At 39.2% G+C, this 68,673-nt stretch overlaps 9 protein-coding genes across 14 annotated transcripts; 6 read left to right on the forward strand and 3 right to left on the reverse strand.

The window, feature by feature from the left end:
• Positions 1–424: 424 nt before the first annotated feature.
• On the reverse strand, positions 425–18,917 carry LOC110777376 (uncharacterized). Of its 4 annotated transcripts, XR_008927411.1 has the most exons (9): positions 18,777–18,913; positions 16,948–17,030; positions 5,438–5,515; positions 5,298–5,357; positions 5,139–5,219; positions 4,480–5,055; positions 4,198–4,335; positions 1,524–1,586; positions 425–572 (listed from the first exon to the last, which is right to left on the reverse strand). XR_008927411.1 is itself a non-coding variant. In XM_056836358.1 (4 exons), the coding sequence occupies exons 3-4, from the start codon at positions 12,730–12,732 to the stop codon at positions 12,182–12,184; spliced, it is 462 nt and encodes a 153-aa protein (XP_056692336.1). In that variant the 5' UTR covers positions 12,733–12,842; positions 16,948–17,030; positions 18,781–18,917; the 3' UTR covers positions 11,967–12,181. The 4 variants fall into 4 exon arrangements, 2 of the variants coding, with proteins under 2 accessions (XP_056692336.1, XP_056692334.1); XR_002530431.2 differs by lacking the exons at positions 425–572; positions 1,524–1,586 and having other exon boundaries at positions 4,064–4,335; XM_056836358.1 differs by lacking the exons at positions 425–572; positions 1,524–1,586; positions 4,198–4,335; ... (2 more) ...; positions 5,298–5,357; positions 5,438–5,515 and adding exons at positions 11,967–12,198; positions 12,288–12,842 and having other exon boundaries at positions 18,781–18,917.
• Positions 18,514–27,096, forward strand: LOC110777377 (uncharacterized). Its single transcript, XM_021981976.2, has 9 exons — positions 18,514–19,183; positions 19,279–19,329; positions 19,629–19,650; positions 19,806–19,920; positions 20,189–20,221; positions 21,611–21,736; positions 26,044–26,150; positions 26,231–26,302; positions 26,558–27,096. Exons 1-9 carry the CDS (start codon positions 19,055–19,057, stop codon positions 26,884–26,886), a joined length of 984 nt encoding a protein of 327 aa, XP_021837668.2. The 5' UTR covers positions 18,514–19,054; the 3' UTR covers positions 26,887–27,096.
• A 365-nt stretch (positions 27,097–27,461) lies between these two features.
• LOC110777383 (uncharacterized) lies at positions 27,462–31,374 on the forward strand. 2 transcript variants are annotated; one of them, XM_021981986.2, is made up of 6 exons: positions 27,462–27,695; positions 28,015–28,323; positions 28,583–28,619; positions 28,817–29,053; positions 29,135–29,182; positions 30,536–31,374. In XM_021981986.2, exons 2-6 carry the CDS (start codon positions 28,025–28,027, stop codon positions 30,815–30,817), a joined length of 903 nt encoding a protein of 300 aa, XP_021837678.1. In that variant the 5' UTR covers positions 27,462–27,695; positions 28,015–28,024; the 3' UTR covers positions 30,818–31,374. The 2 variants fall into 2 exon arrangements, with proteins under 2 accessions (XP_021837678.1, XP_056692333.1); XM_056836355.1 differs by having other exon boundaries at positions 27,497–28,323.
• A 914-nt stretch (positions 31,375–32,288) lies between these two features.
• LOC110777378 (two-component response regulator ARR12) lies at positions 32,289–35,039 on the forward strand. Its single transcript, XM_056836354.1, has 6 exons — positions 32,289–32,422; positions 32,647–32,799; positions 33,018–33,380; positions 33,473–33,549; positions 33,647–34,618; positions 34,800–35,039. The coding sequence occupies exons 1-6, from the start codon at positions 32,290–32,292 to the stop codon at positions 34,857–34,859; spliced, it is 1,758 nt and encodes a 585-aa protein (XP_056692332.1). The 5' UTR covers position 32,289; the 3' UTR covers positions 34,860–35,039.
• A 79-nt stretch (positions 35,040–35,118) lies between these two features.
• On the reverse strand, positions 35,119–36,545 carry LOC110777385 (uncharacterized). Its single transcript, XM_021981987.2, has 3 exons — positions 36,054–36,545; positions 35,671–35,694; positions 35,119–35,569 (listed from the first exon to the last, which is right to left on the reverse strand). Exons 1-3 carry the CDS (start codon positions 36,370–36,372, stop codon positions 35,262–35,264), a joined length of 651 nt encoding a protein of 216 aa, XP_021837679.2. The 5' UTR covers positions 36,373–36,545; the 3' UTR covers positions 35,119–35,261.
• Positions 36,546–40,133: 3,588 nt separating this feature from the next.
• LOC130467718 (uncharacterized) lies at positions 40,134–42,789 on the forward strand. The gene is made up of 6 exons (XM_056836359.1): positions 40,134–40,470; positions 40,567–40,820; positions 40,909–40,992; positions 41,067–41,150; positions 41,228–41,902; positions 41,989–42,789. The coding sequence occupies exons 1-6, from the start codon at positions 40,296–40,298 to the stop codon at positions 42,787–42,789; spliced, it is 2,073 nt and encodes a 690-aa protein (XP_056692337.1). The 5' UTR covers positions 40,134–40,295.
• An 8,175-nt stretch (positions 42,790–50,964) lies between these two features.
• Positions 50,965–51,944, forward strand: LOC110777382 (temperature-induced lipocalin-1). The gene is made up of 2 exons (XM_021981983.2): positions 50,965–51,543; positions 51,650–51,944. Exons 1-2 carry the CDS (start codon positions 51,163–51,165, stop codon positions 51,833–51,835), a joined length of 567 nt encoding a protein of 188 aa, XP_021837675.1. The 5' UTR covers positions 50,965–51,162; the 3' UTR covers positions 51,836–51,944.
• Positions 51,945–52,090: 146 nt separating this feature from the next.
• Positions 52,091–56,342, forward strand: LOC110777381 (glycerophosphodiester phosphodiesterase GDPDL7). Its single transcript, XM_056836360.1, has 10 exons — positions 52,091–52,663; positions 52,957–53,003; positions 53,103–53,306; positions 53,467–53,763; positions 53,883–53,995; positions 54,089–54,593; positions 54,685–55,008; positions 55,088–55,233; positions 55,307–55,790; positions 55,869–56,342. Exons 3-10 carry the CDS (start codon positions 53,126–53,128, stop codon positions 56,198–56,200), a joined length of 2,382 nt encoding a protein of 793 aa, XP_056692338.1. The 5' UTR covers positions 52,091–52,663; positions 52,957–53,003; positions 53,103–53,125; the 3' UTR covers positions 56,201–56,342.
• A 646-nt stretch (positions 56,343–56,988) lies between these two features.
• On the reverse strand, positions 56,989–63,103 carry LOC110782530 (uncharacterized). 2 transcript variants are annotated; one of them, XM_056836362.1, is made up of 9 exons: positions 62,864–63,103; positions 62,731–62,788; positions 62,420–62,528; positions 62,198–62,330; positions 62,056–62,107; positions 61,818–61,964; positions 61,616–61,727; positions 61,410–61,536; positions 56,989–57,710 (listed from the first exon to the last, which is right to left on the reverse strand). In XM_056836362.1, the coding sequence occupies exons 1-9, from the start codon at positions 63,037–63,039 to the stop codon at positions 57,251–57,253; spliced, it is 1,374 nt and encodes a 457-aa protein (XP_056692340.1). In that variant the 5' UTR covers positions 63,040–63,103; the 3' UTR covers positions 56,989–57,250. The 2 variants fall into 2 exon arrangements, with proteins under 2 accessions (XP_056692340.1, XP_056692341.1); XM_056836363.1 differs by lacking the exon at positions 62,731–62,788 and having other exon boundaries at positions 62,420–62,523.
• Positions 63,104–68,673: the final 5,570 nt, after the last annotated feature.

The following is a 68,673-nucleotide window of genomic DNA, read 5'->3' on the forward strand; positions in this document are numbered from 1 at the left end:
CGCCCAGGCCTGGGCGCTGAAAATACCTGGGTACGTCTCTTTTCCTAATTCTTTGTGGATTAGAACTCTGCAATTCTATCTTTCCACGAACTCTTCCCTATAAATAGGCCCCTAGTTTCGACGTGAAAACAGACACAACAACACATAATTATATTCTGAGTATTGACTCCAACCCTTAGCCTAAGCCTCTCGCTGCGAAATTGTTCACGCGTTCTGTCGCAATCGATCCATAAATCGAACAGAACGTATCCTGTCCCATAATTGAGATTCGTTAAATAAAAAGGAGAAATAGAAAAGTCAAAGTGGTTAGTTTTCTGAGAACCGTGACGCCACGTGATTACGTTAAAGGCTAATTAACTCAACTAATGTTGCGGAATAACTCAATACTTTTTTTTTTATTGAATAATGATAATCGAAATAATAATAGTGTATATTGAATAAACCCTTGAAATTAAAATACTAAAATCTGAACTCACAAATGAAACCAACTTAGAAAAATAAATCCTAACTAGTGAACTCTCCATTAATCCCGTATGCAAGCATGTCACATCATCACATCAAGTTCCTGAAAACTGCTCACCAAAAGGTGAACAGGGCCAAGCCAAAACAAATAGGAAATACGGGTTAGCAAAAGCTAAGTACGAATATATGCAAGACATGTAAAACATTTATATATATTTGAACATACTTTCGCAAACCATTTAATTCAAACTTGCTTAATTGAAATCATAGAATATTCATTTTCCAAAATTAGAAACTTTCCATAAATAGTAACTTTCCATACATAGCAACTTTCCATAAATAGTAACTTTTCAAAAGTATAAACATTTCAATATTTAAGATTCCCAAAATAGAAACTTTCCAAAAGTAGAAACTTTCCATGAAAAGAAATATTCCAAATATATAAACTTTCCAAATATAACAATATTCCAAAAGTAGAAACTTTCCAAAAAAATAGATTCCAATTAGAATATGGAAATCAAAACACCTCTTCTTATCTCCCCTTCCTTCCTAAATGTGCACACCCCCAAGCTAGTATTCCATCACAAATCTATACATTGGGGTACTAACCAAATAATAGTCAACAAGTGACCCTCGACTTACACAACAAGTGATGCGTATGAACATAAAAGTTCCATGAAATCCATTCCACCTTGAGACTTTATAAAAGTATAATAATTTCATGAAAGACCATCCAGTTCCAACCATATGATAAACCAACAATCCTCCTTTTATTTAATCAAACGTATTTTTAAAGAAAACAACGTATTTTGAAATAAAGATTTATAACTCATCAAAACCAAACAAACTATTTCAAACACAACTTGAACAAATCCATCATCATATTAAAATCAAGAAAAATATTTAACCTTTCAAAAATCCACAAACAATTTTCACAAATCCAGAAACAATTCAAAATCACTAATTCACAATTTTCAATTTGAAAACAATTAATAATTCGAAGTTAATAAGCAAACCATGCATAGATTTCAATCTATAACAATCTAGCCACATACACGTACCTTGATTAAAGAACACCTCACACATAGATTAGTTTGATCCTGCTACGGATCACTCACGAGTTCCTAACAATTAATAAATAAAACCCTAATTAATTCATGATTAAACAATTAAATTAATTAAAATAAATCTAATGGACTTAAATTTAATTCATGAGTTATGCATTCATAATAACAGTATTATAAATCAAAATTTCGAACTCATGGTTTAAAAATACTCTTTTAAAAATTACGGCATTAATTTAGAAGATTTTAAATAGTAAAAACTGACCGTAAAAGAGAAGGCTTTGAAAACAATTGGGGTGTGGAAGTCACGACACCAAAAGGTAGACGTCGGCGGCAAGGAGTGCACGACGGGGGTGTCTTAGTGGTGGTATAAGGGTTTTAGGTAAGAAGGTTTAGAGCCAAAGAGGGAGAAGAAGTTTAAGAGCGGGCTTGGGAAAACTCTCAACTTTTGGTGTGAGGAATTATGAATGAATTAGGGGGTATTTATAGGTGTAGGGTTAGGGTTAGGGTTATAATGGAACCCTAAGGGGTATGGCCGTGGTTGGTGTTCAAGCTATGATAGGATTCTGAATCTAGTCATGATTTTGGTGATATTCGATTTAGAGTAAAATTGTTTAAAATAGAAATACAAAAGATAAAATCACGAAATTTTAAACAGAGGCTTGAATGATTAATTAAGATTTATCCTGAAATTTTCAGAATTTTTCTCAAATAATTCGGATTTTTAGGGAATTTTGAATTGGTAAAACTCTTTAAATCCAATTTTAACTAGAATTATCTTATTTTTCCAAAATAAATCCGAAATATATTTTCATAAATATCTTATCATATAAGACTGATTTCTTAAAATACTAAACAAAATTTTCGGATTTATAAAATAATTTTAAGTTGATTAAAACTCTTTTTCTCCAAAATTGATTCCTAATAGAATTAGGAATTAATAAAATCCAAAAAATAATTTAAATTCAGTTTTGAAAATAATATTCCCTCCAAGACATTTGAATATTTTTCCTCCAAAATATTTGAATATTTTTCCCTCCAAAATAATTTAATATCAAATATATATTAAAAAAAATGCATAAAATGATTAATACTACATGGGGTATTACACACCTCTCAAGAGTGCGTCGTAATGTGTCCCTTTTCGATGATTTAACTGCTTTCCTCGCCCTTTTTATGAACTGTTAAACTAACCTAATCTGATTGTTCTATCACGCCTAACAAATATAATATTTTTGGGGAAATCGGATCATCATGCTAGGTCCCTTAATACTACTTAAATCAGATAATCACGATCGAATTAGTATTATATGTTGCATATTGCTAAAATCAATTCAGATTAGTTTAATAGTTAACGCATGTCCCTTCAATTATTTATGCTGAGCTAGTAAGGATATCCTGCCTCTGGAGTTATCGACGAGCGAATTACTCCTCTCGGTAGTTACAGTCCCCCGAACCCTCAATCTCTACCTTGCGGGTGTATATTGAGAGATCCCCACACCAGGGATCACAAGGGAACCTACGGCCGTCATGGTCAAACATAATTGCACTCCCTTTATGTCACGATAACCGGGTTTTGTCAGTTTTTCTCATTGTCGTTAAAAACTGAATGACGACTCCTATATTACTAGTCAATTGGGTGTATACTCACAGGAAATCCAACTACACTTTATTGAATAAAAAGAATCGTCACACCCACGAGGGACAAGGTCACGCATTAGCCTCGCGCTTTTTCGACCCCCTCACAGTGTTTATTCTGCTTTGATTTCGTTCCTTATTGTATGACATGGTGTTGGTTGCTTTGATTTCGTTCCTTTTATTTGTTTTGTTTTTACTGTTTTGTTGTAGGTGTTGAATGAAGTTGTTCAAACAGTAATTGATAAGCCTAAACCCAAATGAAAGAGGGCACCAAAAAAACAAAGCAAAATTGTTCCAACAATTGAGGTATTTCTAGTAGGGAAGTTATGTTTTGCTCTTTAAATCATAATGTTCTTATCTTACAATATCTTTGTACAAGGTTATACAACCGAGTTACGTGCCACCGCCAACCAATTACTACATGGTAACATACGAGGAAAATACTACGTACCAGGGATCAATTGGTGGTATAGGTTTTGGACAACATCAGGGACAACAGCAGGATAGTGTATGTTATTTCACTCGCAACTATATTCCAAAATGCCATGAGTGGGTTGTTAGGGATTGTTTTCAATATACAAGAAAACTTCCGGTGGAATATGCTACTGCACCAACGATCGCATCACCAATGGATGTAATTACATCACCAGATCTAATGGAAAATTCAATTCCAATAGAGGATGCAATTCCAAACACCAAACCAAACTCAAACGCCAATCCATATGCAAACGCCAATGCAAATGCGAATAGCGTGGGACAATTATTATTCAGTTCATGGGAACAATTAATATTTGTGGAATACTCGCGCCCTATTCTGTAAGGGTTATCTATCTTTATGACAGTATTAGTACGTACTCTTCCCGGGCATAATATCCTTCATCATTGGATGGGTATGGCCGTACGCGACATCAACACACTATGCAAATACATTATAAATATTTTAATACAAGATAAATATTTTAAGTACACCCCATTTTGATAAATACATTACAAGTAGACAATATAAGTAGACGTTTCTATGAATATTACTTACCCCTACACACCCATAATCCCGGGATGGAAGACGATCCAGATTTTGTGCCTTGTTCATCTCTTCTATTGTCCATACCCTCATTCTTGGAAACACACCCCAATTAACAGGCGGTCTCTTAAGTCGATCTAGGTAAAAGATCTGTCAAAGCATAAACATTACTTTCCAACTTAACTTTACAAATAACCCAATTTATAATGCAAGGATATAAAAATATTAAATGCAATGATATGAAGATATGTAATTCAATGATAACACATGAATTCATAAGGATTAAAATCTTACTGCCAGAAATATTAAGCATCCACCACATCCTCTAGCATAACCATCTGCGTAGAACCGTTTACTAAAGCTTCCAACAGCATGCAACAATTGTTCAAGGACAAGACTAAACCAGTCATACTCAGAGGCTTCATGAGCAACAGCAACACAGTGGAAAAATTTCATACTCAGCCGATGACATGTGGTGGGAGTAAGTACCGAGTCTAAAGCAAGCATCAAAAGGAGTCTCTTGAACTTGTTATCATCTTCATAGGGACCCTCGACATATTCCATCAAAGTCTTTTTGGTTATGCCACCACCTTTCGTGTGTACAGTCCGGTACTTAGTAATAAGCTATTTTTCAAGATTCTCATCCACAGTTTTAGTAGGGACCGGTCTCGGTCCCATTGGAATCCCAAGAACCCAATGGACTTGAATGGGGTTTAGAGGAAACTGGACCCCGTCTGGAGACATAAAAGACTTGAGAGCCACATCTACCCTTGTACATAGCCACATCTCCTTAACTAACTTCCTTTTCCTACCATCGAACCCTCCTAATATCCTTCCAAGGGCCTCAACAGCACAGTTCTGATTAGGAGGCTGCATACACAACATAAGAAAATCAGTTTAACATCACTCACACTAAGACATTCATTTAATGAAAAAGGTAAAAGTGGTCCTACCTTTTTATTCATCTCCTGAGAGCGTGTTTGAATAACCGTGTTAGCGGCCTTCGTCATACCCCCCTTAGTGCTAGTATTATCCTGAATTAAATAACACAAATCAAATTATTTCAATTCTTGTAAACTCAGTAGATATTCAACAAGTAAATAACCACTTACTCTTTACACATTAGCAACCACCTTGGCTCTTTTAGGAACCTCTTTTTTCTCGGGGGATGGCTGCATCCAAATAAGAATAAATGTATTACATCATAAGATCTATCCAAGTAAAAAAACGGTATTGCTTGGAATTATGTTACCTCTTCATCACTTTGACAGGTATATTTAGAATCACTTTCACTATGCTCCTCATCAAAGTCAATGTCATCAAAGTTTAACTATTATAAATGTTAGGTTATGATACATATAAACGAATATAAATCATGCGGAAAAACCATAAAAGCCAGGATTCCAAATTAATTGCCACATAACAATTAGCATAATTTAGATGCATACACTTTGTAGCGTGCCCTCCCTTGCTGCGCCCGAACCGAACAAGAACAAGTCTTTAGGACTCCAAGTGTCGTCCCTCCGTAGAAAGTCCACAGCACGTCCGGATCCACCTTAAGATTGACCAACTAGATTCTCCCTTAAGGTACTAATAATACTCGGCTATATGGGCAAGTGTTTGGCTGAATTTTTGCTCAAATTCTTACCTTTGAATACTTGAAACTCGTTGTAAATTATGAGCCTTGATCTCATATTATAGGCCATAGAATAAGTAATCGAATCCTACTAGGATACGAATTAATTAAATTAGAATCCTAGTAGAACTCTTATTTAATTAATTTATCTTTTAGGATTAGGAATTTAATCATTAAACGAATCCTATACGCTTTAGGTTTTGTATGTGAACACAAACACACACGCACAACAGCCCACGAGGGGCGCCATGCGCGCGTGCAGCCCGAGCAACGCAGCCCACTTGCCACGAGACCCACGATTGCCGCAGCCTTGGGCGCGCGCTGGGCCTGCCTTGCGGTGGGCCTGGCGCAGCCTTGGGCTGGCGTGTTGTGGCGCGCGATTCCCTTGCTGGACGTGGGCCTGGCTTCGTGATGGTCCTTCGTCTAGCAAGCTCGTCCGATGCTAATTCGTACGACACGCTTCCGATTAATTTCCCGATTCCGGAATTCATTTCCGATACGAACAATATTTAACATTTCCGATTCCGGAATTTAATTTCCGTCTCGAACAAATATTTAATATTTCCATTTCCGGAATTATTTTCCGATTCCGATAATATTTCTGATTCTGACAATATTTCCGTTTCCGGCAATATTTCCGATTCCGGCAATATTTCCATTTCAGATAATATTTTCCGATGCGTACCATGTTTCCGTTTCCGGCAACATCTACGACTTGGATAATATTTATATTTCCGATACGATCCATATTTCCGTTTTCGGCAATATCATCGTTTCCGGAGTATTCATTTACTTGCCTTTGACGATCTCAGCTCCCACTGAAACCAAGATCCGTCGATTCCGAATATGTATTAGATAGAGTATTTAATGCCATTAAATACTTGATCTGTTAGGTTATGATACATATGACAATTCATAAATCATGCGGAAACAACCATTAAGCCAGGAATACATATTATTTACACATAATCATATAGCATAGTTTATAAGCATACTCTTTGTTGTGTGCCTTCCCTAGCTGCGCCCGAAACGAACAAGAACAAGTCTTTAGGACTCCAAGTGTCGTCCCTCCGTAGATAGTCCACAGCACGTCCGGATCCGCCTTAAGATTGACCAACTAGAATCGCCCTTAAGGTACTAATAATTTCGGCACTTTTAGGCAAGGTATGTGACTGAATTTTTCTCTCAAAAAACTCACTTTGAATACTTGAAAACTCGTTATAAATTGTGAACCCAGGCCACATATTTATAGGGGTATGGAAAGAGAATTGGAATCCTACTAGGATACGAATTAATTAAATTAGAATCCTAGTGGAACTCTTATTTAATTAATTTATCTTTTAGGATTAGGAATTTAATCATTAAACGAATTCTATACGCTTTAGGATTCGAGTAACACACTTCGAGTAATACGCTAGCACCGCGCGCAGGCCATGCGGCCCACGCACAGCGCCAGCCCACTCGTCGCAGCCCCGCGCGCGCGCCCAAGCTTCAGTTGGGCCTGGCTTTTGTGCTGGGCCTGGTCGCATGCTTGGCGTGTGGTTGTTGCGCTTGGCTTGCTGGGCGATGGCCCGGCTTCGTGTTGGGCCTTCGTCTGGCAGGCCTCGTCCGATGCTAATTCGTACGATGCGCTTCCGATTAAATTCTCGATTCCGGAATTCATTTCCGATACGAACAATATTTAATATTTCCGATTCCGGAATTAATTTCCGTTTCGAACAAATATTTAATATTTCCGTTTCCGGAATTATTTTCCGATTCCGATAATATTTCCGATTCAGACAATATTTCCGTTTCCGGCAATATTTCCGATTCCGGCAATATTTCTATTTCCGATAATATTTTCCGATACGTACCATGTTTCCGTTTCCGGCAACATCTACGACTTGGATAATATTTATATTTCCGATACGATCCATATTTCCGTTTCCGGCAATATCATCGTTTCCGGAGTATTCATTTGCTTGCCTTTGACGATCTCAGCTCCCACTGAAACCAAGATCCGTCGATTCCGAATATCCATAGATGGAGTATTTAATGCCATTAAATACTTGATCCGTTTACGTACTATTTGTGTGACCCTACGGGTTCAGTCAAGAGTAAGCTGTGGATTAATATCATTAATTCCACTTGAACTGAAGCGGCCTCTAGCTAGGCATTCAGCTCACTTGATCTCACTGAATTATTAACTTGTTAATTAATACTGAACCGCATTTATTAGACTTAACATTGAATGCATACTTGGACCAAGGGCATTATTTCCTTCATGATCCGTTTACGTACTATTTGTGTGACCCTACGGGTTCAGTCAAGAGTAAGTTGTGGATTAATATCATTAATCCACTTGAACTGAAGCGGCCTCTAGCTAGGCATTCAGTTCACTTGATCTCACTGAATTATTAACTTGTATAATTAATACTGAACCGCATTTATTAGACTTATCATTAAATGCATACTTGGACCAAGGGAATTATTTCCTTCAGTCTCCCACTTGTCCTTAGGGACAAGTGTGCATTTCCTAATTCCTTTGTCGCTCGATGCTTGCTCTTGAACATAAGGTAAGAGTTGTCATCCTTATTATGTCCAGAGGTGTTTCTCGGTTTCAGAGTTCAACTGATCAAATAAACAGATAATCATAGCCTATGATTCATCTGAGCACGACCATGCATTTTACAGTTTCTAGCTCTCCGAGTGGCCTTGTACAACTTTCAGCATCTCATCCCGATTTATGGGAGGACAATCCCAATCTTGCGATCTTGAGATTAGACTTCGTTTGATAGGTGATTACCTGAGCGTTGCCTTTATAGCCTCCTTTTACGGTGCGACGGTTGACAACGTCAAAGTAAGCAGTTCTCAAACATGTAATCTCAAATCACTCAGGTATTGAGGATTAGTGTCTAATAATTTTAATGAAATTTACTTATGACAGATTTTCATCTCTTACAGTAAAGTTTAATAGGTCTGTCCGATACTAGTCTCCCAAAGTAAGTATCTATGCAAATGATTACGACATTGCCATGTCCACATAGTTCAAGAAACAGAACTACTAGTCATCTTGCATTCTAGTCGTCTAACGTTTTCTATGCATCCATCTTTATAGAAAACTCCGACCAGGGACCATTTTTCAACTATTGACATTCAAGTTCACTTGATAAACATTTCTTAGTCACAGGACTGGTCCTGACAGTCTATCTTGAATATATCGTCAAATTGAAGGGACTCATCATTTAATAAACCATAAATTAAATGGAAAAATGAATTCTATTCATTTATGTGAATGATTAACCAATAATGTTTTACAAAGTATTAAACTCTAAAACTTTAAAACATTAAATAAGGATATCAAAGCCATTCTCCAACATGCTTGATTCCCATAGCTGCAGTGTGCGAGTTGTGCTTCGCCTGCGGCATAGGTTTAGTCAATGGATCTGAGATGTTGTCATCAGTTCCAATCTTGCTTATCTCGACTTCTTTTCTTTCAGCGAACTCTCGTAGAAGGTGAAATCTACGAAGTACATGCTTGACTCTCTGGTGGTATCTAGGCTCCTTTGCCTGTGCAATAGCTCCATTATTATCACAATACAGAGCTATTGGTCCTTTAATGGAGGGGACTACACCAAGTTCACCTATGAACTTCCTTATCCATATAGCTTCCTTTGCTGCTTCATGTGCAGCAATGTACTCCGCTTCAGTTGTAGAATCCGCAATGGTGCTTTGCTTAGCACTTTTCCAGCTTACTGCACCTCCATTGAGGCAGAAGACAAACCCAGATTGTGATCTGAAATCATCTTTGTCGGTTTGGAAACTTGCGTCCGTATAGCCTTTAACAATTAATTCATCATCTCCACCATAGACCAGGAAATCATCTTTGTGCCTTTTCAGGTACTTCATAATGTTCTTGGCAGCAGTCCAATGTGCCTCTCCTGGGTCTGACTGGTATGTGCTCGTAGCACTGAGTGCATACGCAACATCCGGGCGTATAGATATCATAGCATACATTATTGAACCAATCAATGATGCATATGGAATCCCATTCATTCGTCTACGGTCATCTAGTGTTTTGGGCACTGAGTCTTGCTTAGAGTCATTCCATGAGACATGGGTAGGTAGCCTCGCTTGGAGTCTGCCATTTTGAACCTTTCAAGCACCTTATTGATATAAGTGCTTTGACTGAGTCCAATCATCTTCTTAGATCTATCTCTGTAAATCTTGATGCCTAGTATGTACTGTGCTTCTCCTAGATCCTTCATCGAAAAACATTTCCCAAGCCAAATCTTGACAGAGTTCAACGTAGGAATGTCATTTCCGATAAGTAATATGTCATCGACATATAATATTATAAAAGCAATTTTGCTCCCACTGACCTTCTTGTACACACAAGATTCGTCTGCGTTCTTGATGAAACCAAAGTCACTGACTGCTTCATCAAAACGTATATTCCAGCTCCTTGATGCTTGCTTCAATCCGTAGATTGATTTCTTAAGCTTACATACCTTTTTAGCATTCTTTGGATCCTTAAAACCCTCAGGCTGTGTCATAAACATAGTTTCTGTTAAAACACCGTTTAAGAAAGCGGTTTTGACATCCATCGGCCATATTTCGTAATCGTAATATGCAGCGATTGCTAACATTATCCGAATAGACTTTAGCATTGCAACTGGTGAAAAGGTTTCATCGTAATCCAGATCGTGGACTTGCCTGTAACCTTTTGCAACCAATCTAGCTTTGAAAACATCAAGTTTCCCATCCTTGTCCTTTTTCAGTTTGAAAACCCATTTGCTTCCTATGGCTTGGTAGCCATCTGGCAAATCGACCAAATCCCAAACTTGGTTTTCAGACATGGAGTCTAATTCAGATTGCATGGCTTCTTGCCATTGCTTGGAGATAGGGCACTTCATAGCTTGTTTATAAGTCGCAGGTTCATCACTTTCAAGTAATAGAACGTCATAGCTCTCGTTCGTCAAAATACCTTAGTACCTTTCCGGTTGAGATCTATATCTCTGCGATCTACGCGGGGTTACATTTCTAGATGGTTCTTGATTCTCACCAGATACTTCTAAAGATCTCTGAGTTTCATCCTGAATGTCATCTTGAGCATTCTCTAGAGTTTGTTGTTCGACTCGAATTTCTTCGAGGTCTACTTTTCTCCCACTTGTCATTTTGGAAATGTGATCCTTTTCCAAAAAGATACCATCTCGAGCAACAAACACCTTGTTCTCAGATGTATTGTAGAAGTAATACCCCTTTGTTTCCTTTGGATAACCCACAAGGATACATTTGTCAGATTTTGGATGAAGTTTGTCTGAAATTAATCGTTTGACGTATACTTCACATCCCCAAATCTTAAGAAAAGACACTTTTGGAGGCTTTCCAAACCATAACTCATATGGAGTCTTTTCAACAGCTTTAGACGGAGCTCTATTTATAGTGAGTGCAGCTGTATTTAGTGCATGTCCCCAAAATTCTATTGGAAGTTCGGCCTGACCCATCATTGATCTAACCATGTCTAGCAAGGTTCTGTTCCTCCGTTCCGACACACCGTTCCATTGTGGTGTTCCAGGAGGAGTCAATTCTGATAGAATTCCACATTTTTTCAGATGGTCATCAAATTCTTAGCTCAAATATTCACCGCCTCTGTCAGACCGCAGTGCTTTAATCTTCTTGCCTAATTGATTCTCTACTTCACTCTGAAATTCCTTGAATTTGTCAAAGGATTCAGACTTATGCTTCATTAGGTAGACATAACCATATCTACTGAAGTCATCAGTGAAAGTGATAAAGTAGCTGAAACCACCTCTAGCATTTGTACTCATTGGTCCACATACATCTGTATGGATTAAATCCAATAGTTCAGTTGCTCTTTCTCCAACTTTAGAGAAAGGTTGCTTTGTCATTTTGCCAAGTAAACATGATTCGCACTTACCATAATCCTCTAAGTCAAATGGTTCTAGAATTCCTTCCTTTTGAAGTCTTTCTATGCGTTTCAAGTTAATATGGCCTAATCGACAATGCCACAGATAGGTGAGATCTGAATCATTCTTTTTGGCCTTTTTGGTATTTATGTTATAAACTTGTTTGTCGTGATCTAATAAATAAAGTCCATTGACTAATCTAGCAGATCCATAAAACATCTCTATAAAATAAATCGAACAACTATTGTCTTTTATTAAAAAGGAAAATCCCTTAGCATCTAAGCAAGAAACAGAAATGATGTTTTTAGTAAGACTTGGAACATGGAAACAGTCTTCCAGTTCCAAAACTAGCCCAGAGGGCAATGACAAATAATAAGTTCCTACAGCTAATGCAGCAATCTGTGCTCCATTTCCCACTCGTAGGTCGACTTCACCCTTGCTTAACCTTCTACTTCTTCTTAGTCCCTGTGAATTGGAACATAAGTGTGAGCCACAAACTGTATCTAATACCCAAGAAGTTGAATTAGCAAGTATACAGTCTATAACGAAAATACCTGAAGATGGAACGACTGTTCCGTTCTTCTGATCTTCCTTAAGTTTCAAGCAATCTCTCTTCCAATGCCCCTTCTTCTTGCAATAGAAGCATTCAGATTCAGAAGTGGGTTGGCTCACCTTCTTCTTTTCAGATTTGGTGCCGCCTGGTTGCTTAGTCTGGCTGGCCTTGTTGCCACCTTTCTTAGCATTCCTTAGAATTTGCCTATGAGTCTCGAATCTTTCGACTCGAGCCAGATCTTGGAACATGTTCTTTAACTCACTGATGATCGTGAAAGCATCTGAGTTGATGAACGTTTTCTGTAGATCTGCACTCATGGTTGCAAGCATTAGACATTTTACATCCTTGTTGGCATCAATCCAATGATTGAGGGTTGCCTGAGTGACCCCTTCGCCTGCGGCTTCGGGCATCGCCTCTTCCAGGACATACTCCTTTTCTTCCTGCATAAGAACTATTTGCAAGTTCCTTTGCCAGTCAAGGAAGTTCTACCCGTTCAACCTCTCCTTTTCGAGAATTGATCTGATGTTGAATGAATTGTTTTTTTCCATAGTTAAAACTACAATTGGAAAAGGATAAACAAATAAATAACCATTCACAGTTTCTCTTAATAAACTTTAAATTATAGCAAACATGCATAATTTATTATTTATTAAGCATTTTATTCAAGTAATGTGTTCCGGCAGGTGTGAATAAAATGATTCCAAGATCCTTAAATCATTGAAGAATTAAGCAATTATGTATTTTGACTCAACTCTAAAATATTTTGGGTAAGCAAAGCCTTTGCTAATAGTGTAGAAACTACTCTTGGTTGATAGGTACGTCTAAGAACTTATTAGGTAAACCTATCGCATTTGCCACGACATAAAAGGACTCCTTACTTATATCGTTGAGTTTCACCAAAACTAACATGTACTCACAATTATTTGTGTACCTTACCCCTTTAGAATCAATAATTAACACCTCTCTATGACGGAAAACTATTACTAAGATTGATGTAAAGGTTATCCAAGTAAGTGTTATTTTGGCATGGCACCTTTTAACTCAATTTTTAAGTTTGGAACTTAAGGCTCTTACTATGTTGGTTAGATTTTAAGTGAACTAAAATCCTTAATCATGCAACATAATCAAGCCATAATCTCATGCATAATTAAGACATATTTAAAGCAATAAATAACTTAAAACATGCATAAGATATAAATGTGATCTAGTATGGCCCGACTTCATCTTGAAGCTTCAACTTCAAAGTCCATCTTGAAAATGGATTGGAAACTCCGTCTTGAATTTCACCATGGGAGGCGCCATTTTCTTCAAATAGGATAAGCTATAATTAAACTAATTACAACTATTTGATGGTACGCAGACCATATTTAAAAGCAATAAAATTTGGTACTTTAGACCAATATTACATTCAAATTAATGGTACGCAGACCATATTTTCTATCATATTTGGGCCATACTAGTCACTTTTCAATAACCTGCAAAACAGTACATATACAATATATACCATTCACCCATTCATTATCATGAATGGCCCACATAGCTGGTTAGTAAAACATGTTATGCATCACATAAATATTTGCAGCAATTAATCAAGGGCACCAATAATCTACCAATTATTCAGTCCTTATTAATTCTAATCAAGTTGTTTAACCTTAAAGGAATGTAGACCTAATCAAGAGTTTATGACTAAAATGCTCCCACTTAAACCAATAAATTCATATGCTTTACTAATTTTAAACATAAAAATGTATTTCTTAGTCTAACCGGAAACATACAAATTTAATTAAAATTTAAAGCTCATATAAATTTATAATTGAATCCATTTAATTTATTTTCAGTTGAATTAAAATGAATTTAAATTAATTCAAGGTTTTAATTTTAGTAAAATAATTAGTATAAATAAAATTTATAATAATTAGATTATTCAAAATTAAATTCCGAGAAAACAATTTAAATTACGAATTTTAAAATTAATTAAAATACGTTTCCGAACTAAAATTTAAAAATTAAAATTAAAACACATCAATCGTAACAAGACGAGGCACTTGGGCTTGCGCCCAAGCCCCGTCGAGTGCACGAGGCTGCATCGCCCCTCGACTGATCGTACAACACCACGCGAGCAGGCCACACGCAACGCAGCAAGCCTAGGCCACGCTGCGCGCAGCCCGCTCACTCGTCGCGTCTGCTTGCTTCGCTGGGCGCGGCAGCGCGCGCTGTGGCGCAGCACGCTTGCTGCCCACACGCGACTGCTCGCCTGGCTTGCGCTTGTTCCCATCGCCCTCGCCCTTGCCCCTTCGCCCACGCTGCACACAACACTCGACATAAGGGCAACGTGCTGCCTTGTGCTCGTGTACCATGGCCCTTGCTCGCTGCATTGTACCGCATGGGGGACGAGCTCCCTTACTCGTCGTCGCATGCCCGCACTATACAACACCCCTTAAGGGTAACACATATCGTCCATTGCTTTGTGCGTGCAAGTTTTATGAGCGAATTGCATAAAAAAATTAAAAGTTTTATTTTAAAAATTAATGACAAATTAATAAATCATATTAATTTCATAATTTTAGGGCGAAAAATCGAAAATTTATTAATCAATTAATTTCCGATTATCATGGATTCAAATCTAGGTCATAAAAATTTAAAATTTATCATAAATTTACAATTTTTATGGTGGTTTTTAATCATGGATACTTAATTAAATCGTCAATTAATTATGAAAATCAAATCAAATTCTAAATTATTCGAATTTTAACAAATTAATTACAATTACAAATAAGGTTGTATAATTAACAAGCTTAGGCATTCAAATTTGTTAAACATATACAGTAGGTCAATCAAAAATTCAAGATTTAACAACAAGAATCGCAAATATTCAATTTAACATCTTAAAATTACAAACTTTTGCGTTCGAAAAACTAAAACCTCCGAAAAGTCATAGTTAGGTTTCGAATTTGGGAATTCTGGGTTCGGCTGAAAATGAGTATTTTTGTCAAAATTTTAGAATGCCTTTTACATGCGGAATTGACACAAAAATCACTCGATTTCGTTGAGTAACGAAAAAACTGCCGAAAAACTGCGTACATATAATTAAATAAACGCAATTTGCAATTAATTAACAATTACGAAAATTAATCATCCTTTTTAATTCTTTGCAAATTTGTAAAATTTAACCATGTTAAGCAATTATTATGGAATTAAATAGAGGCGCGTGATACCACTGTTAGGTTATTATACATATAAACGAATATAAATCATGCGGAAAAACCATAAAAGTCAGGATTCCAAATTAGTTGCCACATAACAATTAGCATAATTTAGATGCATATGCTTTGTAGCGTGCCCTCCCTTGCTGCGCCCGAACCGAACAAGAACAAGTCTTTAGGACTCCAAGTGTCGTCCCTCCGTAGAAAGTCCACAGCACGTCCGGATCCGCCTTAAGATTGACCAACTAGAATCGCCCTTAAGGTACTAATAATACTCGGCTATATGGGCAAGTGTTTGGCTGAATTTTTGCTCAAATTCTTACCTTTGAATACTTGAAACTCGTTGTAAATTATGAGCCTTGATCTCATATTTATAGGCCATGGAATAAGTAATCGAATCCTACTAGGATACGAATTAATTAAATTAGAATCCTAGTAGAACTCTTATTTAATTAATTTATCTTTTAGGATTAGGAATTTAATCATTAAACGAATCCTATACGCTTTAGGTTTCGTATGTGAACACAAACACACACGCACGCACAGCAGCCCACGAGGGGCGCCATGTGTGCGCGCAGCCCGAGCAACGCAGCCCACTTGCCACGAAGCCCACGACTGCCGCAGCCTTGGGCGCGCACTGGGCCTGCCTTGCGGTGGGCCTGGCGTAGCCTTGGGCTGGCATGTTGTGGCGCGCGATTCCCAGGCCTTCGTCTAGCAAGCTCGTCCGATGCTAATTCGTACGACGCGCTTCCGATTAATTTCCCGATTTCGGAATTCATTTCCGATACGAACAATATTAAACATTTCCGATTCCGGAATTTAATTTCCGTCTCGAACAAATATTTAATATTTCCGTTTCCGAAATTATTTTCCGATTCCGATAATATTTCCGATTCTGACAATATTTCCGTTTCCGGCAATATTTCCGATTCCGGCAATATTTCCATTTCCGATAATATTTTCCGATACGTACCATGTTTCCGTTTCCGGCAACATCTACGACTTGGATAATATTTATATTTCCGATACGATCCATATTTCTGTTTCCGGCAATATCATCGTTTCCGGAGTATTCATTTACTTGCCTTTGACGATCTCAACTCCCACTGAAACCAAGATCCGTCAATTCCGAATATGTATTAGATAGAGTATTGAATGCCATTAAATACTTGATACGTTTACGTACTATTTGTGTGACCCTACGGGTTCAGCCAAGAGTAAGTTGTGGAGTAATATCATTAATCCACTTGAACTGAAGCGGCCTCTAGCTAGGCATTCAGTTCACTTGATCTCACTGAATTATTAACTTGTATAATTAATACTGAACCACATTTATTAGACTTATCATTAAATGCATACTTGGATCAAGGGCATTATTTCCTTCAATAAAACACATAAAAATTAACTCACAAATAACACATTTGACATATAAAGAAGATGGAGAGGGGAGGAACATACCTTTCTTGCACTTACTTGTGGTTCTACCCTTCCTCGTCCACGACCCCTTCCTCGTCCATGGCCCCTTCCTCGTTCAGATAAACCTAATAATAATAACATCCATTATTAGTTCAGACCCCTTCCTCGTTTGCTCAGAGTTGAGTGTACACATTCTTGTCTTTGCAATAGCAAAAAGATTGTTCCCGATTAATACTAAATATGTCATGAGGAAACCTTGTGTTACTACACAATTTAGGAGGGCAGACAGAATAATGAGGGCTTATAATATAGTTTGTCCCGATACCCAATTCATCATAACATTCTTAGATGTCTGTCCACCTACCAAAAGGTGAGGTATTCTCCACGTCTCAAGTATGTCAACCTTTTTCTACTTACACTGTCAAGGCCATGAATTTCAGTTGAGCAAGGTCACAAAATTTCAATTCTGAAATTCTATATCTGAAACCAAATCTAAAATAGGCACTGTCTTTTTGTTTGTTTAGAGTAGATTCGTAGAGTAAGTTTTAGTATTAAGTACGTACACATTGGAATACAAAATCTATTAACTTATGTTGAAGTCCTGTTGAATTGGGGATTGTACCAAAGTTAATCAAAATTTTGGACATCAAATTTTGATTACCACTAATAAGTAACAAACTGTGCAAGTAAAGGTTCTGTCACAGGGTGAGCTCATTACCAAAAAAAAGTACTATTCAAAATCACTTAAGCGAGATTCCATAAAAAATCTACTTTTTCTTAAAATGATGAAAGGTTCGAATGTTTGAGAACTATACAAAAGTCCTAGATTGCAAAGTGAATGCAATTCAGACATACTACCGGCATTTCAAATAATGAATCAAGAACTGTTCAATACGGCCTAGTGTATGCAATTCATACATACCAGTATAGCACCAGCAACAGAGGTGAGAGTGTAAGACCATCAATTCCTAAATCCAAATTCCACGGATTTCCAATCAGTTGAAATAGTAGTAGTTATTTGTCTCATAATGATATTATTAGGTCCTTGATCATTTATATTTTCAGATTACCAATTGGAATTTCTCATATTTATACTATTTAACAAATTCCCTCACTAACAGGTTCCCAAACACAATAACCAAATAAACCAAATCTCTGCTTGTTATTCAATCAATTAAAACACTTGTTAACACTTTAACCATTACAATCATAATATTTATAAAACATCAATCACTTTATTACTCAGAAATCTACACTAACCTTAACGGGGGTGTAAAATTAACATAGAAACAATCAAACAATTCTAAAAAGCAATTCCATAATCTCAAGCAATCACCAAAATAATACATTATCCAGTAAGAAATTGAGGTAAGTATGAAACATAAAGTTTAATTTATTTGAGGAAAAAGAAGCGCATTTTTGCAAAGAATACAGAATTAAAATGTGAATTGCATCAAATTTTGGACATTAAATAGATTAGATTTTGATTTAATTGAAAATTTCCATGATTTTTTTCAACTAGAACGGTCTGCATGAATTGAGGAAAACAAACCAGCCAATCTGTTAATTAAGGAATTCAGACAAAAAACAACGCCTCACAAACCAGCCAATATCACTGATTACAGGTTACACTAGTACCAAAATAATCAGGTTACACCAGTACAAAACAACCGATACATGATACCGCAAAAAAAAAACTCTCAACTTACTAGAATAAAACCCCAATTTTACTAAAACCCTAGAAAAAACCCCCAATTGACGATAATTTTCATTACAGAATTTCTTCAAGAACACAATTTGAATAATCAATTAAAGAACATCAACAACAACCCAATAAAATTGAATTACTAAACAAATTAGATTTGAATTACCAACTTGTAGCCATATCTTGAAGGAGACTTTCGTTTTTCAACAAAGAAGGAGGAGAAAACGTGTAACTGCGATGGTTGTAGGAGAGGAAACGACTTTGTCGGAGAGGAAACGGCTTTGTCGGAGATGAATAAGCAAGTGAGAGAAGAAGGGCGTGGCGTCGGAGAGAGAGAGCTGCTCAGGGATGAAGAGAGAGTAGTAACTTTCGAAGTTACTTTAACCCGTGAATTGACGATTTTGCCTCGGGTATGGGCACAAAACATAACCTCGTAGGAATGTGATGTTGTGGAAGCCTAAATTGCAGCAATCCGTGTTGTTCTCAAAACATAATAGTTGGTTTTCTTCCCAAACTCATTGTTTATCGGCATATATGCCTTCCTCCGTTCGTATCGCTGTTGTCGGAGATGTCGTAAGTATTTTTCTGTCTCTTGATTTCACTGTAATTCAATTGATTTACTCACTGTCTCCTCAATTGTACTTCCTTAATTGTTCTTCTGTATGAAGCATGACGACTGGGAACTAGTGGACGATTCCAAGGCCCTACAGTTTTTACAGGTAAACTCAGTTTGTTTATAGCTCAACTTAATATCATTTGAATACTTGACTTGATAGGTTTAGGGTTTAAATTTGTAGATTTAGGGTTTTAGTTTTGCTAAAACTGTTGGAATAACTGCAAATTTGAGTGTTTATAAGTAGAATGACTGTTGAAGCCTTGAAGGTTTCAGCATTTCTGGAGTTAATCCTATACCATAACAAGATTAACAACTACTCCGTGTAATTTTCTGTATAATATTACCAAATTTGTCATTGAATCTCTTAATGTTAAATCTTACCAAAACTCATGTTTACTGCAGCCGGATTTGGTGCTTTTTACAGGCAGCTCTTCATCCTTACCTTGTTCATTATATACCAATGCCGCCCATACTTCGATTTTCCTTGTCTCGTCTTTGCTCATTACTTTTCCATTTACTCAGTTGCCATTTACGTGGGAGATATGCTTTACCTTTTTCTTCCTTTTTATTATATATCAGGTGACTTCGGCAATGAGAATGTTGAGCTTGTTAAAACTATTTCAAATCTAAACATGCCTAAAGCTGCAATACTTGGAAATCACGATTCCTGGTCTACTCGTCAGTTCAACCACAAGTAATCTTCTCCTTCACACTTTGCATCAAAACTACACTTTTCACTTCATCTATTTATGTGCTCTACTCCATATCTGATTCTTCTTTTTAATCAAAATGATATTTCTGATTATCCCTCATGCGAATGTATCATGTCACATGTGTTGTACCTGAAACTGTAAATCATCCACAATCATCCTCACTTCTTTCTTCATCAACACGTAATTTTCGATATTAAAGATTTACTATTGGTCATCTTTTCTGTAATGACAACTTCCTTTGCATGCTAGGATGAAAGATGGAGTTCAGGTTCAGCTGGAATGGTAAGTTCTTGTTCTCTGTCTTGACACTTTCTCCCTTGCTATTTGGTATATCTTTTCAGCTCATCGTATTTGAAATCCACCTTCTTTGATGCCGGAAGGAAAAAGGTAGTTTAAATAAAAGGAGCTTCATGTTCTATGTAAAATTTCTGATTCAAACATGAAACTAGTAATAAAATTCTTCCACTCGCCAACGCAGTTTGTATATTGCTGTCTCTTAGCTGTATAATAGAGTAAATGCTTCTTTATATGGGTTTGGGAGTTTGGGACGAGAACTTTTATAGAGAACCAAGATGAGGAGAAGTCCTTCCACCTTAATGTCTCTGTTGTTTTGGGTAGCATTGAAGCTTTTTTTCAGTTTACAACTGGTCATTAATAATTGATGATCTCGTTCTCTAAATAATTTGAATTCATACTTCCATCTTATCATCCCTGTCTCCTGGTGGATTGTGTTTATGTAGATGTAAAACTATTGGTTAGAATAACATGGTCTACCGTTGGATATGTCGATTAACAAATGAAGCATTAAGTCATTTTATATTGCATATATTAAGCAATGCCAAAAGTTGATGCTTCTCCACCTCAATTAGTTGATGAACATCAGAAAATGATTGGGATTCTAAAGAAAAGGAAATAAAGGGAAGAAGAATTTAAAATAAACACTAGAAAAAAATTGGATGGTTTCCATCCAAGTGAAAATCTTTAAGAGGGAAAAGAAAATTATACTATCCGTTCCATTAATCGTCCCATTTATGATTTGTTACGTACTTAGGTATAGTAAAATTAGAAGATAAATAGTTTAATACTTAAATGCGGATAAAAAAAATACGCAAGTGGTTAGAAAGAAAATGTGGTAATATGAAGTGTGGAACATGCGACAGAAAAGAGTTGATGTCATGGAGAGAGGAAAAGGGGTAAGAGAAAGTTGGTCAATTTCACATAGGAGGTGGGCGTTTTCTAAGTTAGTGAAAGATAATTTAATGACATCCCAAAATAGTATAGTAGAAGATTAATGAAGAACATAGGGGGTCAGAAGAAGATGTTGCAGGTAGGGCTTTGTGCTTAAAGTCGAGAACCTTTAGTCTTTTGTTAGTTAAAATTATGTGCATTAGATTACCAATTGGTCTTCCATTTAATTTGTTGATTACACATTAATTTCAGAGAAAGAGATCTTAGGCTTGGTGGTCTTCCATTCCATTGTAAGTTTGTAATGTACACTTCCTTTCTGGAGTTGCTGGACTGGGAGAGTTACTGGTGTGTGGGTATTATGTTTCAAAACCCTTTTCAGTGGATTTATTGTTGGATACCAATTAGTCTTCGTCAGTTGATGTATGAAACTTCCTGCTTGATTAAATAGATGAATGATACCCTGTACCCCTTGTCAACATTCAGTCTAGGTGAAGAGCATGTTGGATACAAGCACTTGGACTTCCCTACATTGAAGCTTAGTGTTGTAGGTGGGAGACCATTTTCTTCAGGAGGTAATCAGTTATTCAGGAAAAAGCTTCTGACTGCAAGGTATCAAATGAAAGCAAGTTTTAATTGGGACCTATCTTTTTCTTTTGAAGGATTTTATGCTGTAAATAGTAATGTTTTCATTCTCCTTCTTCTTGCTTCAAAAATTTTCCTTTTGCCTTCTGTAATTAATTGCTAGTTGTATACGAAGTATGTTACAAGAATGAGCTCTCACGGAGTCACGGTTAATAGATTCTATTTCTCTCATGAGCTTCTCACTTTTTTTACACCTATAAAGTCCGAGAAGCCGCAATTTAGAAGGTGGACCATGGTGCATAGCGAGCATGGTGCACCTTAAGAACACTAGTATATAATTAAAAGAACATCTGGTTACGTGAAAAGAACATGAATATATATATTTTATATTTTTAATAAATAGTGAAGAATTCCTAGGGATATGGTTAACCTAGACTTTATGCGAAGAATTCAAAAGAGAGAAGTCGAAATGGCACTGAAAAAGATGGGACGCAAGAGGGCAGTGGGGCCCGATGGTATACCTATCGAAGTCTGGAGATGCTTGGGGAGAGAGAGGGGTTGTATGGTTAACAACTCTTTTCAACAAGATTTGGGGAAGTAATAGGATGCCATTAGAGTGGAGGAAGAGTACTATCATCCCCTTGTACAAGAATAAGGGTGATGTCCAGGATTGTGCCAACTCGAGGAATCAAACTAATGAGTCATACTATGAAACTTTGGGAGCGGATTATTGAGCAAAGACTGAGGAAAACTGTGAAAATTTCGGAGAACCAGTTTGGATTTATGCCTGGGAGATCGACTATGGAGGCCATTCATCTTATAAGGCAACTAATGGAGAATTATCGGGATAAGAAGAAGGACTTACATATGGTTTTCATAGATTTGGAGAAGGCGTATGATAAGGTACCAAGGGAAATCCTTTGGTGGGCATTAAGTAAGAAAGGAATTCCGAGGAAGTATATTGATATCATCAAGGACATGTATGAGGGAGTTAGCACGAGTGTGAGAACCAGTGTTGGTAAGACCGAAGAATTCCCCATTACGATTGGAGTGCATCAAGGTTCCGCACTTAGCCCGTTTCTTTTTGCTATAGTCATGGACGAATTGACGAGGCCAATCCAAGATGGTATTCCCTGGTGCATGATGTTTGCAGATGATATTGTGTTGATTGATGAAACAAAAGGAGTGGAAAGTAAGTTGGAGTTATGGAGACAAACGTTGGAATCTCGGGGTTTTAGGCTGAGTAGAAACAAGACGGAATATATGGAGTGTAAGTTTAGTGGAGTCCAAGTTAGAGAGACAGGGGAGATTACCTTAGATGGGAAAATTGTCCAAAGCTCTGAAATGTTCCGTTATTTAGGATCTATTATCCAAAAGGATGGAGAATTGAATGGCGATGTGCCCCATAGAATCAAAGTAGGTTGGTTGAAGTGGAAAGGTGCCACGGGGTTCCTATGTGATTCAGGCATGCCCCAAAGATTGAAGGGAAAATTTTACCGCACGGCAATTCGACCGGCTTTGTTATACGGCACATAATGCTGGGCAGTGAAACATTGTCACGTGCACAAGATGAATGTGGCGGAGATGCGCATGTTACGTTGGATGTGTGGGCATACAAGAAAGGATCGTTTGAGGAATGAGATTATTAGGAAGAAAGTAGGGGTTGCACCGATTGAGTTTAAGATGATGGAAAATCGTTTAAGATGGTTTGGACATGTGAGCAGAAGACCAAGTGATGCCCCGGTTAGGAGGATAGAAGGGGGGCAAAGTGATAGAATTGCAAGGGGTAGGGGAAGACCTAAGAAAACTTGGAGGAAGGTGATTGAGCACGATATGAGCTTTCTTGGGATTGAGGAAAATATGGCGTTGGATAGGACAGAGTGGAGGGAGAGAATATACATTGATGACTTCAGTTGATTTATACAGATTTCATGTTTTTGTTTCTTTCTATTTTTTATTTTATTTTTATTTTTATTTTTATTTTATTTTTAAAATTCTTTAAATTTTTTTTTTAATTTACATGCTATTTTGAAATATTCTTATTTTACTTATTCATTTATTTTAAACTTTACTTATTTTTATTATCTCTTACAATATTTCTTCTATAATATATATACATTTTTCTCTTATCTTACTTTCATTAATTCCACTTTCTCTTCCTTGTTTTTTTGACGATCTCCTACGACGATTCATGTTAGCCGACCCCAAATCATGTTGGGACTAAGGCTTTGTTGTTGTTGTTGTTGTTTAATAAATAGTGAAATAATATGTTATTTTTTATAACAAAAAAGTGAAACATTATATTGCATGTTCTTTTGTCGTAGTGTCATGTTCTTTTGTTTATGCACATGTGTTCTTTTGGTGCACATGGTGCACCATGCTCGTGGTCCATAGTCCACGGATTGGTTTGTACGCTTGTACCTCAACAAGTCCATAACTAAGCTTTCTTCTTACTCTCTTAAACTCACTCTAAGGCTATACGTTTGAGAGTGCTTCACTGCTCCCCTGCCATTAGAATGGAAGTTTTCACATGGGCCCCTTAAGTGTGATATTCCAGTAGGAACCAGTGAATTGTAAATGGAACTTTGGTAAAGTTTCTTGCGGAATTTAAAGCAACAAAGGAATTGTGATCAAGGAGACAAAAGATATAAAATTGAGGAAACTTCTTATCAAGAAGGAAAAACCTCAAACTCTTTTATATTATTGCAATACCTCTATTACAAAACCCTCAACAACTCGAATTCCTCTCAAACTCGAGTTCCCCACGGCAATCCCTTCCGATTACTGTGCTGCTCTTACCTCTCTTTCTTAACTCTAAGTATTTAATACCCCAAATTACAACTCAATAAGTATGAGAACTCTAGTGTTTTATAAAGCTTTGTAGTATTAGGAACACTTTCTTAGGCCTTAGAAAACTAACACTTTGAAAACTTATAAGCTCTTTAGAAGGATAAAAATACGTTTGTCAGTTGTATTTTTTCTAAACTAAAACTCAGCTTTTTACAGAAGAGTCCTAACTAGGTTAGTTCCCTAATTTCCTAAACCTCCACTAACTGCCATGCTGTGGCAGCCACTATTCCCACGTTCTGACGTTCACAGAAGGTTGAGCAGATCAAGGCTTTACCAAGTCCAAACCAGTTTGGAAAACGTTACTTGTAGAGAAATATTAGGAGCAATATTAGTAAATCGGAAATTCTTTTTAACTTGGAAAACAAGGTTTTATTAAAACGGAATCCAAGGATTTATTTTTCTGAAAAATCATTTTTATTTATTTACTTATATTTGTCAAAACAGAAATTCCAATTTATAATTTGCAGACTTATATTTCAAACAAGTTAATTAAGACACTTGTGTTCCTTCTAGTTCCATGTACCACTAACCAATATAAAATACTTACATAAAGCCTAAACATAAACTCATATGTTAGCTTTATGTTGCACCTTCAGGAAGATCAACTCTGATGCGTCAAGGTCAAGTTCCAACTTTGGAACTTCCAAGTTCCGGCCTAGGAACTATCATCTGAAACTTTGACTTTGAACTTGTTAGTTTGTCGAGGCTTTGTGATGCTTCTTATGTTATCTTCAGGATGTAAGATAGTTTCCCTTAGCTTGTCCACCTCTGGATTCCCTCAGCTTAGTGTGTTCCACCTCAGGAACTCGGAAACTTGTCTTCACACAGTCAAATAGTATAAGGAAGTTTGCGTTGTCATCACTCAAAAAATTAGGGTTTACAAAGTGCTATACTTTCTTTCGTGGTCATATATGCTGTTAGATGGTTTAGACCATAGGTAGAGGGTGGGGTGTGATAGGTGCTGACAATTTCTAGCTCAGGGAAGTTAGATCCCTAAACTCGGAGACACAAAATCTGACCCTAGTGTTGGATTGCAAAGGAGATGCATCACTGCATTGGTTATTTTTGATGACTTCAATCATGCATGCTTCTTCTTCTTCTTCTTCTTCTTCTTCTTCTTTATTTGAACTTGTAAGACCTCTCTTCCTCTTCTTCTATTTGCTCTTTTGTGCTCAAGGTTGCTTCTAACTTACAAGGCTGTTCTTGTACTTTGCAATATGCCTTCTACTTGAATACAATATTATTAAGTCTATGCTACATTGCTACATGGACTCATTGCATGGCTCTAGAGTTTGGACACTATAAATCAAAGAAAAGGTGATAAACATAAACGAAAGATGACCGACTCTAAGACCTAACTTTTACTTATGACAAGTAATTTTAGAACAATCCATGAAACATTGCATAGAAGTAGATCACATTCTATATATGAGTGGATCTTTTCTTTGGCCTTGGCAAGCTTATTTATTGTATTGTACTTTCAGATATGGAGTCCATAACATGAGAGAAAGTGCAGATAGAATTCACAAGGCTGCTACTGGGACTCCGGAAGAGCACTTGATTATATTTCTTGCTCACAATGGGCCAACAGGTAATCTGTTAAGATCAGAGAATCGTACCTTTGAATGTGTTGGGTTTCTTTATCAAACTTCTGGATTATTGGTTTGGCAGGACTTGGTTCTAGTATGGATGACATATGCGGCAAAGATTGGGAGTACGGCGGTGGGGACCATGGGGATCCAGGTAATTCAGTTAGGTTTTAATTTTTCACTTGCATAGATTCCTCAGTTCTGCAGTGATCATTAATGAGAATGATTAGAGTGATTGATAAATAAACAGGTGTTTTTATTGGATGTTATGATATGAAACTGATTGTTTGACATCCCATGCTAGCTTAATGAATTGTTAAAGGATTTGATTGGCTAAATGGTGGGATTCTTATTTCTGATGTTGCTAAAGTCGTGAGATGAGCTTGAAAATATGGCTTTTGCGGTGCAGATTTAGAAGAAGCAATATCCCTACTAAAACAGAGCAACAATTATTCAATACCTTTGGTTACTTTTGGGCACATGCATAAAGAACTGGCATATGGAGGCCTCCGGAAAATGATAGCATTTGATGCTGACAACACCATGTACTTGAATGGAGCCATTGTTCCAAGGGTGAAATATCCAGATTCTGGAGGCTCAGTTCGGGGCTTCACTATTGTAGAATTTGCAAGTGGTAAAATAACAAAGGTCGCAGAAACTTGGGTGTCGGTAATTGATGATAAGATGTCATTAGAAGAGGAGCATGTCTTGTTTAGCAACAACGGTGAAGTCTCTTAATTAAGCAGATTCATCTCACAAGTAACACAAATTATTCTAGTAATGTAAATTTGGATAGTTTACTCAGAATACAATCATGTACTGTACTTGTTACGGACTATAACTCTATAAGGAGTATATAAAATCACAATGCTTATTTGAAAGAATCTGTCTCACAGGGAAACAACAAATATTACAGATCACTTACTAATTATTATGATTATTGATTTCCATCTGGTTGTAAAGTGGTAGTGTAGTATAAAGTAGTGAGCCATGTTATTGTTTTTGGATAAGCAGAAAAGACCACGTTCAACTTAAAAGTGTTTTCTTTATTTTGGTTGGACCGTTGATGGTCGGATGTATATATGGGATTATGATGCACCGACACTACACTAACCGTTTTCAAAACATGTCGGACACGCGACACTCGAAGTCTCGGACAATCTAAAACACGTTTCAGGGCTTATTACCCTATAATACCAAAATTTGATATATGACACTCACCGTTTTCAAAACGTGTCGGACTCGCGACAGTCATTCAGGGCTTATTACCCTATAATACCAAATTTTGATTCTCGTATACCAGTTTGTATCCGTGTTCCGCGACCGTGCAACCGAGAAAAGGGCATGTTGGTTTTTTGATGAAAAAGAAAAACAAGTGGGCGTTGACTGTTGGTCAAAGAAAGATAAGTAGAAATGGTACTCCGTAGAATCAAAACTGGCAAGGAATGTTTGGTTGGTTGGTTGGTTGGTTGGTTGGTTGAGGTTGGTACCTTCAAATTGCGGTGAGCTTTCTCCTTCAAATCCAACTCAACAGTCAACAAAACCCGGTACATCGCCCTTTCTCTCTCTTCTTTCCATTTTTGATTTTTTTTTTTTTAATTTTTTTCTGCGGAGGAACAGGAGATAATCCCCCCCTCAGAAAATCCAGGAAGTGAGAAGCTGAATTAAACGATTTTTTTGGTTGAATTGAATGATTTTTGGTTGAATTTGAATGCTTTTTTGGTTGAATTGAATGATTTTTTGGTTGAATTGAATGATTTTTTGGTTGAATTGAATGTTTTTTTTGGTTGAATTGGATAAATTATGGTCGAATTTTATGATTATTTGCCAAATAGAATGACTATTGGTTGAATTGATAAAAAAAAGAAATGCAAAAATGGGGAATATGACATCAAGTGTGGCAGCAAAATTTGCATTCTTCCCACCAGAACCAGCAACATATGATGTGATAAAAGAGGAAGATGGAAGATGGGTTATGTCTGGAATTACAGGTGATAACAATGTCGATGTTCATCTTTTAGATACTAAAAATGGCAATAAGGTTGTTGCCACTTTCTGGAAACATCCTTTTGCAAGGTTCACCCTTTTGTATTCTCATGGTAATGCTGCTGATTTGGGTCAAATGCAAGACCTCTTTATTGAGCTTCGAGCACACCTTCGTATCAACATCATCAGGTTCTCCCTTTCAATGTTTCTTTCTTTCTTCTTTCTGCCTTCTGTTGTATGTCAATTATTTTGGGATTGATGAAGATTTTGTACCATCATCTTTTCATCCAAATAAGATACTCTTGATCAAGATAAATTTTGTGAACCATTTATTTTACTTGCTCAATTTTATAATATAATTGAAACTTGAAAGTTCTACTGTTCTGATATAAAAACTCTTTCTTCCATTAAAACTACCGACAACTCATGTTCATTTCTGGGTTTGCAGCTATGATTACTCAGGATATGGAGCTTCTACCGGCAAGGTAAACTACCATATTATATAATGGTGAATGTATTCCTTGTTTTCTAGTTATGAGGCCAAGCAAAAACCGGAAGAACATAATGCCTGCTGATAAACTAAAACAACAACCATAGTTATCTTTGATTTCTAAGATCTAGATTTGCAGGTGATCATTTGTTTTGTGTTACTCAGTATTTGTATTATATGGTCTTATGGCAGCCAACGGAGTACAACACATACTATGACATTGAAGCTGTATACCATTGCTTAAAGAGAGAATATAACATTAAGCAGGAAGATTTAATTTTGTATGGCCAATCAGTTGGAAGTGGCCCTACATTACACTTGGCATCACGTATGACAAGGTTAAGGGGTGTTGTTCTTCATAGTGCTATACTATCTGGTATTCGCGTCCTGTATCCTGTCAGGGTTACACTATGGTTTGACATTTTCAAAGTACGTATACCACTGCTATTCTTTTGCATCCCTTGTTTCTTTTCCACATTTTTTAAAATAACATCTCTTCAATATTTGCAGAATATTGATAAAATTCGGCATGTCACCTGTCCTATCCTTGTTATACATGTAAGCTTTGCTTCCTTTTCTTTATTTCATCAAGTTAGGCTTCTTCATATAATGTTGTGGATTTGGGTGGATACCCCAGGCTTTTAAGTCTCAGCACACCTCAATAATGAAAAACCTGTGGAGATTTTAAGGCTAAGTGCAAAAATCTTAATTCTATTCTATCATCTGAACCAAGCTAGGCTCTTTTTTTTTTTTGCTGGAAAACTGAAAAGTAGTGGACAACTTAATGCACTCCATTAGGGATTTGGTTAGTTACATGTGGTTTTGCAGCATGGTTGAAAGTTAGAGCTGGTTAAACATTAAAATTAGCAATACCAGGTTAGCTTTGTTGGTAAACCTGATCTAATTGTGTTGATTATATATATATATAGCTGCTATCTCGTGGAATCCACGTAACGGATCTTTTGTTTTCCTAATATGTGAATGATTCTTTCAAGAAGCTGGAAGGGACTGTTACTATGGACTTAATATGACTTCTGTGATTTGTCAGAATAAGAATGTGCTGGGAAGTAATAATGTAAACATTTTAGTGGCCTGGCTGTTGCATGCAATTAGCCACAAATCGTTGTTTCTTTAGAATTAGCATATACTTTTCATTGTCTTATTTGGAAATTTTTAGAGGAAAGCATACTTGGAAATTTCATCGTATTGCTGAATTTCAATCTTTATGACTAGACAAATCTGGATTTTTCATGTTTTTCCTGCAAGTGGATATTTTTTTGGTTGTCCCGTGTTTCTCAGGACCAAATCTGTGCTTTTAATTTGCTTAGGTTCTTTTTCCTTTTTCCACCTGAGGGAGTGAGGCAGAGGGTAACTTTATCCAAGTTTCCTCTATGTTTTCTTTTACTAGAATAATTTGGTGGAATCAAGATATTAAAGGAAAGCAAATAAGATATTATTTGAGAATTTCTCGTTTGAGCTCTTGGTCCTACAACACTTCCCTAGACCTAGTCCCTTGTTCTGCCAACAAAAATTGTACACCCTGAATAATCCAAATTTCCATGTCCTGGATGATCTGAATTACTTGGTGTTTTCCCTAGTACCAAATGCTTAATCTTGATCTTCTTACCTATTCGACTAGAGTTAGAATGTTATTGAATTCCAAACTTTATACCTAAACAGAGCGTGGCATCCTCTCTTATACTGTAAACAAGAGTGTAGCAGATAACTAGAATGTATTCAGAATACCAATTTTCCAATTCCTAGATTCTTGATCAGATTTCTGTAATGTAATCTTATGGATGTTGTTAAGAAATCAGTCTTAAACTTTTTGTCTAGTTAATTACTTATTGACCTAGTGATTTGTTTAAGACACTTGCTCGTGGTTTACGATGCTTTGATTTGGGAATGCAGGGAACAAATGATGAAATAGTAGACTTGTCACATGGAAAGCGATTATGGGAACTATCAAAGGAAAAGTATGAGCCACTATGGGTAAAGGGTGGGGGTCATTGTAATCTGGAGACTTACCCAGAATACATCAAGCATTTGCGCAAGTTCATAAACTCGATGGAGAAATTGGCCATCACTCAGCCACATAAGCAGTTTAATGAGGCCCCAAGTATAACAGAATCCAAGCAATATCGATGCTTAGGATTCGGTAGCTACAGATCAAAAATGAAAAATGAAAAATGAAATGACCTCAGATTTTTAATTATGTGGCCGTGGGCCGTGGGCCGTGGACTGTGGTGTGGTTGGCTTGTTATCAGAAAGCTGATGGGAAAGGTATACGTAGCAGTGTTGCGTGTATGAGCTTGCTTTTACATTTGATTTTGATGGAGGTAGAGATGCTGAGGATGTGGTTCACTAAGCTAGCATTGAGTTTAATTAAGTTCCTGATCGATGATCGATGATCGATGTAGGTGTTGAATGTTTGATCCTGTACGTACGTAGTTGAATGTGTAGCTTTATCAGTAGGATGAGCACAAGTTTGATGATCTTGTTTATGTTGTAGAGCCACCAGGTTGAGTTACAGTACGTTCTAAACAAATCTTATATTGTATGTATAATGTATAATGTATAATGTATAATGTATCATGTATCATGTATCATGTATCATGTATCATGTATCATGTATCATGTATCATGTATCATGTATCATGTATCAATATATTTGTACAATGTATCATCTGAATTGCTTGAGTTCTATTTGCAGTATCAAATATGAGGGGCATCAACTTTGGACTTGTGAATGACCGTATCTCATTTATTTATTTACATGTCAATGCAATTCATATACTCGGTACATAAGTTATTAATAAGAGTATTTAATGAGATATATGTAGTTATGTACGTGATTTGTTTCATAATTTGCATATGAATGCCACAAAACTCGATATAAATAACTAAATCGTTTATGTGATTCCACATTTATTAGTTTATTACGCAAATATTTTAAGGTAAATGATCCATTATTTGGAGTCTAAATCTGAACTCTGAAGATTGAGCAATCTATTTGCATATTCAAAGTGCCTACAAAATTAGGGATCTGAGTTGGACATAGATTTCTAAGCAATTAGCAAAAGCAAAGATGAGAAATATTAGAAACACAATTTACAATTTACAATTTACAATTTATAATTTGGAGGTGGCCGGAGAAAGCTGATCTAAGATAGAGTTTGATATTTACAAGTTTAGTGATGATGAGATGACTAATCATTTTCAAAATTATATTTGTTTCCACAATTAATAAAAAATAAATGCGGAAATTTGAAAGAAAATCAGGGGGAAAAGGAAAGAAATAAGTAAAAAAAGGGAGAATGTGAAAATATCCATAAAAGCAGAATATCCATTAGAAATAGAATTAAAAAAAAAGAGATAATTTACCATAATCATATTTCCAAAACAGAAAATTTGTATGAAGAAAGAAATAAGTTACCATGACCGTAATGTTTTGACAGTTGACCTACAACTACAACTACTGCTGTTGAATAATTGGTGCATTTGTATGCTGTATGTACAAATCACAGATCAGAAATCACATAATCACATACTAACACATATGCATGTAACTATATATATATACCAAACCCCTGTTTCCTGTTTGCATTCATCACCATCTCACTTACCACATTCATTCTAATTTTTTTTATTTTTTTTACTGTTGTATGTGTGTGCGCCCACGCGCGAGTCTCATGGAAGATGACAAATTTCCAACGGGGTTGAGGGTTCTTGTTGTGGATGATGATACTACTTGCCTCAAGTTGATGGATACTCTCCTTAAAAAATGTCAATATCAAGGTCTCTATTTCTTCCTCCTTTTTTATTTATTATATAGAATCCCAAGTTTAACCTTTTCTATAACATAATATACAATGTGTGTACTCCTTATTTCTTTTCTCTCAGATTCAGTTTCAGTTTCAATTTCAATTTCAATTTCAATTTCTATTTATTCTTGCATTTGGGTTAATCAGAATTTAAATACAGATAACTCAAAATATATTCATGTTGTTGGAATTGAATAGTTACGACGACGAACCAAGCAAAGGAAGCACTGAGGATTTTGAAACGAAACAAGAACAAGTTTGATATTGTGATCACCGATGTTGAGATGCCGGACATGGATGGTATCAAGCTCCTTCAACTCGTAGGTCTCGAAATGAATCTACCTGTCATTAGTAAGCTCATCCCCTACCTAAGTTAATTCCTTTCTGCCTTCCAATGAACCTTAATTGCCAGAAATTGTTTTCTCTGCAAAATTATAATAGATTAAATGTTGGTACCAACTAGATCGATGTATTTGGATGTTAATCTTTGAATCTATATTCAAGTATGAATTGTATTGGAGTAGATGTTTAAACAAATGAGGGTGTCTGTTTCTGTTTGGAATTGACAGTGCTATCAGCTTATAGTGATACGAAGCGAGTGATGCAAGGTGTAAGGAATGGTGCTTGTGACTATTTGGTGAAACCTGTCAGGATTCAGGAGCTCCAAAACATATGGCAACATGTTGTCAGGAGGAACAAGCAACAACAACAAAGGCCAACAGCTATTGTAGAGAGTTCTAATATTTCTGGAGATGATGACAACAACAACAATAATAATAATAATAATGATGACGATGAAGATGAAGATGATGAAGGTGAAGAAAGTGGCCATGAGAACGAGGACCAAACAACCCACAGAAAGCCCAGACTTTTTTGGTCTGTCGAATTACATCAGAAGTTTGTGGATGCTGTCAACCAATTAGGCCTTGATAGTCAGTAACACAACACTACTTGTTTACTAATTACTTGACTAATTTAAACACTAGTTTGCTAATGCTTCATTTCTTTCTTTTCCATTTGCCAGAGGCCTTTCCTAAGAAGATCCTTGACCTAATGGACGTTGAAGGACTCACAAGAGAAAAAGTTGCAAGCCATTTGCAGGTGTTTATAATTATGGATCTTTTTTTTAGGAGTATATATATATTATATTGACAAAGTAGTAATGCCTAATTCCGGAAGGCTACTTGTTTTTGTGCAGAAATATAGGCTTTACCTCCGAAAGGTAAATTCAGGGTCGAATCAGCAGGCAGGAAGAAGTGGGGCAGAGGATGCACACATAGGTCCTCTTGGTGGAGGCTATGGAATATATCGCAGCCTTGCAGGGGCAGGTAGATTTCCAGATCAGTCAGGTGGTGGAGGATTGCTTGGTCGCTTCAACACCTCTTCCGGTATTAGTCTTAGAGGCCTCTCTTCTTCCCCAATGCTTCAAACACCCCAACTTTCTAACTCCTTCAATACTCTTTCCAAATTTGGGCCTTTGAATACTAGTTTATTTCAACAGATGCCACCAACCACTTCCATGATGATTAATGGAACCCCAACATTAAACACCAGAGATTTTGGACCCTCTTCAAATCTTACTCCTAATTTACTGGATCCTAGCTCCAAAACCAACTGGGGAACTCCTGTTCAACCTCCTACAACTCAACCCCTTTCAACCCCTCGAAATTTGCTTCCAATCAATGTCTCTAATGATGGCATTGTTCCAGTAAGTAATACTCAAATCCAGAGTATTCAAAATGACCCCATTGATGTTTTTTGTGGATTCTCATCCATGGGTGCTTCGAAAGGAAATGTACAAAGCCAAGACTGTCCAAGTGGTTTCAACAGCTTCAATAATCTGGCACAACCACAAATTTGGAATAATCAAAGGCCGGATTATGTTCTGAATTCATGTAATTTTTCCAACACTTCAAGCTCCGTGATCACGTCTGCTACTCCTCCAACACTAGGAGATAATGTGAGAGAAAGCAACAATAACATGATGGGGTTTTCACCCTTCAGCCAGTTGGGAGGTACTTGTTCACAAATCCAAGTTCAGAAATCCAATAGCGACTCAACTCTCAAGTTTGATGACAATTACCTGCTGGATGACCCAAAGCTTCTCAGTGGTTCAAACCAGAGTAATTCTGAATCCTTGGAGGATATAGTGGGGAGATTTCTCAAACAGGTATGACCGTAAGTCGTAACTAACTACAATACTACATCCAACTTATGTATAGAATTATAACTTTTTCTTGTTTCTCATGAACAAGTTCTTGATTATAACACATTACATCAGACTAAATTTATAATTTTCTTCATGTACTCTACTCTTCCAGCAAGCTGCTGATGTGATTGTGTTGGTGCAGGGAAATGGTGAAACTGCAACAGGAAGAGAAGACTTTGGGCTGGACCCTTACCTAATGTAGTAATGTAGTAGTAGCAGTTATGTAGGAATTTATAATTTATTTCACCCTAGAGGACACATTTTCATTGTAATTTCTGGATGCTATTTATAATTTATGTATTTGTTATTATCACAGCGCACAATGAGCCGTATTGCTCCTTGTGCTGTGACAGCAAAGTGATAACCAAATTTGTTAGCTGTGCTACATGTTTTCCAACACAATTTGGTCCAGAAATATATCATCCCTTTTCTGCAGCAGGATTGGTGGGTTGAGGACAAGATACTCAAAATCTCAATCTGAAGCTTTATATATGATAAGTAGAGTCAAATTTACAGTATGAGCAACAAATTACTAGAAAAACTACAGTAAGAGAGTTGTTTGTGAAGAAGGAAAGGACACATACAAATAGAAAGTGAGTTGATTTCAGTTGAATTCAGGTTGCCAGCCCAATTTGTGAGCTCTTCGTTCCCAAAGTGAAGTCAACTTGATCTCCTTCCTAAGGAAAGCCTCAGAACGCTCTCTGGCTCCCTCGCAGGTTTCGGTTGCAGCAATGCATTTATCACCTTCTCTTTGATACTGAGAAGCTACTCTTCTTGCTTCTGTCAATGTTGCATTCATATGCACCGCGTGCTCTGCAGCAACTGCCTCTTGCAGCTTCAACTCTTCTGTCAACAGATCCGCAAATTGTTTTGCCATTTCTTTCTTCAGATCTGGGTCACTGCTCCCACAATCTGCGTGCAAATGGTTTAAAAATGTTTCATCCTCCTTGATCTATTCTTTTAAATATACAAGCTTGTAAACAGAGTTATTGGGGTTATGAATGAATCCATACCTGGTACTGAAAGATTGGCCAATCCTGCAAAAACATGAAATATCAGAACACAAATCCAGTAATCCCTAATCCTAATTAGGTGCATACTATGCTATTTACAGTAATCCAGTGTTAAAGCGAGATTCTTAATTAGAGAATATGCAATTGCAGGCTAATCGGGCATACAAGTAAGTAATCAAACATCAAAATTAGAGGCTAATCGGGCATACAAGTAAGTAATCAAACATCAACATTAGAGGCTAATCGGGCATACAAGTAAGTAATGAAACATCAAAATTAGAGGCTAATCGGGCATACAAGTAAGTAATCAAACATCAAAATTAGAGGCTAATCGGGCATACAAGTAAGTAATCAAACATCTGAATCGCAAATAAAGAACAAACCAGGGGCAATCTGAAGGAGAGAAGGAGGAGGTGGGCAATCGCAGGAGCAAGTTGGACAAGAAGAAGGAGAAGATAGATGGTGTTGTGTTTGTTGTTGGTGCAGATTGATATTAATATGATTATGGAGATTGAATTTCCAATAGAGAGCAGGACCAGAAACACAAAGTGCTGAGATAACAGCAAACGTCACTAAACAACATCTCAACCAACCACCGCCTGCTCGCCTCGACATTATCATATTTGATGCTGCTCCGCCACCAGAACCACAGCCAGAACCAGAACCAGAACCAGAACCAGAACCAGAACCAACCCCCGTCATCTTTTTGCTCGAGTATTTCTATTTCAGAATCTCAGATCCAAAGCAATTAACTACAGAGTGAGAGTACTCTCCTCCTATTAAAGCTTTCAACTTTCTTACCCTATGCTTTCACACACTGCTTTTCCTCACTCTCACTTTCTTTGTTTACTGAAACTAATACCGAAACTGGTAAACTGCTATTGGACTGTGCACTGTGCACAATAAACCGGATTACACTTGTCAAAAATCGCTCCGACCTGAAACCGATCCAAAAATATTGAGTTCTGAAAAAGATTTTGTGATCCCTAACTCGATTTTATTTGAACAACTTGAACAGAAATAGGTCAAAACTCGAACGAATCCATTTCTTACCCGACCGATTAAAAATCATTGTATTTATAGTAATAAATGATACTATAAGAAATTTTAAGCACAATAAACACATTGTTACTCTAGTTGGTGTAATATGATTTTGATTTGAATTATACTTCATTTTATGGTTGAAGTCGACTAAATATAAACTTGTGTGTGAGAATTTATTTATTTGTACGCATATTTTGTATATTTATTGCACAAATTAATGAAAATATAACATGTGTTTTAAAATCTCTCAACCCCTGAACCCGAAAGTTCTTGGTCTTGAACAAACATTTGTAAAAACCCGAACCCAAAAGACCTACCCGAATTAACCCGAACCCTAAAGTAATTGTTATAACCCGACCCGACCGACCCATTTGATAGATTTACCTTGTACATCTAATTACGGAGTACTTTATCATTTTACCTGTACTTATGACACTTCAACGCTCGGATCCCACATCCACTTGCATCATGCTCATCCTGCAGTTGCATAAAAACACAAATATTAAATAATAAAATACAAAACAAACTAAAAAAACCCATCAAAATTCAGTTGAACCAAAAAGAGTCTACTCCTTTTTTTTTTTTTTTTTTTTAGGACTCACATGTTGATTAACACAAGTATTAAGAAAACATAGTTGAATTTGATAGAATAAAGAAATAAAAAAAAAAAAAAAGTGGGACGTAAAAGTTACCAAAAATAGAAATATTTACGATTTAAGTGACTCATAGGAAAGTAAAAATTAATAAATATTGGTGAGTGAGCGTAAAAGTTACAAAAAATAAAATTGTGACTCCTGTGGTAATTATGACTCCTAAAAAAAATAGGAAATGAGTAATATAAAGTAGTTTGGTTTTGATTTAGATTTTTTAGTTTTAGTTACCTGTTTTTAAGTTTAAGTTTGTTTTTATATTTGAATTTCAATCAAGTTTAGAGTAGTTTTGTTTTTGGTTTTAGAAGGGTATATTGCTTTTGTGGGCAATACGATAATATATTAATATTGAAGAAGTTGTTACATGATACTATGATAGCAATCGATTGGAGGAATCCGCGAAGCTTCATGTTTCTACTCTCGTAATTCAACTCCTTCCTTAACGAAGAAGCTAGTAATCGCATGCATTTTCTGCGAAAAAGTATACTTGTTCGTGTTTCATTATATTTGGCAATTGGCATCAATAACAATAATACATGCATATAAGTAACGTAACTCGTCCTCGGAGGTACGAAAACACCTTTGATGTTTTTATTAGCTTACGGAGTAGTTTGTTTGGGACAATTAATTAGCACACCTTGAAATCATCATTTCGAGGATATTTTAGGAAAATATTTGGTTGACCCTAAGGATTAACAACCCCTAAGATACATATAACATAAAAATAATATATAAGCATAATGAATTGGAGAGAGTGTGTTATATGTAAAGTTTCAATATATTTGTAACCAATCAAAATTCAATATTAAAAGGTTACCAACCTTTAGGGTCCCTCTATCATTGTCCGATATTTTATAGGGTATTTGTGCCTTTTAGCTTAGCTCCTTTTGGACCATTATATTTTAATGACAAAATTAAACCTTAATGATCGTCTATGTCAAGCTAAAGTGAAAGTCAATTAAACATTCAAACAATTAGTAAATAGCTTTGTGGTACATACTCTTGAAAATACTCTATAATAAACTAAGAATTGCTACTGAATTGGTCTATACATAATTTCTTTACTAAGTACGTACTTGTATTATAATAGGTTGATATATTAGAAGTATAAATAATGAACTTACTAGACTGAAATCTATAGCATGTAAATAAGAGTATTAGACTCTGTTCCGGTGTTGTAAAGATGGAAACAATGGGCTTCGAATGAAGGCCCTTTTGTATGTGTTGAAGATCTTGCTTGTTTGAATGAGTGGAGTCCGAATTCACCTGCACAAGAGCAAAGTCACTGGCCTCGGGGGTGTTTCCGAGGAAAGCCCCTCCGATGCCTAAGTAAGAATGATGCTCGGATTCTAGAGAGAAGTTCTCTAGAAGAGTAGTCTTAAGGCGATAAATTGGACGTACCTTGAGGTGTGAGCCTTGGCGGCCTATTTATAGTGTTTGCATAATAAATGCCCATAGGTCATTTATTGTGATTGGGCCTTGGGCCTTAATGGATGGCTGAATAGCCATTGGTAGGTTTGATGTTGTTGTTTAGAGCCATTGGGCTTTGGACTTAGTGGCCCAATTGAGAATCAATTGGGAGCCCAAACAACATGCCCCCCAGACCCGGTCCATTTAGAATTAAATGGGTGGGTTTCCAGCTGTCAGAAGTCCGAAAGTTCCCTCTCTTTTTTGAAAAGGGATGATTTGCATTGATGACAAGTGTTGGGAGTTGTATTGTGCCGTGTAGATCGTGGGTTGAGGAAGTTGATGCGCCCCTTTTCTTTTCTATAAATACGGGGTGCATTGCTCTTTTCGAACTTTTTACTCCTTCTTTCAAACCCTTTCTCTCTCTAAATTCCGGCGATCGCAGTGCGATTTGTTTCTTCAGATCTACGAAATTCGGCCAACTTTGGACTTCGGGAACTTGTGCTGTTCGTTTTATCGGCGAATTCCGCTTCGGAAGAAGGTAATTTGTTTCTGAATTCTCCTTTTTTTCTTCGTTTTTCCTTCTACCCCTCAATCTCAACCCTAGACCGAGAATTCGCGGCCATGGCAAAGAATAGGGGCAAGAGCAAGTTCGTCGTTGGCTCCTCTAGTGAGAGGGAGAACGTGCCTTCGGGAAGGTTGCCGAAAGTTTCGAGGGTTCGGCCTTCGGAGAGGCCAGTGGAGAGGCGTTCGACTGGTTGGGATGCTTCGAAAGATGATGTTGTTGGCGGGTCTAGCGTGTCTGAACGCGCAACTTCTGGTAAAAAGGCTGGCTCTTCGGGTGTGCGCCGCTCCTACCCTGAGTTTCCAGTTCATTGGACTGAAGCTGATCCGCAGGGTAAGTATGCCCCGATTCTGCATGAGACCACTAAGATCGATGGTCCCTTGGAAAAATCGGTCAGTGGTGACTGGTTGGTGGAGGCGAAGCTGGGGCATTACCATCGGAGGGCCGAAGAGTTATACGGAATCCAGCACGCCTTGGGGTACTGGTGCGAGCTTCCCGACCAGGAGCGTCCTCGGGTGACTCATCCGCCGAGGGGGTTCATCTCTGTGTATACTCATCATTTGGAGAACGGCCTCCGCTTTCCTTTGGATCCCTTCATATCCGAGCTCCTGGTGTCGTATAACATCAGTTTGGCCCAGCTTACCCCCAAATCTATGAGGCACATCATCGGATTTAGATGGGTGTGCGATTTTATTAACTTTCCATGCTCTGTTGCCGTGTTTCGGGATCTGCACGATCTGTCTTTCAACCACGCTTCCAAGGGGGATGGGTATGGTTGGTGGACCATTATTAACAAAAGATCCCGAAGAAAGGGGGAGCCGAACTATATTACGGCCTACCCTTACCTCAGCTCTGATCATAACTGGAAGACGGAGTGGTTGTTCGTTCGTGTGCCGACAGATCCGAAGCATCCACATTTTTACCGCCCTCCGAAGTGGTTTGTGACTCCTGATCCTGATATGCGAAGCGTGGCTGCTCCGGATCGGAACCATCACCACTACGTGGATCTCCTCCAGTGGTTTTTGGCTCGGGAGGACAACTACAAATTGCCGTCCAACTGGCTCCCGAACCTCAACTATATTTTGCGGGAGGACATTCTTGCTGTTGCCGGTCTCAGCAGGATTTTTGACAGGGGTAGGTGTCTTTCGGCTGGGACCGTGCTTTAGTAAGTTTGCCCTCTTCCTTTTTGGTCTCGTTTTACTGATTTCGTTTTGTGCTTTGTTTCTGCAGAGTACGGCTTCAGCTGCGTTGATCCTGTGGTCTTGGGTATTTCTTTGGATCTGAAGACCATTCACGACTCGGCCCCTGATTATAAGTTCGGGAAGGAGAATCCTCGTAATCCTCGCTTGAAGGATTACGTGCTGTCTCCGTCGGGTGTCGCTCGGATATCTGAAGTTCGAGCTGATCCGTGGGATTCTGCCTCTTCTCCCGAAGCTGTTCCAGTGAAAGTCGTGCTCCCTGATTTGAGGACAACCTCGGATCCGGTGAGTGTTTCTAGTCTCAATATCTTTTGTTTGTCTTTCTTTTTGGTTGGCCGTCGGCTAACGTCTTGGTCCTGGACCATCTTTTTAGGGTCCTGGGACTGACGCTGTGCCGCGTGCCGTTCCTTCGGTTTCATCTCCGGCTCGGATAGATATCTCTTTATCTAGGAACCGGGTACTTCGCGATTTTTCTTTATTCCTTCCTTTGTCTTGTTTTACCTTTATTGACCCTTGGTTTCTTCTGTTTAGGATCAGCGCAAAAGGAAGAGCAGCACTCTTTTGAGGCCTTCTGCGCATCCGAAGAAGGCGAAAGCTGATCAGTCTTCGGAGAAGGTATTTGTTCTGACTTAGAGCTTTTGTGGTCTGTTCTCTCTTTTTCTGAAACTGACCTTTGAGCGTTTGCCCTGTAGGAAGTGGTTTCGGAAGTCATGCCTCCTCCCAAAAACCTCCTTCACTTCATGCCCTTGCCCGGGCAGAAGTTGAAGAGTGTGGTGGTTGTGGAACCGCCTCCCGTGGACCAACCGCTGGCTGAGGAAGATACCATCCCTTCTCCGCTGAAGCCGTCTGCTGCTTTAGGGATCGAGATCCAGGATATAACCAAGGTGATGGAGGCAATTGAAGCCGACCTTGTTCCTGGCTCGGATGTCCCTATTGTGGCCGAGCAGAAGGAAGAAGCTGCTGACGTTTCTCTCGAAAGGGAGAAAAGTCCGGATAAGGAGATGGTGGATCTCACCGAAGCTCACGTAGAGGTTCCCGAAGCTGAGAAGGAGGAACCCGAGCAGGGTCTGACGAGGAAGAGGCGTCATTCGACCTTGGGCTCCACTTCGACCTCGGCCCTGGATAGACTGATCCACGCTGACCCTTGCTCGGATGTTCCGCTGAAACGGATCCCCGAGGAGGTAAGGGAAGCGATGGCTCGCTATGCCAGAGCTCCGGTTTTGGGGGAGAACCCCATGGCTCACGTGGGATCTTTGGTGGGTCCCGAAGCTGCACGGGAGAATCTTCTTCGGGCCAACCCGCAGTGGAGGGTTCCTGGAGCTGAGGAGAGGAACCCAGCTATGATGGCCCAATATTATCTGAATGAGGTAAGTGTTGGAAATTTTGTTTTGAGTTCCGTTTTTGGTTTGTTGTCTTCTTTCCTCATCTTTTTTTGTCTTTTCTTCTTTCCCAGGCTGTTTTCTGGTCCTCGTTCGCTTCCGAGTGTAGCTCGGTTGAGGAAAGGCAGCTGAGGAGGTATCAGGAGGCTTATGCTCGTGATATCCCTGTCTTGGACCAGAAGGCTGGGCAGCTCATGGCCGAGATGGTGGACCTCAAGCAACTGTACCTTCAGTACAGTCGTGAGGCTAGGGAAGCGGCGGAACAGATCGGGGCCGAAGTTGGGAGGCTCACTTTCCAAGTTGAAGAGGATGCTGAAAAGATAGCTTCCTTCGACAGGGAGAGGAGAGAAATGGCTGCCAAGTTTGCGAGCGAACTTGAAGAAAAAGACAGTCTTCTCAAGGAGATGACGTCTAAATTTGAGGCGGCCATTAAGCAGAGCCAGGAAGCGGAGGCGAGGCTTCAGCAGTTTATCAAGCACCGGGAGATTGTTCAGAATCAAGCTGACAAGGTGCCCGTTCTCCAGCTGAAGATCCGAGAGAAAGATGCTGCCATTCGGAAGTTGGAGCAAGAGAGAGTTGACCTCTACACTGCTGATCAGTGTAGAGAGCAATACTGGAATGGCATCCTGGGTGCTCGGCGGATGTTCGCGAAGCACATGCCTCATTTCCCTTGGAATGAGAAGGTTCCGCTCTGGATGAGGGCCCAGGATCACTTGGTGGAGTGCCAGGCCGATCGAGACGAAGCTGAAGCTGAACGCCAAGCTGCTCTTGCAGAGGCTCGGGCCCAGAAGGCGGCTTCCGAAGGTGATACTACTGCTGGGGGTTCTTCGAAGGATGCTCCTCTGGGGGATGCTCCTGAGACTCCCAAGAGCTAGGGATTCGGGCAGTCGTCTTCTTCAGAGTCGGTCGGTTCCAGTTGAGGACTTCCGAACATGTGCTTGCCTTTCCCCCCTTTTGCCTCGGCGCTGCGTTGTACTTATTTCTTTTTTGTTTTCTTTAGTACTTCGGTAGGCCGGTATTGTCTGTTGATGGCTGCCGATTTTAACTTGTTTCATTTTGTTTTCAATTTTTGAGGTTTTTCGATGTATTTGTACTTCCCCCAAATATTGAATAAAAAATGAATGTTTGTTACTTGGCTGCTTCTTTTCAACTTGTTCTTTCGCAATTTTTAGGTCTTTAAATCCGTAGATTTCTCGAGCTCCTCTTTCTGTAGACTTGCTAAAAACCTTTTGACCTTGCGAGCTCTTCAAATCCGTAGATCTGCTAAGAGGCTCTTTGACTTTGCGAGTTCTTCAAATCCGTAGATCTGCTAAGAGACTCTTTAGTTTTGCGAGTTCTTCAAATCCGTAGATCTGCTAAGAGACTCTTTAGTTTTGCGAGTTCTTCAAATCCGAAGATCTGCTAAGAGACTCTTTAGTTTTGCGAGTTCTTCAAATCCGTAGATCTGCTAAGAGACTCTTTAGTTTCCAGACTCTTCAAATCCGTCGATCTGCTCAGAGGTTTGGATTGTTCTTCCGATCTCTTGTGGTTCGGAAACCTGGGCAAGAGATCGCTAGTCTGCCTCTTTAGTTATGCCTTCGGCGATCCGTGGATCTGAGCCGGAGTTTTATAACTTGATTCGAGCGACTGTTTGTTGCGAACAAATTTTATTAGGGTACCGCGAATCCGAGGATTCTGGACGGTTCCCTGAAGTGTATGATTTGGTCATTTCTTGCATTTTATCAAGGAATGGACAAAGTCAACCTGTTTTTAGTCTCGGATTGATCAGATCCGAGGCTGCATATATATATAAGGGGACAATAAATGTAGAGATAAGTTTAATGAAACACATGGTGCCAATGGCTTTCCTCTTCTCATTAAACAACTTACTTGGTTTACAGACAGAGATCATACAAAATATTTCTTGAGAACATCGGTATTCCAATGGTTCTTCAGAATTGTTCCATCTAACTGTTTCAGCATATACGTGCCTGGCCTTTTTTCGGAATGGATGATGTATGGTCCTTCCCAAGTGGCTGAGAGTTTGCCATGGATCCGTCCTTTCTGAACCGAGGCGGCGTTTCTGAGTACTAGATCACCGACTTTTAGGGGTCTGGCGTTGACTCTTCGGTTGTAATGCTTGTTGACCCTCTGCAAATAGGCTGCGTTGAGTGTCCTTGCATCGTTCCGAGCTTCATCCAGTAGATCGAGAGCTTCGGATAGAAGCTGGTTGTTGCTTTCTCCTTGGAGCCCATCATACCTGTTGTATGCCTGGATCCTCAGGCTTTCTGTTCCGATTTCCACAGGAATTACAGCTTCGGATCCGTATACAAGGTGGAACGGTGTTTGTCCGGTAGCTTCTTTTTCAGTGGTCCGAAGGGACCATAGCGTTCCGGGTAGCTCTTCTAACCATTTGTTTTTGTCATCCTCGACTCTTTTCTTGAGTGCGTTGAGGATGAGTTTGTTAGCAGCTTCGGCTTGCCCGTTGCTTTGTGGGTGACAGACTGCCGAGTATGCTAGGTGTATGCCGAACTGTTTGCACCACTTTTGCAACGGGGTGTTGTCGAACTGTTTCCCGTGGTCGAAGACCATCAGTCTTGGTATGCCGAACCTTGTGATGATGTTCTGCCATATGAACTTGCGGACCTGAGGTTCGGTGATGGAGGAGACAGCTTCGGCTTCGATCCATTTGCTAAAATAGTCGACTCCTACAATCAACCACTTCTTCTGGTTCGTCGCTGAGGGGAAGGGACCAATGATGTCTAACCCCCACTGTGCGAATGGTAAGGGATACAGTGTTGATTGTAGGGCTTGAGCTGGTTGATGGATGGCTGGTGCGAACTTTTGGCATTTCTCGCATTTCCTTGCCATCTGCTTTGCCTCGGAAACCATAGTGGGCCACCAGTACCCAGCCCGAAGGGCTTTATGTGCTAATGTCCTACCTCCAATGTGGTTTCCGCATATCCCGAGGTGGATTTCCCTTAGGATGTAGTCAGCGTCTGTTGGACCTACACATTTTAGCAGCGGAGCAGAGAATGATTTCCTCATGAGCTCTCCTTCGGCGCTGATGATGAACCATCTGTTGAATCTTTTCAGTTTTCTCGCTTGCAGCTTATCTTCAGGAAGTTCTCCCCTTTCTTTGTATGCAACTACTGCGTCCATCCAGCTCGGTTCGGTGCGTAAGCTGCATACTGTGGTGGGTAGCAAGTCGATGCTTCTCTCCTGGTGAACTTCCACGTGGACCGACCTGTTTAGGTCGATGAGTGTCGAGCTTGCGAGTTTTGACAGTGCGTCTGCTTGCGCGTTCTGTCCTCGGGGAATGAGGATGACTTCAAAGGATCTTAACTTTGACGTTAAGGATTTAATCTTTGCTAAATAGGCTGTCATGCTGGGCCATTTGGCCTCATACTCTCCTCGGATCTGGTTGGCTACAAGCTGGGAATCAGTTTTGAGGCGAACATGTTCGGCCTCCAGGGATAAACAAAGCTCTATCCCTGCGATTGCGGCCTCGTATTCGGCCTCGTTGTTGGTTGCTTTGAAGCCGAACTTCAATGCATACTCTATGCTTTTCCCCGTCGGGGGGATTAGTACAACTCCTGCCCCTGAGCCGTTTACTGTGGAAGATCCGTCAGTGAAGACCTCCCAAGTGCTTTTCGTATCATCCAACATTTCCTGGTATGAGCACTCGGCCAAGAAGTCTGCCAATGCTTGTGCTTTGATTGCTGTCCTCGGCTGATATTTGATGCCGAACTCTGATAGTTCGAAGGCCCAGGCAGCCAATCTTCCTGACCTCTCTATTTTGTCGAGTACTTTTTCGAGCGGTTGGTCAGTTAGCACTGTGATCTGGTGGGAGTCGAAGTATGGCCTCAGTTTTCGTGCAGCTACCACTACTGCATATGCGACTTTCTCGATGAGTGGGTACCGGGTTTCGGCTCCTGTAAGTGTTCGGCTGGTGAAGTAGATTGGCTGTTGCTTCTTTTCTTCTTCCCGAAGAAGCACTGCGCTGACGGTTCCAGGGCTAACTGCGACATATAGGTACAGGGTTTCCCCCTCCTTTGGTCTGGCCAGTGTCGGCAGTTGAGCTAGGTGGGCTCTGAGTTGCTGAAAAGCTTCTTTTTGCTCCTGTTCCCATATCAGTTCGGGATCCACTTTCCTCGGGACCCCCTTTTTCTTGACTGGTTCTGCTTCTCCTCCGGGGAGGTTCTTTGGTTTCAGTGCCTTGAAGAAGGGGGCTCCCTTGTCCGAGGCTTTTGATATGAACCTTGTTAGTGCGGCTAACCTGCCGGTTAGCCTCTGCACATCTCTCTTGGTCTTCGGCTCGGGTAAATCCAATGCCGCTTGGACTTTGTCTGGGTTCGCATCAATTCCTCTTTCGCTCACCATGAATCCGAGGAATTTCCCTGACTTCACCCCGAAGACGCATTTTTTTGGGTTCAGCTTCATGCTGTATTTCCTCAGATTTCCGAAGGTCTCTGCCAAGTCTTTGACATGGTCTTCCTCCTTGATGCTTTTTACGATGGAGTCATCCACGTAGACCTCCACGTTCCTCCCTTTCTGGTCGGCGAAGACGTGGTCAACTAACCTCTGGTAGGTGGCTCCGGCATTTTTTAAGCCGAAAGGCATCATTTTGTAGTTGAACACTCCTGCGCTTGTGATGAACGCTGTCTTTGCCCTGTCATCGGGGTGCATGAATACTTGGTGGTAGCCTGAAAAGGCATCCATGAAGCTGAGCAGTGCATGGCCGCTGGTGGAGTCAACCAGTTGATCTATCCTTGGCAGGGGATAGCAGTCTTTGGGGCAGGCTCGGTTCAGATCTGTGAAATCTACGCACATTCGCCATGAGCCGTTCGCTTTCTTGACCATCACCACGTTGGCCAGCCACTTCGGATACATGCATGGTTCGATGAATCCGGCCTCTTGCAACTTTTTAACCTCCTCGGCGATGGCTTTGTTTTTCTCCGAGGAGTAATTTCTCTTTTTTTGCTTGATTGGCCGAGCTTCAGCGTTGACATCCAGCTTGTGACAAATCAGCTTCGGATTTATCCCTGGCATATCTGCTGCTGACCATGCGAAGATGTCTTTGTGATCCCTGAGTAGTCGGATCAAATCGATTCGGAGCCCCGAGCTTAGGCCCTTGCCTATTCGGACGCTCCTGTCTGAATTATCTTCGAGGAAGATATCCTCCATTTCTTGATCTGGTTCGGGAGATAGGGTTTCGGGGCGAGCATCAACTTCTGCGGGAGACAAGCTGCTCGTGCTTGCTCTTCTTCTTTTTGCCTCGCTTTCTTCTCCCTTAGCTCCTTTTTCTTCCTCGGGGCCGTCCTCTAGTTTGGGCTTTCGGACAGCAGTGTGGCAGGTTCTTCTCGCCACTTCTTGATCACCCCTGATTCGTTCGGCGAATCCTGCATCCGAGACGTATATCATCAGCTGGTGGTATGTGGAGGGGACTGCTTGCATCTTGTGAATCATGGTTCTCCCCATGATTACGTTGTATACGGAGTCGCAGTCCATCACCAAAAATTCGTCCCGAAGGGTTTTTGCTGCCTGGCCTTCGCCCACTGTGACTGGCAGGGTGATCTTTCCTCGAGGGATAGCTGCGGATCCGTTGAATCCGATCAGAGGATAACTGACTTTCGTCAGTGCTTCCTCTGGCTCTTCGAGGATCAGCTGCTCGAAGCAGTTTCTGAAGATGATATTGACGGCACTTCCTCCGTCGACTAATACTCGATGTACGTTGTGGTTATTGAGGTCCATGGAGATGACCAGAGGATCATCATGCTTGTACTGGACTCCGAAGCAATCATCAGCAGTGAAGGTCATGTTCGGGGGGTGTGGCTGGTTGTCTCCCACCGCGCTGAAGTTGACCCGATGGGAGAGGGCTCTTAGGTGTTTTTTGCTGGCCTGGCCAGACTTCTGTCCCCCGAACACCACTAGGATGTCATTTTTCTTGTGCCCTGTTGCTTCGTAGACCCTTTTCTGGGGTTGCTCGTGTTGTTTGCCGCTTGCGGCCTTTTCTTTTTCCTCCCTTCGGTCTAACAAGTACTGTTTCAGGTAGCCTCGGCGAACGAGGTCCTCAATGTTGTCTTTCAGCGAGTTGCATTCTTCGGTATGGTGACCGAAGTCATCATGGAACTCGCACCATTTGTTCTTGTTTCTCCGAGCTGGGTTGGACTTGAGCTTCCCAGGTAGTTTCCACTTTTCGTCATTTCTGTTGAGGCTGAATATCTCCTTTCGGGGCAGAGCTAGTGGAGTGTAGTTGGTGTACTTGGGTTGAAGTTCACCCCTTCTCCCGTCTTTCTTCGGGCTCATCTCTCTAGCTCCTACTTTCTCTTTCCCCTTCCTTGAGCTACCCTCGGGCTTGCTCTGGGTATTCTTTGTGTCTCTCGGATCCGACGATCCTTTCAGTCTTGCAGCGGCCTTGTTGAACTCCTCGGTTCTGATGAACGCGTCAGCCATTTGGAGAACGTCAGCTATTCTGGAGGGGTTCTTCATTGAGAGTTCGTCACGGAACTTCCCTTCCTGGAGCGCGTGCTTCAAGGCGAAGATGGCCACGTCTGGCTGCAAGTTTGGTATGTTTGTTGATTCCTTCATGAATCTGGCCATGAATTCTCTCAGACTTTCGTCTCTTTCTTGTTGGATTGAGGTCAGTTCTGCTGTGGTTCGCTCGGGGCGATTGTTGCTCACGAACTGTGTGCAGAATCTCTTTTTCAGCTTTTTCCAGCTCTTGATCGATCCCTTCGGCAGCGATCTAAACCACTCTCCCGCCACTCCGGTTAGCGTGGTTGGGAAGTATTTACACCAGCATGCTTCGGAGTAGGGACTCAAGAACATTTGCTGCTCGTAGGAGATGACATGATCCCTCGGATCTGTGATTCCGCTGTAGGTTAGGTGAGCTGGCAGTCTTACCTTCGGTATTTCTTCCATAATCAGCTCGTCCGAGAAAGGGGATGACGTAGGAGTCATGATTCTTTTCCCGAGTCTAGCCCTGATGCCTTCGTTTGCCGAGGTTCTATGATTAGAACGTTCGGGCGTACGATGGGGGCTAGGGGTTCGATCATGCCTCCTGTCTCTTCTTCTTTCTCGGCTACTGACCTCGGGTCGTTCGCCAGATCTGCTCGACTCACCTACCCCGAGTCTCGTGTGGATCGAAGGTCTTAACCTTGAGTGGACCGAGGGCCTCAATCTGCTGAGCACCGAGCTTCGGATCCGAGTGTTACGAGTAGTTGATTCGCTTTGGAGAGCTGTTGGAGTAGGCGATGGTCTCGCAAACCAATCTGGTTGCTGTTGTGCCCTTTTTTGGGTGTCCCACGTGCTTTCCGTCCACCTCGACGTCAAGTGTGTTCCTGTCAAGGGAAGGAGTTCTCGTTCGGGTCTGGACACTTCCGCACTGGGTGGCTCGTTCAGCCTTCGCCTGGTCCTCCTCTCTTCTCTGCGGTCGTTTGCCAGTCCTTGCTGCTTCTCATTGAAGAGGAAGTTTTGCATGATGGTCATGGCCGCAGTGAGCTCTTCCCTAGTTGGAATCGGAGGTCCTGCATTTGTGGCGGTCGTAGCTCTGCTTGGCTGTGACCTCGCCATCGATTGAGGGTGCCCCTCTTGGTCAGATTCTGAATCTGACCGCACCATCATATCGTCGTCATTGTTAACAACATCATTCACCATTTTCGCGGAAAGAGGTGGTTGATGTCTTCCAAAGGCTTTGAAGTGTTCTTCCCCACAGACGGCGCCAAATTGTTCCGGTGTTGTAAAGATGGAAACAATGGGCTTCGAATGAAGGCCCTTTTGTATGTGTTGAAGATCTTGCTTGTTTGAATGAGTGGAGTCCGAATTCACCTGCACAAGAGCAAAGTCACTGGCCTCGGGGGTGTTTCCGAGGAAAGCCCCTCCGATGCCTAAGTAAGAATGATGCTCGGATTCTAGAGAGAAGTTCTCTAGAAGAGTAGTCTTAAGGCGATAAATTGGACGTACCTTGAGGTGTGAGCCTTGGCGGCCTATTTATAGTGTTTGCATAATAAATGCCCATAGGTCATTTATTGTGATTGGGCCTTGGGCCTTAATGGATGGCTGAATAGCCATTGGTAGGTTTGATGTTGTTGTTTAGAGCCATTGGGCTTTGGACTTAGTGGCCCAATTGAGAATCAATTGGGAGCCCAAACAGACTCTTTTGAAAAAGGGTTTAGGTTAATAGAATAACTTCTAAGTTCTAACCACCACAATTGGTAGAAATTGAATATGTCACTTGGCGAGTTTAGTTAAAATAGGCCAAATAAATGTTAGCTAATAGCTACTCCCTCCGTATTTATTTAAGAGATACACTTGGCCGGACACGGGTAGTAAGAAGAAAAATTAAATGAAATAAAGTAATAAAACAAGTGGGATTGAGTAGATATTTTAATAAGTAAAACAAGTGGGGACCATGTTATTTAGGGGGGGTTGGGGGTGGGGGTGGGGTCTAGATATATTATTTAATTAGATGGTGGGGTTGATAAGTTACTAAAAATGGCAAGTGTATCTCTTAAATAAATACGGCCGGAAAAGGCAAGTGTATCTCTTAAATAAATACGGAGGGAGTATTACTTTAAGATTATGTTATATCCGACATATTTTGACACAAAATAAGTTTAAATAATTGATTATCACAAATTCTTATTTATAATGCGTGTACAATAAATATTGTACACCGAAGTAAAAGTTTACTCAAAATGCTTAAAAGTTACGTTTATATATGTAAAAGTTATCTATTTTATAATAATAATTTTTTTCATTTGAATAAAAATTATTTTTTCAAAATCACTAATAATGTATAAATTAATCATTTAACCCTTTAAAATGTTTATCTATCAACTTTTTAATTTTATAATATAAAAGTTACAGAAAAATAGATTAAAGTTACAAAAAACTGCATAAAAGTTATCTTGGTGTATAATAAATTTATTGTACACCTTGTGCGCGCAAGACCTTTTGACTGATTATAGGGGAATCGAGATAATTGTTACTGTAGAAAAAAAGATATTGATTAAAAGAAACAAAAGAGTGGGCCTAGAAATAGAAAAATCTAGAAAGAAGGGCATAGACGTAAGGTGGAAAGAGAGCCACGTTTGGAGTGTTGGAGAGAAGGCTTGGATGTCAATGTCTGAGATAGGGTTATTAAACAAACAAACCCCGGAATTGAATTGAATTGAAATTAAACAATTATTCGGTTCCTAAGTAAATTCCCAAAAGTAGAAGGGAAACAATAAATAAATAAAGAAATAAATCAGGGTTTAAGGAAGATGACGACTACGAAGAAGGAGATGGAGGTTGTGAAAGGGGTGGAGCTTGAGCGTTACATGGGGCGGTGGTACGAAATCGCATCGTTTCCGTCTAGGTTTCAGCCCAAAGACGGTGTGAATACTCGAGCCACTTATACTCTGAATCCAGACGGTACTACTATTCACGTCCTGAACGAAACCTGGAGCGGTGGCAAGAGAGGTTTCATTGAGGGTTCTGCTTACAAGGCTGATCCTAAATCTGATGAGGCTAAGCTTAAGGTGAAATTCTATGTGCCTCCATTCTTACCCATCATCCCTGTTGTTGGCGATTACTGGATTCTTTCTCTTGATGATGATTATCAGTATGCTCTCATTGGACAGCCTTCCCGCAGTTATCTCTGGGTATGAACTATGCACCCCTGACTCCTTTTCCTTAATTTTGAATGAATTAATTAGAATGAATTGATATTGAAATAAATATGGGTAATTGAAATTGGATATTTTACAGATACTTTGCAGGACGCCTGTTATGGATGAGGAGATATACAAGCAACTAGTGGAGAAGGCGATCGAAGAAGGTTATGATGTGAGTAAACTCCATAAGACTCCGCAGGCTGACCCACCTCTGGAAAATGATGAAGCCCCCAAGGACACTAAAGGCATCTGGTGGATCAAATCCCTATTTGGCAAATAGAATTATCAATTAATATTGTGTTATTTCAGTTGTTGGATTTCTGTTTCGTTAATTAGTGGCTGTATTGCTTCCTGTAAATCAAATCAAATCAGATGGTTTCTCTCTGCTAGTATTTTTCATTTTATCTCAAATTAATTTAAGCCGAATCACATACTTATGGCTGTCTCATGAATCATGAATTCATGATCCTCGATCTTGATCTTGTTCTTGTTCTTGTTCTGGTTCTTGTTCTTGTTCTGCGGATGAGGATGAGGATGAGGATGAGTATATTCAGTATTCAGTTAACTGATGAGTATCTATTTAAACTTGAAACTATACTTGTTTACACCATTCATTCATTCATTCATCACCCTGTTAAGTGTTAAGTGTTAACTGTTAAGGCCTTCAATTCCTTTAACAGTCATATGAAATTTGTTAATATTATAACTTACTAGTACGTGTAACGTTGTCTGTTTGGCGATCGAGCTGTATGAAAAGAAAAGAAAAGAAAAGAAAAAGAAAAGATCAAGGGTGAACCAAAGAAAAGAAAAGAAAAGAAAAGAAAAGATGGAAGGGTAAAAAAAGAAAGGAAGACTAGTGGTAAGTAATGAATATGAAAACCTGTCATGTATGTTTAAAATAGTAAATATAAAGGTAAATTAGTAAATGTTGTATCCTCAATTATCAAGGCCTATATCAATTAACGCCAATAAGATTAATGCGTGGGAGTTATTCTAAACTAACCACCTAAATTCATCTACCATTCTTTGTTAGGATTGGAGCTCCCCCATTCCCCTTTGTCCCCCATTGTGCTCCTATTGCCTGCATTTCTATTTTTTATTATCCATTGTAAGTCTTTTTATTTCCTCTTCCTCTTCCTCTTCCTTTTCAATTACTAATTACTTTTTGCTTTTCATTTTCATTTTCAGAATTTACTATAACGTTGAATCATTTTTAATTTAAGCAAATATAATGTATAACATACATTATGCTACAAGAAAGTTATTCATTTTGTGAAATAAACAAATGTAGATTCATATTCTTAGAAATTACTGCAGGTTTCATGACAAATTACAGCCTAGCTACCTATTAGAAATTACAGGAATGAATTTCTATGAACCTTAATTTGTATGTTGTTTCAGGCTGTGCGGGCTGCGTATATTCGTCTTCCTTGTTGCATTGAAGAAAGGTAATCATATCATATCATATCATATCATATCATATCATATCATGGTTTCTTTGTGTTGTATCAAGTATACATTCAAATTACGGTACGCTTGGTTTACAGGGAGTGAAATAAATAAAGAATCTATGAGCAGAATGAATAAAATGATGCAGTATTTGGTGGTAGCATTCCTCTTCTTCATTGAGTTGATCACAGCACAGAAGCATCCTGGGATAGGGATACAGAAGCATCCTGGTATTGGGATACAGAAGCATCCTGGGATTGGGATAGGGATTCCACCCCCTCCTAAATGGTTAACACTAACTGGTAAAATCTCTCTCTCTCTCTCTCTATATATATATATATATATATATATATATATATATATATATATATATATATATGCTAATTCCAATTATATATACATAATTTACTTGGGAATAATTCCATTCCATTCAATTCTGATATTCTTAATTATGGGTTGCAGGACAACAGCCTGCGTTGATAGCAAGGGGAGGGTTTTCAGGATTGTTTCCTGACTCGAGCAGATATGCATACGATTTTGTGACACAAGTGAGCATGCCCAATTCCATTTTCCATTGTGATCTCCAATTAACAAAGGATAGCGTAGGCTTCTGTCAAACAGAGTTAAATCTTGACAATTCCACCAATATAGCTCAAGTCTTCCCTCAAGGCCAAAAAACTTACAAGGTTAATGGTAAAGATGTACGTGGGTGGTTCGCTATTGATTATTTTGCTGATCAGCTTTTACCTAATGTAACCTGTAAGTCATTATTCAAATACATTACTTGATATTTCTAATGTAACATGATGTAACATGTAAGCCATCCACTCTAATTAATTAATTAATTTAATGTTGTATGGTTGTTTCTTGATTTGCAGCTGTTCAGAATGTACTGACTAGACCAAATGCTTTTGATGGTCAGCCATTACTGCTGGTTGAAGATGTCACCTCTATTAGCAAACCACCTCCAAGAGTCTGGTTAAATGTTCAGGTTAATTAGCATCACTCACTATCTTATGTATTGACTAAATGATGCATGCATGCCTTATCATTGTACGTTGTTTTTGTTTTGCATATATTGCAGTATGATCTGTTCTATAACCAGCAGAAAATTAGCCCAGCATTATACCTTGAGGATTTGAGATTTGCAGGAATCAATTATATATCTTCTCCAGAGATAGGCTTCTTGAAAAGTATAGGAGCTAAAGTGGACAAAGCCCGCACCAAACCTAAACTTGTGTTTAGGTTCCTAGAACCTGATGCAATTGAGCCTACAACCAACCAGGCATATGGTGATATATTGAAAAACCTTGCATCTATAAAACCATTTGCTTCTGGAATTCTAGTACCCAAAACATATATATGGCCAATTAACAAGGAAATGTATCTTCTTCCACCTACCACTCTTGTTAACGATGCCCACAAACTAGGTCTTGAAGTTTATGCTTCTGGTTTCGCCAATGATTATCCTGGCAGTTATAATTACAGCTATGATCCTACTGCTGAGTACTTGCAGTTTATCGATAATGGTCTCTTTTCTGTTGATGGTGTGCTCACAGACTTCGCTCCAACAGCATCTGAAGCAATTGGTATGCATGTCATATCTCTAACTTACATACATACATACATATTGTACTATTTCGTTTCATACAAACTAAACATTCATTATTTCTTTTGCAGCATGTTTAGCACACAATAAAAATGCAAGCAAGCCTAAAAACAGTCACTCATTGATAATTAGTCACAATGGTGCAAGCGGAGACTACACAGGATGCACTGATCTTGCATATGAAAAGGCGGTGATGGATGGGGCCGACATAATTGATTGTTCAGTTCAAATGTCAAAGGATGGGATCGCATTCTGCCTCGATTCAGCTGATCTTTTGGGTGATACTACTGCCATTACTACCTTCATGTCTAAATCCTCCAACATCCCTGAAATTCAACCCATGAACGGTGTCTTCACATTTGATCTCACTTGGACCGAGATCCAAACCTTAAAACGTACGTAAACCGAATTTCAACTTCTTTATTAGATCTTCTGGAACTTTTATTGAAAAAAATAGTAATCTTGTAATTTCAGCACAACTAAAGGCCCCACTATCACAAGACATGGGAGGCTTGCCAAGGAATCCAGCAAACAAAGACAAGGGTAAATTCTTAACCCTTGCTCAGTTTCTTGACTTTGCAAAGGCCAAAGCCGTTACTGGAGTTCTCATCAACATACAGGTGACTCAAATTTCAAAATCCTCTTAATTTCATTTAATATGATTTCAGAATGTTAATGTTTGATTGAATACAGAATGCACCGTACCTAGCCTCAAAGAGAGGTCTAGACATAGTAGGTGCCGTGACCAAAGCCTTGAGCAACGCCACATTTGACAAACAATCGACCCAACAAGTTATGATCCAATCAGATGATACATCAGTGCTAGAGAAGTTTAAGGAAGTACCTTCATACAAAAGAGTTTATGATATAACAGGCATAATAGGTGATGCACCAAAACCATCAGTAGATGAAATCAAGAGATACGCAGATGCTGTTGATGTAAGGAGGCCAAGTATTCTAAAAACAACAGCCTTTTTCATAAGTAACTTCACCAAAGTCGTTGACGAAATGCATGCAGCAAATCTATCAGTACATGTCTCAACCTTATACAATGAATACACCTCCCTGGCATTTGATTTTTTTGCTGATCCTATGATAGAGTTAGCTACACTTATTGAGGCACTCAAGGTTGATGCAGTCGTCACTGATTACCCAGCTACAGCCAATGTCTACATGAGTAAGTCTTTAAGTCTTCTCGCCAGTGACTAATCTGATCTGATCTGATCTGATTCCTATTTTAATTTTAATTTTGAAGGAAGCCCATGCTCAGACCCAACAAATACAAACCTGGAATACCCAATAACTCCAGTGGAACCAGGGGCATTGCTAGAAATAGCTGCACCAGAAGCACTTCCACCATCAGGTGCACCAGCACCGGCTCTTCAGGCAGCAAGCATAGTGGACCCACCTCTTCCTCCTGTTTCAAAGGCGGAGGAAAGTCCCAAAGCTCCTGAACCTGCAGATGACAAAAAGAAGAGTGCAAGTGCAAGTGGAAGTGGAAGTGGAAGAAGAAGCAACACCAGTTTATGTTTATGTCTCTCCTTAGTTGCAGCACTTACTCTCAGCTTGATTCTAACAGTTCACTAACAACACACTACTTTTCAAGGCTTTTGCCGACATATTTTGTAAATGTTGTATGCTCCACTTTGAGATTGTAACCCAAAAAAAAAAACAAATAACTCCCCAATCATCAGTAATTATCTCTCGGTCGGTAAACTTCATATCAGAAGTCTTGTTTTTGATGGACAAATTACTTGGATGTACACTGGGAACATAACCTCTTCCATAGAACCAACAAGGGTTAAAACCATCCTGCAGTCGAATGATTATTTGTACAATACAACCTCATCATCTTATTCAAGGAAAATGACAGTAGGATTACATCATTTTTTAAACAATATGTATAGTATCTGGAGAGCTACCTCATTTTTTTTATTTGGCAAACAAACAAGTATATAAATCCAAAGAATTACAACCTAGTTCACCTATTTACAAAGTATTACAATATTTTTCACTAAAAACTTTATCTTTTTTTGAGGGGTGTATCTTTTTTGGAGGGATTTTAACTATACTGTATCTATATTCAATATAATCAATACAAAACGAATTACTTCTATTCCCCCAAACCTTGTAAATCAAAGCGCTTATGGCAGCAGCAACAATTTTCTTCCTGAATTATGATAGTCCAGAAAAACTTAGGGAAGTGGAGGGGAAACAGAGAGTCTGAAAGGGGAAACAGAGAGTCTGAAAAAAAGACAGAAGAATAACTCTCTAGGACTCATTTTTATGGAATTAGTATTGGTGAACTCAGACAACCAAAAGTTATTTTGATGCAATTGAAACTCTTAATATGTGTACTGCATTGTATGAGAGTATGGGTGAATTATCCAATGTGAACTCATATTCAATATATAAAAGTTTCCATCAAAAGAGAGGCTTTCACTTCCACAAGCAACCTTAGCATTCATTTTCATTACTTCCAAACAATACATCATAGTTAAATCGAACACATGAATGTGATGAAATTTTGGAATTAAACTAACAAATTCCATGTACTTACTGTACATCATTACTATGCTATAAAACCAAAATTGTGTTGCAGATTAAAAAAGATGTGTAACCATTAACATTCTCTAGTTACTTGTTCTTCATCTTCTTCCAAAAAGTTAGTTCAGGAGGTAACACACCTTCATTAGAGGAAAGCACAGCTTGTGCAGTCAACTTACCAAGCCAGCCATGATAAAGTAGTCCTCTTGCACCAAGACCTCCAATTAACCAATATTTAGAAGAAGAATTGCCTCCTACAAGTTCATCTATGCAACCTAAAAGAGGAAACGATCCTTGCGGAGTGAGAGGTGGCATTGCCCTGACACCTGCCTGTGCTCCCATTATAGTCCAATTCGTTATTTTTGGATATACCAAACTTGTCTTATGTAAGAGTTGTTGAAGGGTACTAGAAGCTTCTTCCAAGGAAACAACGGAAGAGAAATTTCTTGATTCCCATTCCCATGTTGACCCTAAATATAAACTTTTTGGCCCCTGGACAGCCAGCCAAACATCTGAGAGGATTGAAGGACTATCTTCACAATACTCTTCACTGCATTACAAAATAAAAAGCAAAATCATAATTTAAGAAATTCAAAAAAGATGTCAACACAGACATATATATATATATATATATACATATATATATATATATATATATATATATATATATATATATATAGGAAGGCTCTCGTGAGAACACTTCCTTACGGTGAGAACACTTTCTATAATGGCATTTTCGTAATTTTTATAAACAAATACCCTAATTTAATAAATCATTCACGCTATTTTTTTCCAGATTCCTCTCTCTCTCTCCTCAATTCCCTCTCTCTCCTCAATTCCTCACAACTTTCTCTCTCTTCTCTCTTCACCGGCGGGTGATTTTTGCCCCAAATTTTCCCGGCGATTCATGCTCGTAGCTACCAACATCCGGCCATTTCCGCTGCCCTCTCCCCGCCGCTTCTTCTCTATCCGATGTCGTTGCTCGCCTCCCGCCTCCTCCACTGCTCGCCTTTCGCCGTCGCCGTTCGCAGCAATTCAATCGCCGCCGGTCGCATCAATTCAATCGCCGCCGATGCTCGCAACAATACAATCGCCTCTCGCCGCCGCCGAACCAGAATCGTACCAAAAATGGTGGTGGCGGTGGTTGTGTTTAGCGAATCAAATTGCGAATGACTGATGGTGATTCGCTGGTGTTCGAAATCGAAATTGATTTCAATCGATTTCGCTCGCCGCCGCTCGTAGCCACCACCAACATCGGACGATTTTCCTCCTCGTTCCTCTGATCGACGCGAGCAATTCATATTTCTCGATTCAAAATCAATTTCAATCGGCAATTTCAATAGGTAATTTCAATCCAGCAATTCTCATTTCTTCGATTTCTCAATTCGAAATCAATTTCAATCGCAAAAATTAAAATCGAGTTCAATTTGGTGGCTGCGAAATATATCTGTGGTTGTGGTGATGTGCTTGTGATTTCTGGTGGAGAGAGACTAAGAGGCGACGGTAGAGATGGACCGAATTAATCCAGGAGGACAGATTTTAAAGATTTTGGTTGATTTTAATTTTGTAATATCTTTTTAGATTTGTTTCAAATGTATTATTCCGAATTTTGATTTTAGTTATCAATTTTGTAATTTCAATAACTTATTTTAGTGATTTATGTGGTTAATTTACTTTTTCAATTCGCATTATAATTTGATTGAACCTCTTGATAATTAACTTATATCGCTTTTATTGTGCTAGTAAAGCATATAATAAATTTAGAACATGCTTGAATAAATTTAGAACATGCTTGAATAAATTTAGAACATGTTAGAATAAATTTAGAACATGAGCTTACAAATTTAGAACATGGTTGAACAAATTTAGAACATGGTTGAACAAATTTAGAACATCGTTGAATAAATTTAGAACATGTTTGAATATATTTAGAACATGCTTGAATAAATTTAGAACATGAGCTTACAAATTTAGAACATGGTTGAATAATTTTAGAACATGAGCTTACAAATTTAGAACATGGTTAAATAAGTTTAGAACATGGTTGAATAAGTTTAGAACATGGTTGAATAAATTTAGAACATGAGTTTGAAAATTTAGAACATCGTTCAATAAATTTAGAACATGTTTGAATAAATTTAGAACATGTTTGAATAAATTTAGAACATGCTTAAATAAATTTAGAACATGAGCTTACAAATTTAGAACATGGTTGAATAATTTTAGAGCATGAGCTTACAAATTTAGAATATGGTTGAATAATTTTAGAACATGCTTGAATTAATCTAGAACATGAGGTTAAAAATTTAGAACATGGTTGAATAATTTTAGAACATGCTTGAATTAATCTAGAACATGAGATTAAAAATTTAGAACATGGTTGAATACAATTAAAACATGCTCGAATAAATTTAGAACATGGCTGAACCAATTTAGAATATGGTTAAATAAGTTTAGAACATGGTTGAATAAATTTAGAACATGAGTTTGAAAATTTAGAACATTGATGAACAAATATAGAACATAGAGAGTGTAAAAGTGTTCTCACCATAAGAAGTGTTCTTACATAAGGAGGTGTTCTCACCGGATCCCTTATATATATATATATATATATATATATATATATATATATATATATATATATATATAGGTTTAGGTTTACGTGAGAAGTACAAGTTAGGTGAGAAGTGTGAGAAGCGTTTAGAGCCACCCGATAATTTCCATCCAACGGCTCGAAGTGTTTCGCATTACTATTGCATTACGTAAATTTATATTAAAAATTAAAAAAACCTGGGAATACCAACAATCAGTGCCACGTGTTCAAATCCTAAATTTCTCTATCTTTTTCTGTTCATCTCTCTCCCCCAAAGTTGCTTTTGCTGCAGCGATTGAAACACATCCCATGATCTAATTTTAATTCAATGAGTATATAATAACTTCAATGATGAAATTAATAATAATTTTGGATGCATATTCAATAGTCGCTTGCCGTACAGACGAATAGACTATGCTTAGATAAATTATCTATGATCCTTAATTGAAATACATGTACTAGTTTCTTGATGTATCTATGGTATATTTTTGGTGTACCTATAGTTAATTTTCAATGTATCTATAGTTTATTTCTTGTGTATCTTTAGTACTTACCTGATGTACCATTTTAGATCAGGTTGAATGTTGAGATTTTAGATAATTGAGATTGAAAATTGGTGCAATGCAAAAGAAAAGAGCTAGCTCCGAATCTCCGATCAAAAGTGATACAAAAATCTAGCCAAAAGAAAACACAAACTCAATCACATCATCATGGAGCTGTTAATGGTGGAAGAAATCAGAAGAATTATTGTGCTTGGTGAGTTTTCATGGGGTGGGAGTTTTTGGGAGGAGATGGAAAGTATGGGTAACTGGGGAAGGTAATTGATTAACTTGGGTATTGAAGAAACAAAGAGAAAGAATTAGAGGGGAAAGCAAGCGCACAGTTAAACATTAAAGAACGAGGTACTATCTGATTCACAGATCCAACGGTTGAGAAGCATGATCTAGTTGATCGGTTGGTTGAGATCGTTTCTCACGCTTCTCACCATAAGACCCCTTCTCACCGGATCCCTCCCCTATATATATATATATATATATATATATATATTATATATATATATAAAGAAAAAAGAGGAGATGAACGATGAATGTTCAATAAGCACTTGTGTCTTCATGCATAATCCAGGTATAAATTATTTGAACTTTCCCCAACCTATTGTAATACTCCGTATTTCTGAACTTATCTCTCCCAAAAAAGTAAATGCTCTCATTGCACCTCAATGCAAGAGCATACATGCATATTAGCAATATAAGCTAACAGTAAAGCCTAGAAAAGAGCATCACAAAATCACTCTCGGCAAAATCGTAGTCAGTATAGCCTCTGATCCCAACCTTTCAATAGATGTTAACAGTATCAGCTTGGTTAATATCAAGGTAAGAGTGTTTAGAGATTTTAATGACAGTATCTCTACTTTTACTATAGCTACTAACTGCTATAACATTCCAGAATCCAGAAACTTCACCAGAAAAAAAAGCTCTTTTGAAAACGCCTTTTATCCTTCTTTTGATCAAGGGTAACTATTGCATAGATCATGGCCTCCAGCCGCACTAACAGTCATATCTTCATAAGTTATTATTTCCCTCGTTCATTCATATCACAGCAACCAGTATAATAATGTTAAATGGTGCTTGAAACTAAAACTTGTTAAATTCTTACCACAAGGGATCATTCAACTGCAGGTGTGCAACAATGCCTCTGCATGTCCTTAAAGGAAGCATTCCAGACAGGTCAGCTAGCATGTCAACTCTAGCCCCAAGACAAACTATCACAATATCATATTCATCTGGATGAACAAACTGCAGCCAGTCAGCTCAATGGAAGGCACACTCTATCGCTCGTTTAAAGACAGAATGAGAAATAACCTCCCACTTCACTTAGTGAAGTGACAACTTTCTTGTGCAAAGCTATTTCCTTGCCAGGGAAACCTGTTGATGACAACCTCTTGGCCAAATGTTCACTTGCAAGAAAAAGTGCCTGGCATAAAAAAATCAATCAAATACATATACCACATACATATGCTCAGCACATAATATGATAATACAATTAGTGAGATGATCCTCACACCTTAAGATAGTGGTGGGGATTAACATTCACAGCTTTAGGCATAAAGAAGGCTCTGTTCAAAGGCGTAGATAAATTTGGTATAAGCTCTCTTGCAGCAACTTCATCAACGGCCTGTATTGGACAACTTGCTAGACAATTTTGAGCATTCTGCATATAACAATCAACCCGAGTTTATCCATTTTGGAGACATATTCTTATTTACATCCCACATTCTGCAAATTAGGTGAAGATAAATTACTTGATGCATGACATCCAAAATCTTTTCACTAACAGCTGGTCTCAATATGCCCCTGAAGTGAAGCTTACACCATGAGATATTTCACTAAGAATTATATTATAAGCATTGGCTTTATGAGATAAATTCAAGAAAAAAGACTAACGTTCTTCGAACAATGAAATCAGTAGTGTTGAGTGGAAAGTGAGGACTAGAAGCTGCCGTGGCAGCAGCTTCTGCAACATTTAGAAGATTCAAAAACTCAGTCCAGCATTCTTCACCCCTCCATAGAAGCTTCACTGATATAATATATGATGACTTAATGAGAAAAGCATCCAAAATAGTAAATATGGACAACATGAATTATTCACATAAAAAAAACAGTAACCTTTAGGGGAATAGGGGTGAACGAGGCCTCCAGCAACACCAGAAGCGCCGCCAGCAATGCCAACATCATCAAAAATGTCAACTTTTACTTTCAATTCTTTGGGGCTGTGCTGCCAAAACAAACAAACTATCGTATCTTAAAATTGAATACCCTGGTTTATGAAAACTGAAATGCAAGTATAATTGAAATACCCTAATTTGTGAAAACTGAAATGCAAGTATAATTGAAATACCCAATTTAAAAACTGAAATGCATGGTATAATTATAATTGAAAGAGAAAGGTTGAGAGTTGAGAAGAGAGAGATGCGTACGAATAGCAAATGCCACGCCACGGACAAGCCAGCAAAGCCGGCACCGAGCACAGCGCACCTAGTTCACCAATTGTTATATCTACAAATTAAGAAAGATAAAAAGAAGAATCGAACAAAAACACTAGTTTGATACCTGAGAGAAGTTGTATTTGGATGAGAAGCAGAACAAGGAGAAGGAGAAGGAGAAGCAGAAGCAGAAGAAGGAGAAGCAGAAGCAGTTGTCAATGTCCGTCTCCGGAACTGGGGAACACCTTTTGCTCGAGTTTGAGGGATAACGTCGCAATATAGCGCCGTTTTTATCATTTCCATTATTTTCCACCTTCCTTGTCTTCTCTACTTCTCTGTCTGATCGACCTAGAGGAGCCTTTCCAAGTTAAGAGTGATTGGGTAATTTTTTCAATTAAATGTCATTTTCGTAAATAATTGAAGTTTTTATTACGAAAATGCAGGATTAAAGTATAGTGATATGTCATCAAATGTGGGCCACATGTACAATTATTATTGTATTCTCATAATAAATCAACAATTATATAATATACAGTCAACAAGCTCACAATATATAATAAGCTTTTCCTAATAAACAATCTACAACTATAAATATGCAATCAATCATTTACCAATAAACAATATTGTATTTTAGTAATTCATCAGCAATCATAAAATATACCGTCAACGGCAAGTGGTATACTATCAACACTAAGTAATATGCACAAATCAATAACTACAAATATACAATCAACACCTAACATTATACCACCTACAATTTTCAAGCAAAATATTTACGAAAATGTCATTTGATTGGAAATTTTTTCGAATAACTGAGATTAACTCGAAATTTCTCGACCTAGAGAGCATGGTATACTATTGGTGATTTGGTGGTACACCTTTTGCTCGAGTTTGAGGGATATCGGGTCAGGTCAGGTTGTGTCACCCAACACAACCTGACCCGACCGGATATCCCATGGTTTAGTGTGTTGGAATTTTTTTTCGAAAAATGTCCTACATTGGTAGAATATTAAATAATTAATTTACTTATACTAGTCATCAGATACGTGCGTTGCACGTGCTATACATATATATATATTTAATAAATGATGGCGAAATTTACAAAGCTATAGTTTAATCCTGAGATAAAAGTTGATATTTACATTGACAAATGATACAACACAAAAAGAGTACAAGAAAATGCATATTTAAATATTCATTTATAGCTGATTATATTTGATAAAGATATAAGTATCATGTTGGAGGAGAAATCTTTTCTTTCACCATCACACCTCCTGCAATGGCGAGGCTAAGAGAGTGTGGATGCCACGCACAACAAGAGAGATAACTCTTGTTCCGAGTGTGGAACTGGGAGGACGTTCCGGAGTGCCTTGGCCCTGTCAAGCAGAGCAAACGTGAGCTAACCTCGGGGGTTTAACCGAGGAAACCCCCTCCGATGCCTAAGTCAGCAAATAGATAAGAAGTCTTTAGAGAGGGAATATAGAGAGAAGGTGGAGCAAGTACCGTGTGTAAGAATCTGTCCCATCATGAATGATGTGGGTGCTATTTATAGGCGTACTATTCTGTACTTTGGCCTACTCGGATGCCGCCACGTGTATGACGGCGATGTACTTTATTCCTTGTCGTTGTCGTTTAGCCTGCAGGTCCCTTCTTGGACTGATGCAGCTTTGCCTAGCTCTGCTCTGTGTCTTTACACGTGATCTGGGGAGGTTTGATCTGCCTGGGCTGCATATACTTGGCTTGGGGTTTAGAGTCTTTCTTTGACTTGGGTGTGCCCTGGGTGTCAGGGTTTGCTCTGTCATTGATGTTCTGTCCTCTCTGGATATGATCCCGTACAACTAGTCCCTCAAGAGTAGAGCTGACCTTTTAAGTCAGGTCTGCTCTTCTGTCCTTGATCTGGATATGACCCCGTACAACTAGTCCCTCAAGAGTAGAGCTGACCTTTTAAGTCAGGTCTGCTCTTCTGTCCTTGATCTGGACTCTTTGGGGCTGCAATGCTTGTTTTGTTGGTTTTTTGCTTTTGTCCTGGCTGTGTATTTTCTTGCTACCAGTCCCTCCAGAGTAGATCTAATTTTTTTTTTTTTTTTTTTTTTTTTTTTTTTTTGGGCGGGCTTTCTTTGAGGTGAATGGTAAGAAATCTTTGGGGATTTTAACCGGCTTTTCCTCGTGCCACGCGTTGCCCATCCGAAGAGTCAATTGGAATCGTCGCTCAATCTGGACCGTCCTTCATCATGATTAAGTTTGGTTGTATTGAGGTCTACACGTGTCCTTCATCCTGCTTGTGCAACTGTATCGTTGCTCGCATCCTAGCCGTTCTTCTTTGGCTTTTAAAAAGAAAAGGTAACTTCCTTCCTTCTTCATCTTCATTTCTTACCTTCTCTCTCCTTGGTGTTTCTGAGAAAAACACTCGAGTGCTCTCATTTTCCGTTGCTTGTTATTTGCAAAAGTCTTCTCAAAATTCGATCTTTTGCACATTTTTGTGTTTGCCGTCGCTTTTCCGGTCGATTGCTAGTGTTCTTGTTGCTTGTGGTGGTCATTTGCCCCTCGTGTTTTCGTTTGCCATTTCGCGAAGGGAGGTTTCCGTTGCTGTGTTCCTTTTGATTCTAACTCTATCTTCTTTTTCCGGTAAGTTTCTATTTTTTGCTGTTTTTCCGATTCTTTTGCACGACTTTTGTTTGTTGTTCGCTTGATTTTAGTGTCTTTGGGGTTTCAATTTCTGGTATTTTTCGCCATTGTTAAGTCGTTTTTGAACTTCCGCCATTGTTGAGTAGCTTTTCCCCCTTTTTTTTTTTTTTTTTTTTTTTTTTTTTTTTTTTGTTATTTACTTTTGTGCCCTTTTCCCTTGTCCTGTGACTTTCAGTTCATAATGTCTGATGCATCTGATAGCCAAAACCTTAGTAGCTCGGGCGCTAAAAGCGTTTCCTCTGCTTCCTATGTTACCTCTTCTCCCTCCTCTGTCTCTTTATCTTCTGATGAGGAGACTCGGGCTTCTGCTGAGCACAGAACCAAATCAATGCATGATGTTTTGTCTCGCTCTGTGCCTGTTGTGATTCCTTTGTCTTCTGACGATGAATCCTCTGGGGAGGAGCCGCCCCCCCCCAGATGCGGGTGATTCTGGGTGTCCTGACTCTACGGCCGACCTGTCCCCATCTTTACGTCAAACTCTTAGGGAGATGCGCCATGATTATCTGTCGCGGATAGTTAGGATAAATCCGCCGTCCAATGTCCCCCCAGGGCTTGATGTTCAGCCTCTGTCTGAACAGGCCTGGTTAGATGATTTTGAGCAGCTTGCTGGAGCTAATGAGTCTGAACTGTCTTTGCGTGTTTACAGACGCCGGGAATCTATTTTTCGTTCTATGATGGCCAACCATGTCACTATTTCCGTGGGTGGGCAAGCTGGTGGGGAGGATATTTTGGCCCAGGTGAATGAGATGAGGCCTTTTCCGAACTACGTGGAAGAGAATGTCGTTCCTGGGGATTCGACGCCCTTCCTTTCTGAGGCCTCTGCTTTTGGTCCCTTACACGCGAAGCTGAACACTAAGTGGACTGATGATGCGCGAAAAGAGAATCACGCTGTTGTTGGTAAGGAGTTTTATGGTCTGCCTGATGGTTATCGACTCATCGTGCCAGACGATGATGCTCGGATTACTCATCCACCAGAGGGGTGCATAGGCGTTTATGCCTATAGTCTGGATTTTGGTCTGCGCTTTCCTCTGGATCCTACCCTGGTGAAGATTCTTCGTGCCTTCAACGTTTGCTTAGCTCAGCTCCATCCCTTCGCTGTTCGTACTTTGATCAGCTATATTTGGGTCTGTCGGTTTTTGGAGTTTCCTGAGACCCTTTCTCTCTGTAAGCGAGTCCATCATCTGCGCAACAGCGGTACTGGGAACAAGATTGGCTGGTTTTCCATCTATTGCAATCGTGGAAGATTGACCTGCCATGGGATGCCTACCGGCCAAAAGGAGTGGAAGGATAGGTTTTACTGGCTCGCTGTCCCTGCTGACTTTCCTGTTGCTCGGGGCTTTGTTAGACCTCGGACTCGGCTAGAGGGAGTCGAGATTTTGGATGGTGCTGTCTTGGAGGAGAGGGCTTTTGAGCATTTTTCATCTGAGCCCAAGTTTAATGCTGCTGGTAAAGAGGTTGGGCGGTTGCCTCGTGTTTGGCTTCCGCATTCAAGTTATGTTCTGCGGAATGACGTGCTGTCCGCTATGTTTCTTTGTTCTACTCACCCTCAAGGTTAGTTCTGTGCTACTTTTTCACTTCACGTTTTCTTCTCTCTTTGTGCGAGTTTTTTTTTTTTTTTTTTTTTTTTTTTTTTTTTTTTTTTTTTTTTTTTTTTTACTTACTTTTTTTTTTTGTTTTAGGTCGTCAATTCTTGAATCTTGAGGAATTGGGTGTTCGGGCTGATGGTTCTTTCATCTGCGCTGCTCCCCCCGATCCTGCTGCGAATGGGTATCAAATTTTGGCTGACCAAATAGAGGGCAGCAGGAGAAGTTCTACCCGCCGTTCTGGTCGGGGTGGCGGTTCTGGGATCGTTCCCAGAGTGTCTCGAGTGGTCTCCTCTACAAACACTGGTTCTGCGAGCACTCCTATTCGTCGAGGGCAGACATCTCGCGGAGCTTCCCATCGTGGTGCTCTGTCAGGCTCTCGTCGTGACCGAGCCGATTTCGAGGCTGGGCTCGAAGCTCCGACAGAGGATGCAGGCCATGATTTTGGGGAAGTGGCTGGTGAGGTATGTGACCAGCCAGGTTGTTCGGGCTCTGCGTCGGAACCTGTGGATATCGAAGCTGAGGAGCCGCCTTTTGTTCAGCGTCCTGGGAAACAACCTAGGTTTGATAGCGGAGCTGAGCAACTTCGAGCCTCCCCTTCTGCGGCTGATCCCCATCGTAGCAACACTTCTGGTAGCTCTCTTCGACAGTTTTTGGAGCACGAGCTTCAAGGAAGTGATCTGGCTGCTGATGATCTTGACCTGCATATCACGGGTCGGCATAAGGAGTTTGTTGAGAAAGAATTTCTCGACATTCGTCCCCAGGCCGACCCTGAGCTGGCTGCTATCTTCTCTGGTCCTGCTGCTTTGGATCGTACTTTTGTCCCGCGCTGGGATGTGTCCGAATCAGAAAGCTTATATGGGAACTACCCTGAGAAAGGCGGGACGCTTGCCCTGAGGATGTTAAGAGGTCTGCAGTTGCCCAGCGACCTGCCCAAAGAGCGTTTGTATACTCCTGGGGCGAATGCCTGCCAGAAGGTCATGGAGGTATACTTGGTTTACTTCTCTTCTCCTTTGGTACATTGGTTCGTTTCTTTTGTTATGCACCAACTTATAATGCTTGTCTCTCTTTCTGTGTTCTTAGTGTGGCAACGCTGTTCGTGAGTTGACAGAAGTCTTCATAGTTTACCAGAAACGACTTGCTGCCAACGTTGCTCACATAGAGGCCCAAAAGAAGAGAATTGAGGAGCTCACTGCTGATCTGGAGTTATCTTCGACCTGTCTTACTTCGGCTAATGATCAATTGAAGCTTGTTACTGAAGAGCGTGATCAGCTGCAGGCTAGCTTTTCTCAGGCCCAAATTGATCTGGTCACCGGACAGCAGAAAATTGAGGCTCTCCAGCAAGACTTTCTCTCTGTTGAGCAGTCTCATGACAATGAGATGGCCCAACTGCAGAACTCCATCGAAGATCAGCTTGCGGCTGCCGTTCGCGACTTCCGTCGGTCAGATGAGCAGTATGCTCTGCGCACTCAGAGCTATGATGGCGGGTGGAAGGCTGCTTCGCTAATAGTGCAAGAGAAGCATCCTGATCTTGACTGGTCTCCAATCGAAGCTGCTTGGTTGGCTGGGCTCCATGTTGAGCTTTTGAGAAAGAAGAGGGGGGCCGAGCAAGCGTCTCTAGCTGCGGGCGGTGCGGTGCCAGAAGATGATGGGGTGCCTGATCATTGTG

The sequence above is a fragment of the Spinacia oleracea genome, chromosome 2, assembly GCF_020520425.1.
Source record: "Spinacia oleracea cultivar Varoflay chromosome 2, BTI_SOV_V1, whole genome shotgun sequence".
In the NCBI taxonomy this organism is placed as follows: Eukaryota; Viridiplantae; Streptophyta; class Magnoliopsida; order Caryophyllales; family Amaranthaceae; genus Spinacia; species Spinacia oleracea.

Coding starts and splice junctions, on each gene's coding strand:
- LOC130467718 (XM_056836359.1), top strand. CDS start 40,296: ATGCGAAGCGTGGCTGCTCCGGATCGGAACCATCACCACTACGTGGAT. Junction 40,821..40,908: donor TGAGGACAACCTCGGATCCG/GTGAGTGTTTCT, acceptor CCATCTTTTTAG/GGTCCTGGGACTGACGCTGT. Junction 41,151..41,227: donor CTGATCAGTCTTCGGAGAAG/GTATTTGTTCTG, acceptor TTTGCCCTGTAG/GAAGTGGTTTCGGAAGTCAT.
- LOC110777378 (XM_056836354.1), top strand. CDS start 32,290: ATGTGTGTGCGCCCACGCGCGAGTCTCATGGAAGATGACAAATTTCCA. Junction 32,423..32,646: donor TAAAAAATGTCAATATCAAG/GTCTCTATTTCT, acceptor GGAATTGAATAG/TTACGACGACGAACCAAGCA. Junction 34,619..34,799: donor TGGGGAGATTTCTCAAACAG/GTATGACCGTAA, acceptor GTGTTGGTGCAG/GGAAATGGTGAAACTGCAAC.
- LOC110777385 (XM_021981987.2), bottom strand. CDS start 36,372: ATGACGGGGGTTGGTTCTGGTTCTGGTTCTGGTTCTGGTTCTGGTTCT. Junction 35,695..36,053: donor TCTCCTTCAGATTGCCCCTG/GTTTGTTCTTTA, acceptor ATGTTTTTGCAG/GATTGGCCAATCTTTCAGTA. Junction 35,570..35,670: donor GGCCAATCTTTCAGTACCAG/GTATGGATTCAT, acceptor ATTTGCACGCAG/ATTGTGGGAGCAGTGACCCA.
- LOC110782530 (XM_056836362.1), bottom strand. CDS start 63,039: ATGGAAATGATAAAAACGGCGCTATATTGCGACGTTATCCCTCAAACT. Junction 61,537..61,615: donor TTCACTAAGTGAAGTGGGAG/GTTATTTCTCAT, acceptor TTGTTCATCCAG/ATGAATATGATATTGTGATA. Junction 57,711..61,409: donor CAGTTGAATGATCCCTTGTG/GTAAGAATTTAA, acceptor TTTGTAATGCAG/TGAAGAGTATTGTGAAGATA.
- LOC110777381 (XM_056836360.1), top strand. CDS start 53,126: ATGAGCAGAATGAATAAAATGATGCAGTATTTGGTGGTAGCATTCCTC. Junction 55,009..55,087: donor CGAGATCCAAACCTTAAAAC/GTACGTAAACCG, acceptor TTGTAATTTCAG/CACAACTAAAGGCCCCACTA. Junction 55,234..55,306: donor GAGTTCTCATCAACATACAG/GTGACTCAAATT, acceptor GATTGAATACAG/AATGCACCGTACCTAGCCTC.
- LOC110777382 (XM_021981983.2), top strand. CDS start 51,163: ATGACGACTACGAAGAAGGAGATGGAGGTTGTGAAAGGGGTGGAGCTT. Junction 51,544..51,649: donor CTTCCCGCAGTTATCTCTGG/GTATGAACTATG, acceptor GATATTTTACAG/ATACTTTGCAGGACGCCTGT.
- LOC110777377 (XM_021981976.2), top strand. CDS start 19,055: ATGTTGTGGAAGCCTAAATTGCAGCAATCCGTGTTGTTCTCAAAACAT. Junction 26,151..26,230: donor TGCTCACAATGGGCCAACAG/GTAATCTGTTAA, acceptor TTGGTTTGGCAG/GACTTGGTTCTAGTATGGAT. Junction 26,303..26,557: donor TGGGGACCATGGGGATCCAG/GTAATTCAGTTA, acceptor TTTGCGGTGCAG/ATTTAGAAGAAGCAATATCC.
- LOC110777376 (XM_056836358.1), bottom strand. CDS start 12,732: ATGCAGGAAGAAAAGGAGTATGTCCTGGAAGAGGCGATGCCCGAAGCC.
- LOC110777383 (XM_021981986.2), top strand. CDS start 28,025: ATGGGGAATATGACATCAAGTGTGGCAGCAAAATTTGCATTCTTCCCA. Junction 28,324..28,582: donor CTTCGTATCAACATCATCAG/GTTCTCCCTTTC, acceptor CTGGGTTTGCAG/CTATGATTACTCAGGATATG. Junction 29,183..30,535: donor GTCCTATCCTTGTTATACAT/GTAAGCTTTGCT, acceptor TTGGGAATGCAG/GGAACAAATGATGAAATAGT.